This window comes from Prinia subflava, chromosome W (assembly GCF_021018805.1).
Source record: "Prinia subflava isolate CZ2003 ecotype Zambia chromosome W, Cam_Psub_1.2, whole genome shotgun sequence".
NCBI lineage: Eukaryota > Metazoa > Chordata > Aves > Passeriformes > Cisticolidae > Prinia > Prinia subflava.
In genome coordinates this window covers 2,305,540-2,371,177 of record NC_086282.1, presented here as the reverse complement: position 1 = coordinate 2,371,177, position 65,638 = coordinate 2,305,540, and the positions used below count along the sequence as shown (strand labels likewise).

The 65,638-nt window shown below is 45.6% G+C and overlaps 1 protein-coding gene across 1 annotated transcript; it reads right to left on the bottom strand.

Annotated features, from left to right (window-relative positions):
* Nucleotides 1-8,602: 8,602 nt before the first annotated feature.
* On the bottom strand, nt 8,603-53,177 carry LOC134563476 (inactive tyrosine-protein kinase PRAG1-like). The gene is given in 7 exon segments (XM_063421396.1): nt 8,603-9,907; nt 14,467-15,200; nt 19,203-19,360; nt 46,928-48,750; nt 49,887-50,097; nt 50,099-50,274; nt 52,752-53,177. Coding segments are annotated over 6 exon segments (4,104 nt in total). The 5' UTR covers nt 50,239-50,274; nt 52,752-53,177; the 3' UTR covers nt 8,603-8,869.
* Between the last annotated feature and the right edge of the window lie 12,461 nt (nt 53,178-65,638).

The following is a 65,638-nucleotide window of genomic DNA, read 5'->3' as shown; positions in this document are numbered from 1 at the left end:
TGCCCCCATTTACAGTGGACCACCCAGATCTCTAGGCAATATTCCCACTTGAAGTGGATATAAGGATTACAGGGGCACCCCGATTCCGAGCAGTGAATCGAAGTTCCCTCAGTCATCTGCCACCTCGGTGTAACTTGATCTTCAGGTCCCCGGGGGAGGAGGTAACTCTCCACTCTGGCCTTTCTTCTGGTATTTCTATCTTATTGACTCTGGAGGCGTGGGTCTACCCCTTCTTGGATGTCCTCACTGCTGTATCTATGGTCAGAAGAACAAGAAAAGGACCCTCCCAAAGAGGGGTTAAAGATACCTCTTTCCATGTTTTTACCAGCACTTTGTCTCCGGGTTGTTTCTTGTGAATGGCGAACCCCAAGGGGGTGCTTTGCATGATGATTCCCTTTTTCCTTAGTTCCTGTAGATTTTGATTAATTGCTATCAGGTAGAGCTGAATCTGTGTGTCTTCTAGTCTAGGGTGCCCCACAGGCATCCCATGCTTGCATGGCATCCCGTACAATAATTCAAAGGGGGATAGTCCACTTTCTGAATTGGGCATGGTCCTTATGTTTAATAAAGCTAAGGGCAGACACTTAACCCAGGACATTTTTGTTTCTAACATTAATTTGGATAATTGGGCTTTGAGGGGAAGAAAGGGTCAAACTACATGGTTGCATGCTCTAGGGGACCCTGAGGGGGGAGAAACCATTCCCAGGGGAATGCAACATCTCCTCCTTTTTTTGTTTAAAAAGATACCAAGAAAAACCATTAAGGTCATTTTGACACGGAGTGGGGGGTTTCCCACCACTTATGATTGGTAGGGAAATCAGACCGCTTTAGGTTTGCCAACTCTATGTGGTTGACTTCTGAGGTAGAAGGTATGAGGCTACGGATAGCCTTGAAAACCAAACAACGTAGGATCCCGAACGCTATTGTTACAAGGAAAAGAATAACAAGAAATAACAAAATTCTTTTACCTATAGGGATCCACCACCCTGTGAATCCCCAGCCCTTGAACAGTTCCTTGATCCAACCTTCAGACTCTTGCTTCACTTGTCCGATCATGTTATTCATGCTTCGGAGGGCAGCATGGATGTTTGGAGCTTTTGAGGTCAGGTTCATGCAACAGAGTCCTTCAAATTCCTGGCATTCATGTCCATGTAATAATAGGAGAAAATGTATAGCAGCGCGGTTTTGAATGGTAGCCTGTCTAGTAAATTCCTCGTCTTCTAGGAGAGAGCTGATGGCGATGGATGTTAAGTTTGACTGTTTGACCACCCAGCACTCTAGATGGCCCAATTCACCTAGCGTTTTGGCTGCTGCTACCCACGGAAGAAACAGGGATACAGCAACTCTTTTTGACTTTGCCCAATGAAAAATTTCTGAATTACAATTTGGGTCCAGATTATCAGCACTCCTCTTTTGAATTTTGTTTGCTGATTTGTTTTTGTGAGTCCATTCGCCAATTAAAGTTTGGTTGGGTGTCAATACGGACAATCGCCCTATGGTACATGGCCCTCCTAAAAACCGGGATGGAATTCCTGCCCATGCCCGATCCCCACAAACCAAGAACAATCCCTTAGGGAGGCTTCTGGGACTCGAGTGAGATGGGTTGTCTGCTGCAATGTGGCTTATATTATGACACCACCTTTTTGCAGCAAACTCTCCCCGGAATTGTCTTATGAGGTGGTACTCGTCAGTGCTAGAAGGTTTTGGGAGGACAGAAAAATGTGTGTAGTATGTTGCAGGGCAAGAACCCAATAGTTCTTACTCTTGGGGTTCCTGAGCTATCTTGGGCAAACTCCACAACCATTCCACTAAGGGGTTCACAATGACCACAGCTTGCTTTTGGTGATCCTTGTGTGGTTGGGGGGTGTGTGACTCTGGAATTTCGTTGGACCTATATTTGTTCAAACCTGCTGGAAAATCTCCAGCCTGCAAAGGAATTCCTACCGGACAGGTGGACATAGGGTTCTTTGCTGCCGCAGTGGACAATCATATGTTTTCCTGCTGAAGTGTCTGTGCCAGGGTTACCCAGACGCTCTGACGTGGCTGAGGGACGATCCATGCAGCTGCTAGATGGTCCAGCATTAGCAGGATGACAACTTGGATGGGGTTCATCCTAGGGTTGAGTGGGAGGTAGGTTTTCTCTAGAAGGGAAAAACAAACACCTTTAAAACATGTTAAAAGATTTCTGTTTCTGCTGGAAGGAATCCACACCCAGGAAGATTCTATTTCTTCCATCCGGCAGCGTCTTCTCTTCGAAGCATCAGTCACTTGCTTCTCATCCCCTTCTGCTGGAGCTGGATTTTTGGGGACAAAAGGTTTCACCCATTTCTGGGGAATCCACCAAGGGCCTGAGGGAGTAGCCACACATGCATAGCCATGACCCCAGGTCACCAGCTCATAGGGACCTCTGGTTTCCCAAGTTTCTGGATCCCTAATCAAGACCGGTGGACGCTGAGACAATTTGAACTGATTGCCACTGTTAAAATGACATACCACAGGTGGACTCATGTTTTCAAATGAACAGTTCAGAAAATTGATGGTAAACATGGCTTTGCAGAGCTTCTGCTGTGGAGACATCCACGCAGCGGAGGTGCCCTGTCTAGCCAAAACCTGCTTGAGTGTCTGGTGTGCACGCTCAACCACAGCTTGACCTGTGGGGGAGTGGGGGATGCCAGTTTTATGTTCCACTCCCCACTGCTGGACAAATTCTAGGAACTCCTTGGACACATACACTGGGCCGTTATCCGTTTTGATTGCTTTTGGGATCCCCAACACTGAAAAAGCTTGCACCAGGTGCTGCTTGGCATGTACAGACTTTTCTCCGGCATGGGCAGAGGCATACACTGTGCCTGAATATGTGTCAATGCTCACATGAACATATTTGAGGCGACCAAAACTAGGAATGTGTGTGATGTCTGTCTGCCACTATTCACAGCTGCCAAGGCCCCGAGGGTTAACCCCCATGCTCATCGATGGCATGGCTTGGACCTGGCAGTTGGGACAGGTGCTCACAATGGCTCAAGCCTGACTCCGTGTTAGCTGGAATTGTTGGATCAGAGCTGGCACATTTTGATGGTAGTGTTGGTGACTCAGTTTTGCCTGTTGGAAGATGTCAGGGAGATGTGCTTTTTCAGCTGGTGCGGCAAGGGAGTCTGCCTGACGATTCCCCTCTGTGATCTCACCTGGCAAATCAGTGTGTGACCTCACATGCATCACGTAAAACGGGTGCTCTCGATGAGAAACTAAATAAATTAGCTTTGAAAGCAACTTGAAGAGATGTTCATTCCCTATTTCTTTGAGCACAGCCTGCTCCGCTCTGGACACTACTCCCGCCATGTAGGCAGAGTCGGTTACCAAATGAATTGGCTCCGAGAACTTCTCAAAAGCTCTTACCACTGCGGCCAGTTCAGCCACTTGGGGGGATCCCTCCACAAACTCAACATCAGCTTCCCAATGCTGAGTCCGTGGGTTCCTCCAAGTTATCACCGACTTGTTGGAAGCCCCAGATGCGTCTGTGAAGACTGTGAGAGCTTTGAGTGGTCTCCGACTCCTCACAAGGAATGAGTTGGAATTCCTCACTGAACAACTTGTGGGATGGGGCATGGACTGATATTTGTCCCCTGTAGCTGTCCAGAGATAAGTGGAGACTGGCATTGCTCTGGAGCAAATGCTCAAACATCTCTTTGGTCAATCTCTCAGGAGAGTTCTTTCCCTCCTCTGAAAGTCTGACCGGGAGGTGAATACATGCAAAGTCACAACCAGCCAATTCACACAATCTCACCCTGGCCTTCTGAATCAGCTGAGCTATCAACTCCTGTGGCTCTGTGATGGTCTTGGATCTTTGGTGGGAGAGGAAGACCCACTCTATGATGAAGAGTGAATCTCTCTGCTCCTCGATCCACTGGAAAATCAAACCATGCAGATGTGGCAGCTTTCCTAGAACAATGAAATGGAAAGGCGCGTTTGGCTCACATCGATGAGCCTGCCTCTCTGACAAGACCTTCTGTACCTTTTCGATTGCCATCTTAGCCTCTGGGGTCAGTTCCCTGGGAGACACCAGATCCCTCTCCCCCTTCAATAAATTGAAGAGGGGTTCTAGATCTTGATTTGTGAGACCTAGCCAGGATCTTACCCAATTCAAAGACCCACACAGGGAGTGGAGATACGATAGAGTTTTTGGATTGCAACCAATTGCTAGGCTCTGCGGAACAACGGTCCTTGCAGTGATTTGCAAACCCAGGTACTTCCAAGGTGGCATCCTTTGAACTTTGTCTTCCTGCAAGTGAAATCCAGCAGAGGTTAAAACTTTAACCACTAGGTCAAGCATGTGTTTGAGTATAGAGTCATTGGGGGCACACACAAGCACATCACCCATGTAGTGAAGGATGATGGCTTCTTTTCTCTTGGTGCATACCGGAGAAAGTAATGAGGCTACATATTGTTGGCATATGAAAGGACTCATTTGCAGACCCTGGAGAAGGACCCTCCAGTGATAACGCTTCATTGGGGCTTGTCTATTAACAGTGGGAACTGAGAATGCAAACCGTGGGGCATCTTCAGGGTGCAATGGAATTTGGAAGAAACAGTCCTTGATGTCTAAGGCAGCCAACTGCCAATCTCGAGGGAGCATTGTTGGAGTGGGCATCCCTGGTTGGAGAGGTCCCATGTCTTTTACAATTTTGTTAATTTCTCGTAGATCATGGAGCAGCCTCCGCTTATCCTTCCCAGGTTTCTTTATTACAAAGATGGGGAAATTCCAGGGGCTTGTTGTCTCTACGATGTGCCCCTGAGCCAATTGCTCTTCCATGAGCTCCTCAAGCGCCTTGAGTTTTTCTTTACTCAAAGGCCACTGTGCTACCCATCTTGGGGTGTTTTCCAACCACTTTAACTTTTGGGTAGCACGCTCCACAGTGGCTATTTGCAAAAACCCGGGGGTGTCTTAGGAATGACCAATTGGACTCCCCACTGGGACATGGTGTCTCTCCCCCACAGTGGGGCCTTATAATCTGCTACGAAAGAACGGACATTCGCCACCTTTCCGTCAGGTCCCTCAATTTGCACGATGTTTTTTGAAATCCTTGCCAATGTGATTCCTCCTATGCCCTGAAGTTTGCCAGCCACAGGTTGTAATTCCCAGTTTGATGGCCACATGCTTTGCTGGAATACGGTTATGTTCGCACCTGTGTCTAAAACTCCTTCCACTAGGAGGCGCTTTGACACACAAGCAGTGTTGCATGCCATAGAGGGTTTAGGTTCTCCCACCACTTCTGCCCACTAGACCTCTGGTGATTTTCCATATGCTGTGATCTCTGCTGGAACTGGAATGGCTTGGGCAAGAATTTGTCCCTCTACGAGACAAAGGGGTGGGTGCATGCAGCGTGCCAACAACATGAGGCCTATTATCTTTCCCTTAATGGTCATGGGAGCTATCTCAATTTCCAAGGGTGTGTGTGCTGTGTCTTCAGTAACAAAATACTCACTGTCCAATCCCATGTGATAAACCGTCAGGTCCTGTGAGATGTTTGACAGGTCCACTGTTATGACCATCCACTCAGTAGATCTGAAATGAAAACCTTTGGTCGTCACAAGCCTGAATTGGCCTGGTGGCTGCCAAATCTTGTTAGTTCAACATTTAAGATTTACATTTTTCTGCACCCCCACACCGTGTGACCTGCCCTCCCCCTTTTTTTTTTAAGAGAGAGGCTTTTGCCAATGTGAGCCCGGCTATATTTATATCTTTGCGCGTTGTAGTATCAACAGCGGGTACACGCTGTAAATTCAGTTTTTTTGTTTGTTGAATTTCTTCTGCTTCTGGGTCTGAGGGCAGGTTCTGGCAAAGTGTCCTGGTTTCTTGCAGCGGAGGCAGATGATGCGCTGCAGCTGGTCTGGTGACATTGGTTGCCTGTTTGGGTTTGGTACCGCAGGTGCTGTAGGCTGTGGGTGTGCAGGTCCTGGATTCCTTTCAGGTGTGCAGAACATTTCCGCCCTCCTTGAACAAGCTTATATCATCTGGGACAGATTAGGCAGAGGTTCTAGGGGAAGGCTAAGAATAATTCTACGACAGGTCTCATTAGCATTCCTTTGAGCCATCTCCTCAGTCAGTTCTGCCCGCACCACAGGGTCTTGTACTTGTTGTTCCACCTGTGTTCTCATACGGTCGACAAACTGCAAGAAATTCTCTGAAGTAAATTGCTTTATGTTAACATAGCTGCCCTTCCCTTCTATTGGTGGTAGCTGATAAAACATTTTCTCTGCAACAGCACATATCCTAAGTAAAATTGGCTTGGATAACACTAGAGTTTGTTTTTCTGGACAATGCCAGACACCTTCACCACACAGGTGATCAAGTGTGATATCATGTCCATCACTATCTTTAGTAGCACCAGGAGTGTGTTGAATCTCATGTAATAGTGTCTTTAAAGCTCTTTTCCACATAGTGTCCCACAGATCATACTCTGAGAGAGATAACAGATATCTAAATAAGTCTTTGATGTCACTGGGCACCTTTTTATTAAAATTAAATGTGGCTCGAAACATGCCCTTAAATATTGCACTAGATCTGCCAAATTCACCTTGTATTTTGCAAAGTTCTTTCTTATCCTGGTAGGAAAGTGGCTGGTATTGCCTGGTTCCATGCGTTTTACCCACATATGTGACAGGTGCTACAGAGAAAATGCTTTCATCTACATTTGCCAAAGGTCTTAAAATTTCTGCTTGTCTCCCAGCGTCTAGGGACATAGGAGGTACAGCGTTTGCAATCCCTTGGGGGTTGGGAAGAGGAAGCTCTCTCCCTCTGTCCTGGCTCAGCAGCAGAGGCTGTTCCCGTCCCCCCGCTGTGATGGAATCACACCCCCCCCACCCCCCCCACTCCCCGTGGCTGTAAGGTGAGATGGGCCCACCCCCTTCACTACTGCTGCAGCAGCCGGGAGGGAGGCAGGGGGAGGAGGCGTGGGGCCGGGCTGCCGAAGGGACAAAGGGACTGGGGAAGGGGTATGGAGTAGGGGCGTGGAACGGGGGGGCGGAAGGGGTTATGGGAAGGACCGAGCACATGGCAGATGCCATTATTGTCCGGCACATGGAGTGTGGCTTTCAGAGGACCTGCAGCATGGCCAGAGCCCTGGAGAGGCATCCCACCCCTGGAGGAGTCTGCCCGAGAAAAACCTGGTGTGTTAAAGGTGTACTGTGAGGATGGTAAACCAGGGTATAAGGGAGGGTCAGAGAGGGGGTTACATGGGGAGGTTTTCTGTGGCTGGCTGGTTTTTTGTAACTCTAGAAGCTGTTTATGGGCTTGCAAAAAAATGGGAATAAATAGAGAAGCAGTTTGATCATTATCCTGTACTTTCTCTGTGAGTACACTACCAACGTGATCCCAAAATGATACACTATCTATTTGCAGGAGGTCAGCCTCTGGCAATTCAGCTTCCAGCCAGCGAACTAATTTTTTTCTGCAGCCTTTTGGAAATTCTAACATTAATTAAAAGATCTTGAAGCTGTTTTAATACACTCTTTTGGTGAACAGATAACTGAACACCCATTTTTCGATATTTCTGAAAGCTATTTGTTCAAAATCCACCCTCCAGTTGTAGTTAGCCTGGCTCTACAGTCCTGTGTCTCCTAGATACAGAGAGTACAGGCAGGGACAACTCCGTGGCTGAGATCGCTTTTTTGCACCGCTTTTTTTTTTCAGCTCCAGTGGCAGTGGGGGGGTCCTGCAGCCTTGCCTGGCTTGTGGGGGACCTGCCCAAGTCGGGGGTTCCCCGAAAAACACAGCTCCCTGGGGCGGGGCGGCTCCAGGGCCGACAAGCTCTGACCGGCAGAAAAAAAAAAAGAAAAAAAAACAACCGTGATTCTGGCCGCAGGGTCCTAGTGCCTGCCTACCACAGTCCCGATGGTAAGAAGTTACTCCCTCCCCGTTTGGAGGTTATTCCCAGGGTAACAGCCAAACGGAGGTACTTACCTGTTCTGGGGGAGTGTGGTGCTGAGCCAGGGGCAACTGAAGGTCCTGTCGTAAGCTCACTCATGGTTGGGCAAAAACATGAGCTACGAGCTTATCCCTACACACTTATAGCTACAGAATGTGGCCAAAAATGCCATAGGGGAATTGATCTTCCCAAAAGCTTCTGAGACCCTAGTTGGGGGTCTCCAGGTCACACATGGGTTTCTAGAAATTTGTAAAAATACACTTTGGGTGCCAATTGAAATAAATCCTCCTTTTTAACCCCTCTGAAGTTCCAAGATAGCTCAGGCCTTAGAAGGCTTTGGAGGAATATTTCGTAGACAGGATAAAGAACCCAAAAGAGGCTCTGACCCTCAGCTGCAGTATAGATGTTTATTCCAGGTGGTGTCCAGAGGGAAAGAGGGCATGCACAGAGGAACAGGGTCTTTTCTCAGCTCTTGTCAGGGAGGGGCTGTTTGGGATGCAGCCAATAGGGTCAGAAAGGGAAGGAAGGGTCAAACTACATGTTTGCATGCTCTAGGGGTCCCTGAGGGGGGAGGAACCATTCCCACAGGGGAATGTAACATGGGAGAGGTGGGGATCGGAGGACTGTTCCATAGGCACAGAAATCAACTTGGTACAGTGAGTTCATTAGAAACATGCACACACGCAGGCAGGAGTTTATTAGTCCACATTTACCATACCAAAAAACAAAAATCCCCCAAAATAGGGGTAGGTTCCCAGTTTTGCTTGCTCACAAACTAACAGTGCTGAGGATACTGAACATGCCTTTTGCACTCTGACTGGAGCGCGGGGCAGGAGCTGAACGTGCATTTGCAGCTGAGATTCAAACCTCTCACATATGAAAGGGATGTGTACCTTTAGCTGCAAGGCAGTCAGGAGCCCTCAGCTGCCTCCAAGACGCATCCAAGGTCAGAGTAGCTTCAGCAGTTTTAATGTGTGCAAGAGGGAGGCTGGCTCAGCAGATGCTAAGTACTGGCAGCACAGCCAGTCCTCCAGTTCAACGCTCCACTCCGTGTCCACGGCCCTCTCTGCAAACTTCATCATGAGCAGGGCACGCTTCATGTCCACCCAGTTCTGCAGCACCTGGCGCAGGGTTTCCTCATGGCTGAGAAGCTGCTCCATGAGGTCTTTTCGGGGCCCCCAAAGCAGACACTGCAGCATCTGCTTGGCCTCAGTGATCCGCACACGCTTGATGGGATCTGCTTCCAGTAGTAGGTGGGCCAGCTGCTGGAGTCCCCAGGAGTAGATGGACAGGCTGGGTAGAGCAGGGAGGTCCTCAGGGCTGTACTCCTGCTCCCTGAGGTGCACCTTCTCCTCGAAGGGGTTGGGGTGGTGCAGCAGTTCATAGATGAGAATACCAGTCTGAAACTCATCAAACTTTTTGTACTGAGAAGCCGACACAATCTCCGGGGCCAGCCGGGCCTGACTCTTCTTCAGCTTGGAGTCTCCAGTTCCAGTCTTCTGTTTAGCTTTCAAAAAATTGCTGATGATGAGGCGGGGTAAGTGTTTGTCATCTTTGGCTTTCACACAGCTCATGGGGGGCTTGCAGGGCACAAGCAGGAGGTTCTCCAGGCACAGGTCACGATGGATGATGCCATGCTCTTTGAGATGCTCCAAGCCATTGCAGAGCTGGAGGAGCAGGAAGCAAACACGACGTTCGTACAGCTCTAGCTTGGCTTGGTGGAGCATCACCGAGTCCCTCATAAAGTCAGCAGTGGTCTGGCTCGGCACCTCCCGGGTGATGACCACCACACAGTCGTGCTCACTGGCAGTGCGGGAGGCATGGAAGCCATCTCTGGCCATGCTTTTTCCCACATCTGAGGGCAGCAGCATGCTGGAGGGGACGGAGGCCACAAAATGGCCACAGTCCTGCTGGATGTTGAAGTGAACTGGCACTGCAGGGCTGCAGTACGAAGCAGCTACCTTGGACTCCTGGATTTTACAAATCTGAAGAGAGACCAAAAGAAAAGTCTCATCAGCCAGTGACAGAGACAGGGCAGAGACCAGAAGTTGAGAGGTGAGATGCTAAGCTACGATTTGCAGATGCTCCAGAAGACAACAGCAGAAGCAGGATGTACATTGGTCTCTGGCTTGAGGATTGTTTTTATCCTGCAACAGCCCAACCTTAGCATCAAGATGTCTGGGTTGCATTTCTGGGCACGTGTAAGAGTCGGTCTGAAAATCCCTCATCTGCCTCACGACTGTCAGAGGCTGAGACCCCCAAGGACCCTGGCCTGCAGCACAGGAGTTCTGGCCTGATTGAGGCAGGACCCAAGTTTCTCCCTACAGCTGCACCCGTTGGACCGAAATGCCCTCCTCAGAGACCCGTGCAGGAACAATGGGCACTGTCACGGTTCCTGGGCCGTGTTTGCGGAGGCCGTGTTTGCTTTGACTGACTGTGCTGTACCTGCTGCAGAGCCCAGACCTGCTTGCCCCAAACCTGCCTGATCTGAATGGTTGCACCTGATTCCCAGAGCCATGGGCCTCCTCACAGTGACTCTTGGGTGCTCCCCCCATGCTGGCCGGGTGCCCCCTGCTTCTGCCTGCATTGGCCGGGTGCCCCCTGCTTCTGAAATGACTATAAAAGCTTCCCCCTGCAACTCATACTTTGAGGCCTCCCCGGCGGACGACGGATCTATTGACGCGTGCCACGAGGACTGCAAAGGTGGTCTTGGGTGCAGTGTCACGAGGACTCACGTCTGTTCAGTTGGTAGCTATGACCACCCTTTTCCTCTTCTCTCTCTCTCTCTTTCTTTCCCTTCTCTACTATTGCATAATTGTGTGTATCAATAAAGATACAATTGATTTTACTTGAACTAAGTTCTCATTGCCTCTTTTTGCACTCTGAAATCAAAACAAACCATCACGACCATCCTTTGGCTCATGAGAGCACGCCTCCTTTGCCAGGCAATGCCCAGTAAGTGGAGGAAAGGAGGACAATAGTCCTAATGTAATCACTTCTGAAGATTTTGTTTCACTGCCAACAGAAGCAACGTAGCTTTTACATCACAGATATTATTGAGATAAACCCCTCCAACCCAAGAGACTTTCCTGGAGGGAGAAAAGCAAAGCTTGTGGCAGAAGACATGCTGTCTCCATCTCTGGAGATAGTCTGTGGAGTCCCTTGTGCCCTTAAAGGAATTCCCAACTGCCTTGCCCTGGAAAAGTAAAGATTAAAGATACCCCTTCCAGATGTAACAGAGACTTTCCCCCCATGGTTCTTTGCAAACATTGCGCAATCTGCTCCCTGGGTTTCCCGATGTCCATCACTCTCCCATGGTGTCCCCTTTCCCTGGTCCCCCATTGGCTGTGGGGCCTAGTGTCCAGTTTCTGTCTTCCCTATGGTTGCTTGCCCCCTGCCTGACCCCCTTGTACCACCCACGAACCTGAGACACTATATAACTGAGAAAAATCACGATTTGCCCCTTTTTGGCTCCTGATTTATTCGGCACATGGAATAAACCTCTCTGGAACTGATCTGGTGGCTGAGGGCCTTCTGCCTCTCTTTGCTTGAGCTAGCTGGTAATGTGTGTGGATGTGTGGGCTTGATTGCTTTGCCTGAATTCTTCTCAAGCAGTTTCTCCACTGAAGAGGGTGACTGAGATCTAATTAGGCTGCAGCTACACTCTGAAAAAGACACACTGTTACAATAGTTAACACTCCTGGATGAGGCCCCATGCAATGTGAGGTGATTGTGAGCAACAGTGCTGTTTGTAGTGAGGGGCGGAAGAGGCCTCCAGCACTTTCTTCCCACCTGATCCTTCTCTGGTCCCAAGCCCTGCAGCCACTTTCACATCCTCCTCAACCATTCCACTTCTTTGTGTCAGCAACTACCCTCAAGCCCCTGATCAATGGCTAAGGGAAACCAGCAACAAGCTGTACTCCTCAGCACAGGAAAAAAAACCACCAAAGAGAAAATGGGAGCTTACAATGGGCCTAGAAAGAAGTGAGAGGGCAGCAAACTCTAGGGAGAAAAATGCATTTTATAATCTGGATTCTCTTTAACCTACATGACTTCTATCTTCATTTTCTTTTGTATTTTAGCTTTATATTGCATTAGAGACTCAAACCCAGATTTATTATAGGAGTATCCATTAGCTTATGGGCCTTCTGGCATTTCTATTATACTTTTTTTCCCCTTTATTTAGCGATATGTTTATATGTCATCCACAGGAGTAAGCAACAGGCTGAAACTCAGCATAAAAGGTTTCAAAACCTGGAGCATGCCAGTGCCAGGCACAGCATGCATGCAAAATCCTACAAGAAATCCATTTTGCCTCTGAGTTAAAATTTACACAAGAATAGAGAGGAGCTGAAGAGGGCTGCTTTTGTATTCCTCTAGCAAGGGTTTGAATCTAGGCATTTGCAGATAATTCACTCACATGAGACAATACTGTGGAGATGGGGCATTTCAAATACCTACTGTCCTCTCTTTTCTAAACAAAAATACCCTGCCCTGGCTTATCTGTGGAAAGACAAGCTTTGGAGAGCTAGGCAGAATGCAGATGAATGCAGTGGGACCAAGGATGATGCAGGAGGTCCCCAAATGCAGAGCAGACCTTCCAGCCCTCTGGCTAACAAACCTGCTCATTCCTCCCTCCAAAGGAAAGACATGTAAGGCATAGGAAAAGGGGGGGAATTCCTGGCAAGAGAGAAGTCTCTGGAAGAACAACTACAGCCAAACAAGTACAGGGAAATCTTCCTCATCCAGCCATTCTTCTTAACTTTGGCTGCACCAGAGGCATCCTCCCTGCGGAAAGCTCAAAGTAGGAGCCTGGGCTGGCTTAGTCACACACCTCTAGTGGAGAAAGAAGCCAAGGCATGGAGCATATCTTGGCTTAATTCCTCTAAAGCCATTTCCAAACTGTTCTATACATAGCAATATCTGTCTGTGCACAGCTCAGACTCTGGCTCCTGCTTCTTAATAGGCTCCTTGGCTCAAGTCTGATCCTCTGCCCATTTTGAGCTCTCCAAGTCTAATTTTAACTACTGGTCTGTGATCTCTTTCATGTCAAAATATCTATACCAGAAGCCAGGAGGGGCAGCTAGGGACCAGCCAATTGTAATGTTTCACAATTATTCATTCCCTACTTTGGCTGCCAAAGGTATGGGGGCACACAGGAATCATATCCATGAACATGGATGAACACATACACAACATCACTATGCTGGCACAGAGTATGGCCTTGTTACAGTAGCTTTGACTTTGTTAAGATGCTCTGCAATGTACCTAGGGCACAGAGTAAGCCCACTTCACACACAGGGACACAAGTGCAGTCCTTTCAAGAGGCTGAAATGTGCTGTTTCTGCCTTGGCAAGAATTCATGCACTACAGCCATAGAGCTGAGCTACTGAACCTCACCTAACATGGCAGGCAAAAGCAAAGGTGTGGGTGTGCCACAGGGAACTGCAGATTGAAAAGGAGCACAACAGTTCACTACATAGTTCTTGGGCTTCAGGAAGAAAGTTGTGATGGATTTAGGTATAACACAAGAAAAGCTATGGCTCTGAGTGCTGGACTAAGGGTATTAGTGCAAGATCTCATCTAATTCAATTCTGGTTATTTACAGCCCCGCTGTTGGGTTGACTGTATTTCCTTTAGGATATGAACTGGCTTTTAAGCTACCACTTAACTAGAACATCCCTTAGGGATGTTTTAAAGCATCCTAGAACAACTCTTAGAGTTCATAATGGTTGAAACGATTCAGCAGAGATTTTTTTTCATTTTTTCTCTTCCTTAATGCATCTCTGACAGTGCTTTTTTGGGAATTACTTTAGGCTTTGAAAACAACCTCAGGAATAAGCAGCAGTGAGATGCCCCCGGTATTAAGTCAGAATGGAAATTAAAATCTTTGTATTCAAGTAATAACATCGATCAATAACCCAAAATCCACAGGATGTCCATGCAACTGGTTAGATAAGCTTACTTATCCAGGTTTCAAAGAGCTGAACTATTGCACCTCAAGTTTCCATTTCAAAACATGTACTCTGTGGAGTTACAGGAAAATATTTCAGACCTGACCTTACACAGCATGTCTGGGTCAGCTTCACATTGTTTAATTGGGATCTGCAATATCTTATTGTCTGTAGATTCACGATCATATAAGCACTCAGTATCTGGGTCAGAGCTTCCACTTAAAAGGCAGGCAGAGGCAAAAATGCTGTCTTTTGAGCAGCCTTTCATTAGCTTGTGTCATCAGAGGTGAATGCCTCTGAGTTTACAACAGAGTATTTGCACAGATGTTTTCAGAGAGAGAAAATGGTTGGATTTCAGACCCTTTTAGTGATAAGCTAAATCTGACTGGCATTTGTTACAATGAAAACTCCTTCACAAGCAGTAGGGGGAAAGTGGCAATTTTGGAGGGGGTTTTGCTTGCCTAACTTCAGCTGTGAGAAATACAAGCAGAGAAAACAAGACATTGTATGAGACACCATGTGCTGCTAGTGCACATATCTCCACCTAGAAGATGGAGATAAGCCTGGACACCTCCTGGCTGTGGACTTACCTTCACAGCATATGTAGTAGAAGGGTCCTCGGAGCAAGTGGCACAGTAATAAATTGCATCCCCGGAGTCGCAGCGGGGCTTGTTGCACGTCAGCTTGAAGAGCGACCAGTTGTTCTCGCTGAAGTGCAGCTCGTTCTTCTGCTCCCGCATGAAGCAGTCCTCGCACTTGGCAACCAGGCGGTGCAGGGACTCGGCGTACAGGGCCCCCAGCTTGCTGTACACCCCCTCCTTGCTGTCACTGTTGCTCAGGAGGTTGTGGAGGCTGGAGGCCGAGGACACTTGGCTGGACACACTGAGCTGTGAGGAGGAGAAGGACTGGAGCTTTCTGCTGGGGCCGCAAGCCCCTGTGCTCTTACCAGTGCTTGAACCCCAGTAGCTGTCTCCTTTGGAGCTTTTCTCCAGGGACTCAGAGGAGGAGAAGGCACCAGGGTGGCCCCCCAGGCTGGCTGGGTGGATGAAGGGAGGCTCTTCTCGGAGGCACATATTGCTCTCAAAATGGCTGACATTCAGCCTGGGGCTGGCAGCACCAGCTGCTTTGTCTGAAGATGCCTGTCCCCCAAAAAAGCCATCTGGAGAAGACACAGTCCTGATCATTGTTTTCTTCTGGGGCAGAGGGGGTGGGCAGCTGGGGGCAGAGGAGGGACCATCCTCAGTGGAGACAGGAAGGACAGGAACAGGGGGAAACACTTGGCTCTCAGCTGGAGGGGGCGAGTGGTTCAGCTCGGATGAGTGCCCTAGGAGATAGCAACACACAAGAAGATGCCATGAGTGGCCCTTGCAGGCTGAGAGCACAGGTCCTTCTCCATATCCCTGCCACCCCCAGGGCTCTGGCCGGGAAGAAAGCAGCAAGCCAAGTTACATCTGAACCCAGTGCAGTCTTCAGCTATTCACAACTGCAAAGTTTCACTGGAGGGGTTAAGGATTTAATCCAGTTTAATAGAGCAGGTTTGCAAAGCAGGCAGCAACCAGCCTTCCAGAGAAATGCATTTCCCCACCCTTGAAACCACTCCTGTATGAACTACTCCATATACAGTAGTAAAAAGGTAGTAGAAGGTAAATATTTAAGCTGTGATGTCATCTACAGGGAGGTAATAATGAAGCATTTGATACAAGGACAATCTCTTAAACACAGCCTCTCTCACCTGGGAGCTGCCACACAGTGCTTCAGCAGCAGGGCATGATAAGGAGAGAGTGACTCATGGCACACAGCTCCAGCCCTCTGGCTGTACTAGAGCACTCCAAGTATACTGAACCTTTCTCTTTTCTTCACAGTGGGTAAGGGTTGCTGAGCAAGCCTGGGATTTTGGCAATTTCCATCTTGCTGAAAAAAAATCTGGCCTTCCCCCCACTGCCTGTTTCCCAGCTTATTGCCAGACTTCTTTGCTCAGAAGGCAGGCTGGCCCCACTACAAACCACTAAACCCCAAGCAGCTCCACATGCCAGCTGCACATGGATTGGGTTAGGGTGTCTGGCTCATTTTGAGCAGCCATAGCAGCTGCTTTCCTACCCGGGCCAGACTGGAGATGGGTAATACATTCACAAGCCATGAGAGAAGTGGGATATTAAAAAAAAAAGGACAAAAAGGTGATCTGATATTGAAATAAAGACCAATAATTTCAGGTCATAGAGAGAACAAGTGAGGAGTGGAGGGGAAATTAAAAGAAGAGAGACAATAATTTAAGGGAATTTATCTATGCCACTTGAATGGCAAATGGGACTCTGCTAACAACTTGCATGCAAATGTAAACCTTGAAAAGTGAAAGGTGGGGTTTTGCTCCAAGCAAATAGCAAATAGTTTAGCAGATAGCAGGATCTATTGCTTTCTTTAATCTATTTTCCAAAGCTGCAGAGTCGTAGCAAACGACCCTTCCTCCTCACAAAGCTGCTGCTGAGGGTTCAGCTGCCAGCAGGCACTTCCTCTCAGCGGCTTTCTGTCTGCTCCAGAGGAATGCCCTGGGGCAGTTTCCATGTCAGCCCGAAGAAGGCACTTGTCTCTTCACAGCCCAAGTGACTCACCAGCAATCACATACAATCCCCAAGTGCAGGGCCTCAGGTCCCTGAGCTCCCAGCCTGTCATGGTGTGTCACTTGCAGGTTTGCACCAGCTGTGCCAGAGCAGCAATCCCTGTTCGCTGCTCCACCACCTGAGACCACATGAGGTGAGGGCAGATCCCCTGGCTCTCAGCTACCAGAGTGGATGCTGGCACCATCCGGCCCTGTCCCTTCTCACCAGATTTTGGTAGCACTGGTCAATTTTCATATGTCTCCTCCACTGCCAAGGCTCTCTGTATGCACCTTCTGTAATCTATCCCATCACATCAACATCACCGAGAGGTACCTCAGGAATGAGCAGCACTGATTTTGGCTTCAGCAGGTTTGTCTCCCATGCAAAGCTGTTTCAGCAGCCCATTTCTGACTATATGCTCAGTAACAGCTCTGTAGGAAACGTGAATCAGCACGTCTCTTTTGCCCCAGTGCTTGGGTGCCGAGCTATCTGACTCCTGTTGGACTCTTGCCCCAGGTGTGTGCCTGTACTGTACACCCAGTTGCCCAGCAAGTGACTGCTCTCCAGTTTCAGCTGAGAAATATCTGCCTTAACAATTGAGATTCATGCCCCAAGCTTTAATGAAAACCCAGACATCTGCATCATACTCTAATGGGTCCACAGGAAAGATTCTCTCCATTAAAACACTATCAAAAGTCACAGGCAGGAATCATTCAGCATGGCACCTCTTGCCACTTCCATCCATGGGGCTTTGACAGAGGATAGAGCCAAGAGAAATTCTTCAGTATGCAGTCCATGAGTACCTCACCAGAGGCATCTCTGCCAGGACATGCAGCTGAATCCCTGTTTCAAGAGACAAGATTTACTTGAGAGACTTAGGAAACAAACATCAGCACTGGAATCTTTGGCAACCAGTCCACATACCTAGCCCACAAATGCCAAACTGCTCTAAAGTTTTTTTTATATGCTGCTGGGCTCTGCCCCAAGCAGAGGGTAATGAATTAAACTCTTTCACAACTCTCCTAAAAGTGCTCTGCACCTTCAGCATGGAGTCCTTCTGTGTGTCAAGGGCATAAAAGCTCCCCTCCACTTCATTTTAACATCTGACAGCACAGCCAATTAATTTGAGCTCATCTCACTCAGTGACTGACTGCAGAGCTTCTTGCTTGCATCAGCAAGACAAACCGCATTTGAGTGTTCATTTAAAAATTCATCTTTCCCATGATGAGTTTAAACAGTTGCTTCTCTGTTAGTGAAGGCAGAGAAATCCTCTTGCCCCTATCATTTTTGACACCAAATTGCTTCTGTGCCTAGCAAGTAAAGATCCAACATATGCGAGTTTTTCTTACCCCTGTACAATTTCCTGGCAAGGTCTCACTCTCAGACTCCAAGTTAGAGGTGGAAAAATGGAGTTTCCAGAGCTCTGGCTCTTAATTTTATTGCTGCACATTGTTGCTCTTTGTGGGAAATATGGTTATTTAATTCATGTTCTATAAATAATTATAGATTGGGAACTGTGATATATATTGTATGAAGGTATGTGTGTGTCTGCTCAACCCGCACGTTTCACGAATTTCTGTAAAGCACCTCCCTGATCTTCCGGGCTCCAAAAATAGAAGGTGAGAACACGGGGCGCTGATGACTTGCCCCTGCCTACGTGCAGCAAAACTCATCGGGACTTGCAACGGTCAAACGCTACGTGCCGGCAAAGACGTGCCAGCAAGGACTTACATCGGTCATCACACACCTACTCAAAGCAAGGACTAACTCTGGACATTAGCATTTGAATATGCCCGGGGACCCTTTCGGGATTTAATGTAAATAAAGTTAATGGCCGATGATTAGAGAAACAATGGGAGGAAGATTGCCGAAGGGGAAGTTAGGGGTATTTAAGTTGGGCCTTTAGGTGGGCAAATTTGTGAACCCAGCTAGAGACACCGGCTGCCAGGTCCTGTGTCTCTGGGGTCACCCTTGACTCTACTTTTCCCGGGAGAACTTCTGTCAAGTAAGTTTCGCTGTTCGTGTGGTTCGTATTGTTTTGTTTTTATTGTTTGAAATTGTTATAATTTGATTCTAAATTTTGTGATTTGGATGTTAATAAACCAAACTATTGAATTTGGCAATAAATTTGTCCTGGCGTTTATAACACTCTTGGAAAGACAGAACTTCCACTACATGAAGGTTGCTCTTGCTAAGGAAATACTTTCTGAGCTGCTGAACACGTTAGTGCATGTCTAAGTTACGCACTGATGAAAAAAAGTGACTTCATTGTAAGTATTTTTTAATCTCAGTTAAACGAGTGCAGGCAGATTTTTTCCTCCTAAGAAATAACTAGGAACACAATGAGAGGGAGAGATCACCTCTAGTACAAAACTCCTTCTGGTACTCCTCAAATCTCTCTAGGACTTCCTATAGCAGGGCTATTTGTGACATCATGAAATGCATGAAGCACAAGTAGGACTGTTTTTATATGGAGATTTTATCCAGTCCAGAGGAGATCTACAGGGTGAATCATCTTGGCACGTGTTGAATGAAAGAGGAAAATTCTGTGATGTTGGTCTGACTGCCACATTCATCTAAAGTTCATCAAGAGGCAGAAGGGTAGGAGAAGTGGAAAGATGAAGGGTCACTGGGGGAACTGGGGACTGGACTCTCATGATCCCTGACCCAAGGATGCTGTCCCAGCAGTGGGCCTCAGGTACAATGCTCTCCCATACGTGGTGGTCACTTACTGCCATCGCTGCCGGTCTTTGTGTCCGAGTCGAGGCTGTCGCTGGAGCCAGCCGTGAAGCTGATGTGGGCACTCCTGAAGGGTGGGCTGAGGCTCTCTGCAGAGCTGTTGCTGACTCTCTTCAACTCAGTGTTACTTGGGTTCATTTTCAGAGTGTGCCTAGAGAGAGTGAAAGAGAAGTCAGGAGACAGATGGCAAAAGGATACCCTGCATGCACTTTTGCATGGAGACTCAAGCTGAGAGCAGCCTTAGTTTGCTCTCTGCCTATCCATACACTGCACAGTCTCTTATCACACCAGACTACCTCATTCCTGTGCACTTTTCTTCTTTCTCCAGTACCTGGGGAGTTGCATCCCACAGACTGAGCAGGTTATAGGCTTGCAGTCCCCATGCTAAACTAGCTGTGCTTGAGCAGAGAGGGAAAGCTGGGGAGCCAACAGCATTCAGCTGCAGTCTGCACCTCCTTTGCCTAGAACATGTGAGGTCCTGGACCACTTCCCATTTTGGCCACTGTCACTCGCAAGTGGGGACCCACCAGTGTTTGCCTTCAACAAAGTTCTCAGGGGAAGGAAGTAGCATCACTCCTGTTTTACAGAAGGCAGGTCAAGGCTGGATGTGTGAACCCCATTCTTTCATGACAGAGGCATAGGTAGCAGAAGAGTCCATCATCTCCAACTGTGCATCACAGTAACAATCAACTCCTTACAAAAGAAGAAGCCTCTCTGCAGAAAACATGAGTCTGCCAAACTCAGGACCTACCACACAGTTTTTAATGTAAGACCTACAGTGTTCCATGCAGCTTCCACCTAAAAAAAGAAATAAACCAACCATAACAGGGCTTATAACCTGCAAGGTATTGGTTTAAGTGACCAGTGTGAAAAACGTGAGATGATTAATTCATGTTCTTATGGTAAATTGGAAAATTATAAAGCTGTATAAATTTATATCAGGTAAAAGTCTATGTTTCAGGAGGTTTCTGCAGCAGATGGTGAAACTGACCACCCTGAAAATCAGGCGTCTCCATTCAGAAGGGAACAAAAGACTTTGCAGCCTTCTCAAGTATTGGGAGGGGACCTGTTGAGATGAGCCGGTATCAGCAACTCACACCTCGGGAGCCCGACCGGAGACGAATTTGGGTTTGAATAGCTAACCAAGAAACAAAGGGAAATATGGGGAAATATTGCCAGAGGCAGAATAAAGAGTATAAAAACCACGCCTCGAACATGGCAAATTCGTGTACCCAGCTAGAGACACAGACGGCCAGGGTCTATGTCTATGGGTCACCCTTGGCTCTTTTTCCCGGGAGAAACTCTGTCAAGTAAGTGTCGCTGTTTGTGTGGGTTTTTTATTGCTTAAAAATTCTGTGATTTGATTCCAAATTTTGTGATTTGAATTTTTATTAAACCAAATTATTGAATTTGGTAATAAATTGTCCTGGCATTTATAACAATTTGGTGCCCAATGTGGGGCCAGTTTTTGAATATTCTACGGACCCCTGCTTCTGACCGGGAGGTGCCCCGCTGTAAAAAGCGGCCTGGCAGAGCGGGTAAGTCCGGAAGAACGAACTGGCTTTACGAACCCAGAAACCACAACAGCGAAAATATTAGGTGTTAGGACAAGCTAGCTTGGGGAGGGCTCGGGAACTCAGCAGGGGTTTCCCTGAACCGCGGTATTTTTTCACTCGTAAAAGTCTACGTGCACGAAGAATCCACGCAGGAAAAGGACCGTAAGTATAGCGTGGTTGAGTGGGGTGACCAAGTGCTTGAGAACGTGTATATGTGCGTGTGAGTGTGTGTGAAACGCGTGGTATTTTGCGTGTGAGTGTTACCCGATGGGGTGTAGGAGTCACCAGGGGTCCTGAAGGAAAGAGGACGTCCCTTTTTGAGTTCGGGGACTAGTAAGCCTTCTTGACCGCGACCGAGTGGGGTCCGTTAATTTTTTCGGTGGCAGTTACAGAGCCCTCGGTTAACCGAACATCCACGGAACGGTCATCCGTTGGATCATTAAGTTAATGGCACCGAGTTCGGAAACTCGGGATTTAATTTTTATATAGTATCTCATAACTTCTGTGCCACGGGGAGTATGGGATCGTATCTCAGTAGAGATCAGGAGGATGATTTGTGGGAAGATTCGCAGAGGCGGTTCCCGAAATCCCAAGGCAGAGTCCCCTGGGAGGGATGCTGGAATATTGGAATGAGTACCCTGAGAGGCGGGAAAAATCCAGGAAAAGGATGATTTATTTCTGTATGGAAGTGTGGGGAGGTAAAGAGATAGAGAAATATGTGATCTGGACAATGTTCGTCACGTTTGGGTCTTGGACATGCCAGGCTCTGTGTGGGTATGTTGGGGACAGAGAACGGGGGGAGGTGGACGGGTTGGAATGTGCGCCATTGTGGGATGGATCCCAGTTTAGGGTGTATCCGGTAGGGGAGTTGGGAAAAAGGAATGAATAGGAGCCCCTGGACTGCCTTCCTCCTCCCTGCGAACCCCTGCCAGCGCCGGCCCCTGCCCCGATCCCGGAGCCCGCTCCCTACCCTGGTCCGCAGCATGCCCGGGTTCATCCCGCTACAGCCTCGGCACCGCCGGCGAAGAACGGGGTCTCACTAGCCGAGACCCCTGCCCCGTTGCTTTTTCGCCATCCCGAAACCCCGCTCTTTCCTGGTTCAAGCCAGCGCATGCGCTCCGAACCAAAGCCGGTGCCCACATCCCCGGTGCGAGGGGGAGGAAAGGAGGGGGGGGGGGGGCGGTGGAAAAGCGGAGGAAGAAAGAAAGGGTTTGTGCCCCTTGCGAAAGGTGCACACTGCCCCCGGAGTTGTAGGAAATGTGAATGTATCTATTAACACCGTGGATGCGAGAGCATTTAGTCAGGAGGGGATGTGTGACCGTGTTCTAACAAGAGAAAATTGCTACGGGAAAAGCCTCTCTCACAGCTTGGTGGTCAGGGTGAAGTCTGTCCCAACCCCCGCCTTCTCTGCAGCCTTCTCGGTGATAGCATTAGCTACGTCATCCGAAACCCATGCGGGGCCACGTGACCTGCGGCTGCCCGCCCTCCTCCTCTCGCTCAAAGGGGATTCCCGAGAGGGAACTCAGTCCCCGCTTCTAGTCCTGACTTCAAACCCCTGGCCATCGACGCTAAATTACGGAGAAAAAGATAGGAAAAGGAATTAAAAAGGAAATTTGTTTACTCTTTTCTTTCGTGGTGATGGATCTTTTACTTCAGGCTGAATACATTTTGGAGGCTCCCTAGAGTTGTGTGTTTTGCTTTAAAGAGTTTTTTTCCTGAAGGAGATTGGCAGAGTTCTTGGTTTTTTTTTTCACTAAAAACCCCAGCAGGCGATGAAGCGAGTGCAGTTCCCGGTTGCCGGGAGACAAGGAAAAAAAAAAAAAAAAAAAAGAAGAAAAAGCGGCAAGTTTTTTTTTGCGGCGACAGGACAAGAGACGGCAGCCTGGAGCCGAAATTGACAAAAGTTTTAGAAACTGTAACAAAGATGTGCTTAGAAATAGAATAGAGTTGATAAAGTGAAGAGAAAGGTTTTAAGGAGTCTTTTTCTTGTTTAGAATTGTGTAGTGGTAGAAGCTAAACACTTGGAGTTGATGAATAACACTTTAGAAAAGGCCAGGATGCTTTTTTTTTTTCTCTCTCCCTTTAATCACCTGAATTTGTGTAGTTTTTGTCCAATATGGTGAAAGGGTGCAGATTGCTTTTTAGGCAGTTTACCCTCCCTCCTCTCTATTAACCGTTGTCAGAAGTAAGACACCAAAAAGTCACGCCCATATGCTTGTGCGGGAGAATGTAGGTATGGACTCCCTGTTCCCATGGGGTTTTCTTAGGAGAGCTTTAGAAACTGGTATGTTTTCTGCTGGTTGGAGCTAGGTTGCCGAGGCTCAGCGAGATTGCCTTAGGGAGACGCATGAAAGTTTGCTTTGTAGTTGTGGACAGTGTAAAAAGCTATTTGTATTTCATGTATAAAAGGATATAGGGGTAGCTGTTTTTAAATGCCTAGAACAGTAGGCATTGCAGTTGCTTGTTTATTGCATGTGAGGGTTTTTGTGTGCATGCTAGGATTGTGACCGATGTAGCTCATTGATGTTTGAAATGATTGTTACACTTTTGGGTTGGATTGTTGGTTTAAATATGAAATAATAATACAGCGTTTGTGGAGGCAGGCAACGTGTTGCAAGGAGGGTTTTTTTCTGTTGATTGAGTTTTTGAAGCATGTGACCAGTAGAGTCCGAGTTAAAATTGCTTCTTAATTGAACTGGCTATGATTTTTTTGATTCTCTGAAATTTTTTTTGTTTTGTTTTGTGTGTTTGCTTGAAAGAAACAGGGAAGGTTTTTTTTATATATAGCTGATTTCTTAGAAGGGATAGTTGATGATATCCCTTTAGTGTGGTGTCTTTTTGTCTATCCCTGGGTTTGGAGGGTACAAGTCTTAGAATTGTTCTAGTGCTTGTATTTCTTAGGGGTGAATAATTGTGTAGACTTATTTCTTTCTTAGTGTTTTTGCTTTGGATTTATTTCTATAGTATCCCCCAGGAAGTTTTGCGTTTTTCTGAATGTTGTTAGCATTACATGCAGGGAAGAAAAAAAAAGAGAAAAACATGCTCTTCAAAAACAACTGATGTGTGAGAAGACATTTGTATTTGGTAGATACAATAGAAAGAAAACTGGTTGCCTGGCTTTCAGCTATTTGAATAGTTAAATACTATATTTTGGTAGGTAAATATTTAAATGGTACACTGAAGGCATAATTAAATTACATATATTAATTTGATTTTTTTTTTGAAGGAAAAAGTAAATTAAAACCGACCAGTTTGGATCTAAAATAAATGGAAAATAGGTTAATTTTGTAGAAGCTCTTTGTGACAGATAATGGTGCCTGTATCTGTATTGGAAAAGGTTGAGTAAGCTAATAGGGCCTGAGTTTCAGGGTGACTCGTAGCCCTGAAAAGTTTTCAAGTATTTTGATGCCTGTTACAGATGAATTAACCCTGTTGTTTTATCCACTTCCTATGATAAAAGCTAAAAGAGATCAGACCCTCAACAAAGTTATATTCTATAAGTGGTGAAGGAATAAGTTCTGCTATTTGTAATATCATTTTCTTCTATTTAGTGTGCCTTGTTTTTTCTATGTCTTGTTAAAATACTCCCCCAGGATTATGGGTGAGGTCTTAAGTTTTTCTTTTAATTTGTATTAAGTACAAATGTTGCTTAAAGGTTATCCTTCATTACGTTGTCCTGCTCACTGATTGTTTGAATTGGCTCCCTGTCGAAGTAAAGAAGTCACTTCAGCTATTACTGCGGTTTGTATCTTGCCGCGCTGGATAGGGGTCTGAAATATAAATTTGTAGTTCAGTTAATTAGCAGTAGTGCAGACTCATTGCACTGAGACTGCAGAAACTGAGGGAAGATGTGTGTAACCTTAACAACTGATTGTCTTGGAAACTGCTGTTGTCACAAAACATTGTAGGATACGGGGTTTTATGAATGTTTGTCTGTATACCAAATCACTCTGAATGTGCTGAGTTTGATTCTTGAAATAAGCCCAAATTGTTTGTGCTTGTCTATGATTTTTTTAACTGAATTTTTCTTTAAAGAGCTAAAACCTGTGCTATGGGATTTGGAGTAGTCTTAGTGTTTATTGTTTACTCGCTATATACCCAGTGGACGTTGTCAGAGGTATTGGTAGAATATAAAAAGAATTGTTTGCATGTTTCAGTATAAACCTCGTTTAATAGGAGGTAAAATTCTCTTTTTGTTAATTTTAATTTCTCCCTGTAACAGTACGGAAAAAAAAAAAAAAAGAGTTTTTTTTGAATTTTGTATTGAGTTCTTTAAATTCTGGATAAGGAATTTAATCATTCTTGTGTGAAAAGAAGATTTTGAGTTGTATGGAGAATTGTGTGGTAAATTATTTTGTATAAAGAGGATGAGTGAATTATGAACTAGAAAACTCATTCAAATATTCAGATTGTCTGAATAATAGTCGTAGCATGTTTCCTTCCTGTAAGGTATTTCCGAAGATTTTTCAGAAAGTACTGTTCAAAATTAAACTTGCATTATACCTAGATCGGAATTGATAAATTTAATTTGAAGCCAGCTGTGAGAAAGCTTCAAGATGTTGATTTATAAAATCAGATAGATTCTGGAAAAAGAAGTTTTTTCATATGACAAAGGCGTAGTCTGTGCTAACCCCTCAGTTTTGGAGGGTTCCCCTGTTTTGTTTTTAACAGGTGCTAGTACGGAAGAACATCAGGAAGGGTGAATCCAGGGCTCCAGAAATTTAAAGAGAAGGAACTCCACCCCCAGGAGATCAGAAACAAATGGCAGAAGAAATATCCATTCGCTACTCTGAACCTAGATGCCCCTGCAATCCATATATCCATTTCAAATGCAATTCTTGTCTTGAAATTTGGGTGGTGCACTGCAAGTGGGGGTGGAGACCGCTGGGGCTATGCCACAGGAGTTCTGAGGAAGAACAGACTCTGACCATGTGATTCTTAGACTGTGCCACACGTTTGGGATTGATAGAACCAGATTATCCCGTGTGGTATTCAATATACGAAAAAAGGGGTTAAAGGGAAAATTGGATCTAAAGGCCAAGGTGTTAGCCACTGAGTGCCGTCGAACTAATGTAGTGCCGTGTGTGGCAGAGCAGGTAAAGTAATCTCGGTGGGGAGCTTTTAAAAGGAGGTATGCCGTCCGAACCACCCCGAGGGTCCGAGCAGAGAGCCCCTGCTGTCGCGAAGAGAAAAACTTCCCCGTTGTTCGGTTGCAACCCGACAGACGCTGGGCCAGACAGAGGGAAGCTTCTGCGGATCACTCTAGGGAGTATGAACCAGGCTGTGCACTCGGTGAAGGGCCAGCCCTGTGACATATGGCTCCTCCAAAAAGTTACCCCTGTTAAGACACAAGTAACTGACGGGCACTCAAAGGCAGTCAGGGACATGGGAATTGGAAAGATCAGAAGAAAAGCAGAAAAGGCAAACATGATTCAGGAATCGCTGGTCAGGTGTTTCTCCAAGGAACAAGAAACTCAAGAGAGGAATTTTAAGTAGATTTAAAGAAAAATCTAAAAATGATGACGATGCGAACATGAATTAAATGGTTAACAAAAGAAAAGAAATGGGGGAATTGTGAAAAACGTGAGATGATTAAATCATGTTCTTATGGTAAATTGGAAAATTATAAAGCTGTATAAATTTATATCAGGTAAAAGTCTATGTTTCAGGAGGTTTCTGCAGCAGATGGTGAAACTGACCACCCTGAAAATCAGGCGTCTCCATTCAGAAGGGAACAAAAGACTTTGCAGCCTTCTCAAGTATTGGGAGGGGACCTGTTGAGATGAGCCGGTATCAGCAACTCACACCTCGGGAGCCACCTTCACAGACCATCAAGCAATATCACCCATATCTCAAACATTCATCAACTATAAGGATCCATAAAAACTGAATATTAACACATGGACTTGGGAGGGGAGCTCTTTTTCAATCCGACCGGAGACGAATTTGGGTTTGAATAGCTAACCAAGAAACAAAGGGAAATATGGGGAAATATTGCCAGAGGCAGAATAAAGAGTATAAAAACCACGCCTCGAATATGGCAAATTCGTGTACCCAGCTAGAGACACAGATGGCCAGGGTCTATGTCTATGGGTCACCCTTGGCTCTTTTTCCCGGGAGAAACTCTGTCAAGTAAGTGTCGCTGTTTGTGTGGGTTTTTTTATTGCTTAAAAATTCTGTGATTTGATTCCAAATTTTGTGATTTGAATTTTTAATAAACCAAATTATTGAATTTGGAAATAAATTGTCCTGGCATTTATAACACCAGTTTAGGCAAGCAGGATTTTTTGCTAAGATAAAAAATTCCCCCTGTATTTTCTTCATGCTTCTGCCTTGGAAAACAACAGAAACTGTTGAAATCAGGCAGCACAAAAGAGCATAAACACTCCTAGCATTGGTACAGTTCCCACTCTGCCAGACAGAAAACAAAGGTTATCAGTCCACATTTTTTAAGTAAAACTGCCAATCTGCTGATAAAATTCAACACATTAATTAAGAATGTAAAAGGGTTAGTGGCAGACTTGTACAGAAGTAAAAGGACTTCCACCAGCTATCTTGCTGGAAGGTATCCGGCATTTCCTAATCAGATGGCTGAATGGCTGCTGGGAAAGACAAACAAAAGTGTTATAGATGACCGGGGATAATTCATGTTTTTTTGTTATATGTTGTTGAGAATACAGGTGTGAAAAAGGCATATTGGGTGTGTGGCTCTACGCAGATATTTACTATATGTAATATGCTAGGTAGAAAAGTTATGCAATATTAACATTTAAATAATGTAGTAAATGTAGTTTTTAACATTGAATCTAAGTAAGAATTGTGTGTAAGGTATTGTCCTTAGCTCAAGAGCAAAGAGAAGATAACCCAGAGGTTTCTACACAGAGAGAACAATTACAACAAGCCATACTAAAAACCCCTCTTGGATGTTTCAGAGGGAAAGATACATATCTCCTTGAAACCACCCTGGTCACTCCAGACCGTGCATATCTCCTTGAATCTACCCTGGTCAAGCGAGACCATTGTATATCTCCTTGAATCCACAAAGCCACCTGGTTAAGCCAGACTCCAAGACGCCAGGGGTTTTGCAAAAGGCTCTTGGCAAACGGGCTTTTCTTAGATAAAGTATGCATAATCATCAAAGTTTGTCCTCAAAAATAGAGATGCTTCTCTCTAACGGGGCCCTTCTTTCTCGCAGCTTTTGTCTGAGAGGAGAGGGGACGGTAGACCCGGGCTACCTTTCTTTGCTCTTATTGCCTCATTATTTGTCCTGTCTCTGAAAACTTTTTAAACTTTTATTATTGTATTAATTTTTTTGTAACCAATTTTTATTCTTTATTAAATTTTCATAAATTTCAAAAAGCGAGTTATTGGCATATATCACAATTTGGTAGCAGAGTACGGTTAAAATACCCCACTGTGGGTGCTGTGAGAGGATTAGAGACCAGGAAGACGCGTCCCGCCTGCATTAGGCGGCCTCGGCTCTGGTCCTCGCTAAGTACCCCAGAAAGGGGTAAGATCCAAGGACAAAAGGAGACAATAAGGCAAAGAGAAGGGAAAGAATTCCCTAAAAACCGCGGTAACCAGCTCCTAACATCAAAGTGTGCACGAAGAATAAAGACCCAAGGACAACGGAGTGGTAAGAATTGCTGGGACTGGGGGTGGCGGCGTTTGGCGCGGAACGGGGGCTGAAAGTGTGTGACTGAGAGGCGGGCTGGGGTAAAACCCAGACCTTCCAAGCGAGAGCGGAGTCCCCTACGCTGCGGTTCCGTTGTCCCGCGAGGGACGCGGCCAGCACCGGGACGAAAGTGAATGGTAAAAAGGAGTGAAAGAAACCCCCCCCGGGAAGAAGTGTGTGAAAAGGGAACCCTAAAAGCTTTTGCTGGGTTGAGGAAAATTATTCCAAGAACACCCAGGTTATTTTAATAATCGGCTGGGTTGAAGAAATATTCCAAGAACACCCAGAATTTAGCTGGGTTGAGGAAAATTCTGAGAGCACCCAGGGTTGATAACCAGCTGGATTGGAGAGAAATTCTGAGACATCCAGGGTTATGTTAAATTCTGCAGAATCTATGAAATAAACCCAAGACATCTGGGGTTGGGAAGAGAAATCCCAACATTGCCAGATTGAAGGTTTGTGAAATACATTATCTGGCCAGGGACTCTTTAAAGAGTGTAAAAGTTGTGTAAAAAAAAAAAAAAAAAAGGTACCTTGTTGTTGTCATGATTGTTGGTTGTGTGTGAGAATAAGTGGAAAATAGGGTGGAGTGAATGTGGATGAATGAAAGTATAGAAAGTGTAAATTTTTATTTTAAACTTTATTATAGTTCCTCAGAGAAAGTAAACTGTATTAAGAAATAGTGTGAGAGAAAGGAAAAAAGTAGCTTTTGTGGGGGTAAAGGGAAGTTGAACAGAGACAAGGGGGGTTGGAGTAGAGAGAATATTGAAAAATGGGACAGAAATCCAGTAAAGAGAAGATAGGGAAGAAAAGAAAAAGTAAAAAACCATCCACAGAAATTCCTCCAGACAGTCCACTGGGAATCATGTTAAATAATTGGGAAAAAAACCCTTGTACAAGGACAAAGGATAAAATAAAGATGATACAATTCTGTATGCTAGAATGGCCAAGAGAGAAAATAAGATCTGATCACGTTTATTGGCCTAGATATGGTTCCTTCGAAAAATGGATTTGTCAGGCTTTAAATGAATTTATAAATTCAAAGGAACAGAGTGATTTAGAAGAAAGAAATTATGCGGCCTGTTGGACTGGAGATTATAGGAGAATCAAGATTTTTAAAGTAGCAGAAACCCCTGGAACAAAGCAAGGGAGGAAAACAGGGAAAGGGAAGGAAGGGGAACAGGAAAAAGGGGAACAGGAGAAAAAGAGAGAAAAGGAATGGGACCCTCTGCAGTTTCTACCCCCTCCTTTTCAAAGCACGCCTGCATTGCCAGAGTCAGGACCCAGCGGGAGGTCTCCCTCGGCCCCAATGTCGGAGTTCGTCCCTGCCCCCGCGTATACCACGGGTCCCGGCTTGTCGTGTGGTCTCGCCCCGGTTCCCGTCCCGGGCGTGGGTCCGCTTGGGGCGGCAGCCCCGGTGGCACCGGGCCCCCTCCCCCGCCCGCCCCCAGTAGTGGCTCCCTGTCTGCCTGGGGCAGCAGGAGCGGGCTTTCTGACCCCTTCCTCCATAGTTGTAGGTCCGCACGCCTTTTCGCCCGCCGCAGTGGCGGCGGCGGGAGGTCTCCCCTCCCTTTCTCCGCCGGTGGCGGCGGCGGGTTCGCCCGCGGCGGCGGCGGCGGGGGAGGCTTTCCCTTCCCTTTCTCCGCCAGTAATTGCAGCAGACCCTCTCCCGCTCGCGGAGGCCGCCCGTTTCTTGCCCCTTTCCCCCGCGACCCCAGGTCCCCAAGCTTTTCCGCCAGCCGTAGGAATAGTATCGCCAGAAACGGCGGCAGCAGCGGCCCGACCCTTGCACGCCTCTCCTGTGGCTATGAGATCGCCAGCCCTCCCGTCCGCCGCGGTGATGGCGCCGCAGGCATCTGCGGCTCCTAGCCCTCCTGGGACGGCGAGTCCCTCGCTGCCAGCGTGTGGCGGGTCTCCGCCGGTCCCGTCTCCGAGGACCGTGGCGACGACTCCGGCCCCGGCGATGCCGGGCGCTGCTGCCGCGGCCCCGTTTGTGCCGGAGACGGCAGGCCCAGCCGCCATGGGCCGCGTGGGCAGCCCAGCCACATGGAGTAGACAGGAAATGACTTCCCCTTCGGAAATTCCGGTAGCAGACCCCGCCCATGCCCCTCCTCTGGAGGACTCAAACTCTATAGTTACTTGGGAGGACCAAAATTCTATGGTGAGTCCTCCAGGAATTCCACTTCCTGTTAGGGGAATCGTCTCTATGGAAACCGCTGCCGCTACGGTTAAAAAGAGTTCTTTGTCTCTGCCAGATGCCCCTTACAAAAATACTAGAAATGCAGTTAGGAAGCAACTTTCTCCTGATTATTACTCACCACATGAAAACAAAACTAAAGAAAAGGAATGGGAAAAAGAAATTGGGCTATTTCCCCTAAGAGAGGTACCCATGGGAGGGGGAGGAACGGGTTTCGTGAATGCTCCCCTAACCTCCTCTGAGGTCAGGAGTTTTAAAAAGGAAATAAGAGGGATTCTGGAAGACCCCATAGGCACAGCTGAACAGCTTGACCAGTTCCTGGGACCAAATATCTATACTTGGGAGGAATTGCAATCCATAATTAAGATATTATTTTCTCATGAGGAAAGGGAGATGATTAGAGCAGCAGGAGTAAAAATATGGAATAGAGAGCATCCCCAGGGACCCTCTGGAGAAGACATAATGCCGACAGAACCTCCAGAATGGGGTCAGAATAATGAGGAAGGGAGGAAATGTATGAATGATTATCGCAATACCATAATCAAGGGGATAAAAGAGGCAGCCCCTCGAGGAGTAAATGCTAAAAAGGCTTTTGAAATACAACAGGGAAAAGAAGAAACCCCAACTGAATGGTTAGATCGACTTAGGAGAAATATAAAACAATATTCTGGAATAGATCCTGAAACTGAAGTGGGAAAAGCTTTATTGAGAGTAAATTTTGTTACAAATGCTTGGCCAGATATTAGAAAAAAATTAGAGAAGATTGAGGATTGGCATGGAAAACCCTTAGATGATTTATTGAAGGAAGCTCAAAAAGTCTATGTTCGAAGGGATGAAGAACAAACTAAGCTACAGGCAAAAATTATGGCAGTTACTATGAGGGGAAGCAATTTCCAGAAAAATCAGAGATACACAGGCACTGCTTCTAAATATGATGGTCATAAAGACAGGAGAATGGAAAAAAATCAAAACCCAACACCAACAAAGCCACAGAGGCATTCCAAAAATGTCTGTTTTTTCTGTCAAGGTGAAGGGCATTATAGAAGGGACTGCCCTAAACGGGCAAAAGATCTGAAAATCTTCAAAGAGATGAATACAGAAAGTGACTAGGGAAGTCTCAGGCTCTATTTTTTAGGGGACAAATACCATCTAGAGCCTGTGATAACCCTAAAAGTGGGTCCCCAAGGAGAGGAAGTGAAATTTGTAGCAGACACTGGCGCAGAAAAAACTTGTCTCATAGATATTCCCAAAGGTTATAAAGTAAGTAAAGAGACTGTAAAGGTAGTAGGTGCAAAAGGAGAAAGTTTTTCTGCTCCAGTCATCAAAAATGTATTAATAGAGGGAGAAACTAGATTTTGGGTAGGAGATGTTTTGCTGGTCCCGGGGGCAGGCAGTAATTTATTGGGACGAGACTTCCAAATAAAATTAGGAATAGGAGTTATACCAGAAAATGGGAAGATGACAGCTAAAATACTGAAACTAGAACAGGAGGATGAAAAGAAAATTAAAAAGGAGGTATGGGCTGCTGAAGGAAATAGAGGAGGATTGAATATTGACCCCATAAAAGTTAAAATTGAAAGAGAAGATTGTCCCATACGGGTGCGTCAGTATCCTATCTCATTAGAGGGACGGGAAGGGTTGAAGCCAGTAATAGAAGGACTGATAAGGGATGGTACACTAGAACCCTGTATGTCTCCTCATAATACCCCCATTCTTCCAGTAAAGAAACCTGATGGGAGTTACAGACTGGTACAAGACTTAAGGGAGGTGAACAAGAGAACTCGGACCAGATATCCAGTAGTTCCCAACCCGTATACTCTCCTAAGTAAGGTCCCTCCCCAGCATCAGTGGTTTAGTGTAGTGGATCTTAAAGACGCCTTTTGGGCTTGCCCATTAGCCGAGGAGAGCCGAGATATCTTTGCCTTTGAATGGGAGAACCCACAAACCGGGAGAAAGCAGCAATTAAGATGGACAAAATTGCCGCAGGGTTTTACTGAATCTCCAAACTTATTTGGACAAGCTTTAGAAACCATATTACAAACTTTCCCCACTCCCTCTGGGATACAAGTTATCCAATATGTAGATGATCTCTTGCTATCAGGAGAAGTAAAAGCTGAAGTCAGAGAGGCTACTATAAAGCTTTTAAATTTTCTTGGAGAAAAAGGATTGAGAGTATCAAAAAGGAAATTACAATTTGTGGAACCAGAGGTAAAATATCTTGGACACTTAATAAGTAAGGGCAACCGGAAGCTCAGCCCAGAAAGGATTGCAGGAATATTATCCCTTCCCTCTCCCTCTTCCAAAAGGGAAATCAGAAAACTACTCGGCTTATTGGGATATTGTAGATTATGGATTGAAGGATACACACAGGCAGTAAAATTTTTATACAAAAAGTTGACAGAGGGAGATGATATAAGATGGAACAAGGAAGATGAGGATAAATTAGGAAAACTGAAGTCAAAACTGGCTTCAATCCCAGCATTAAGTTTACCCTCACTATCAAAACCCTTCTATTTATATGTGAATACAGAAAAGGGAGTGGCTCATGGAGTTCTAGCTCAGGAGTGGGGAGGAGTAAAGAAACCAGTGGCTTATCTATCAAAAATGTTGGATCCAGTGAGCCATGGCTGGCCAGTGTGTATTCAAGCTATAGCAGCTACTGCAATCCTAGTTGAAGAAAGCCGTAAACTGACTTTTGGAGGTAAACTAATTGTGTGCACACCTCATGCAGTTCGAAATGTGTTAAACCAAAAGGCTGAAAAATGGTTGACAGACTCTCGGATGCTAAAATATGAGGCGATCTTGATAGACAGTGATGATTTGACATTAGAAGTAAATAAAAGCCTGAACCCAGCTCAATTTTTATATGGGGAACCAACAGATAACTTAATACATGATTGTCTAGAAATTATCCAATACCAGACAAAGATTCGAGAAGACCTTGAGGACCAAGCCCTTTTAGAAGGGGAAATAATTTATGTGGATGGTTCTTCCAGATGCCTACAAGGAAAAAGAATGTCCGGATATGCAGTAGTTGATGGGAAAAACATGCAAACTATTGAAAAAGGGAAATTACCCTCAAACTGGTCAGCTCAAACCTGTGAATTATATGCTCTAAAAAGGGCACTAGAACACTTAGCACATAAAAAGGGTACAGTTTACACTGACAGCATGTATTGCTTCGGAGTAGTACATACCTTTGGAAAAATTTGGGAAGAAAGAGGATTGCTTAATTCAAGAGGAAAAGGATTAGTACATGAAGGGCTCATTTTAGAGGTCTTAGAAGCATTAAAATTACCTGAAGAGATAGCTGTAGTACATATTAGAGGTCACCAAAAGGGAGTAACTCCAGAAGTAAGGGGAAATAATTTGGCAGACCAAGAAGCAAAGGACGCAGCAGAGAATGGAGTGGAAAGAGTAATGTTAATATTAACTACAAACAAGGAGGAATTGGAAATTCCAAAATTCAGTGAAACTGAGGAAAAAGAGTTAAAGGAGATAGGAGGTGAACAAGATGAATCAGGGAAATGGAAACTTCCTGATGGAAGGCAATTACTCAATAAAATACTTACTAGAAGGATATTAGAAGACATGCATCAAAAAACTCACTGGGGTACCCAGGCTTTGTGTGATCATTTCTTAAGAAACTATGGGTGCATTGGGATTTATGGGGTAGCAAAAAGGGTAACTGAAAAATGTATAACTTGTCAAAGGATAAATAAGAAAGTAATGAGGAAAACCACCCGGGGAGGTCGGGAATTAGCCCTTAGACCATTTCAAAGTATCCAAGTAGATTTTACAGAACTTCCTCAAGTTCAGCGATGGAAATATATATTAGTAATAACAGACCATTTAACTCATTGGGTGGAGGCAGTTCCCACTGCCAAGGCTACTGCTAATGTGGTAAGTAAAACCCTTTTGGAACAAATTATTCCAAGATATGGGATGGTTAATAGAATAGATTCAGACAGAGGAACACACTTTACATCAAAAGTGTTACAACAATTAATTCAAGCCTTGGGGATAAAATGGGAATTACACACCCCATGGCACCCACAAAGTTCGGGCAGAGTAGAGAGGATGAACCAAACTTTAAAAAGAACTTTAACCAAATTAATAGTTGAAACCCGAATGTCATGGGTACAATGCTTGCCTTTAGCATTACTGAGAATTCGAACACAACCCAGATCAGATCTGGGAGTGTCACCTTATGAAATGATGTTTGGGTTACCTTTTCTGACCACTAAACATGAAAATGCTACTTATGAAGTAGGGGAAAGGAGTGTTAAGGGATATATTAACACAATTGCAAAAACCCTTGAGAATTTAAGACTAAAAGGAATAATCCCTCAAACCACCCCTTTAGACTTTAAAATCCATAATATTCATCCAGGGGAGTGGGTATTAGTAAAAACATGGAAAGAACAATCTTTAACTCCACAATGGGAAGGTCCTTTTCAGGTATTGCTGACGACCGAGGCGGCGGTCCGGACCAGAGAACGAGGGTGGATCCACGCCAGCAGAATCAAAGGACCTGTGGAAAAGCCTAAGGAGTGGATAATATCATCGGAACCGGGTGAAACGAAATTAACCCTAAAACGGAAATGAGAGGTGATGAACTGGGGAGATCCGCATGATCCAGGAAACATACACAGGATCACACCAGACTGGGAAGCTAGACCGAGTTTGCACCAGTGGTTTCAAATACCACCTGGGAAAACTTTGAGACACCTCCGGTACCCTCCCTGGGGAGGAATACTTCCACCACAGACAGGAGGATCGGGATTGTTTCGGACAGAAAACCCCTGTGTTTTTGCCTTAGCCTGTGATTTATATAAAGAGGAGGGGGAATTACCTCATACATTGCCAAGCCAAATACCCTGTTTGATTCACCCAAATACTGGACATGCTGGTTGGTGTAAATGTAAGTGTTTGAGCTGTGGGAAAAATTGGTACTGTAGTTCACACAAACGACGCTCTCGTTGCATGAAGTGTAGAGTGTCACCTGAGCCCCCTATCCAAGCAGAACTTGAAGCTACTGAAATAATAACTTGGTTGTGTGGTTGGGAATTATTAGTGCCTGTTGAATGGGAGATAGCTGAGGAAGAGTGGGAGACCACGGTCAAGAAGTGTCAAAAACGATTTGCCTGGAAATTAGCTAAGAGAAAGTGACAATAGAGGAGAGGGCAAGACCAGATTGGCCTCTGTAATCGCCACCGAGAAGATCACATACACCTGCTGTGGGCTGCAACCCCATAGGCATGGGAGGTGGGAGTATAAGCCATACTGGACCTCTGCTGGTTCTGTCACTCATTTTCTGGCTCTTCCCTTTTGGGATGCCGACCAGGCCATGCTACAGGTGTTACCAAAAACTGTATATGGAAAGACACCGAGGCTCCTTCTTTATTTCTCACACTCATATCAACAGTCACTGTTATAACCCTTCCAAATTGGGAAACTGCATACACAATGGGAAAAAGTACTGGATGGCGGAAAATGTGAGGGGAAGTGAATGTGCAAAAGGGGAGAAATGGATGTGTTTCACCCACATTACTGGGAGTAAAACAAAGGATTTGGTAAAGGAGGAATTGATAAGCAAAAAAGCTAGGCCTGCACCACCACCAAAGCCTGTACCAATCTCGCTGGATGGTTTGTATAAGAAATTGGAACAACAACTGGAGAAAGAAATAGATATTTCACGGATGGGTAAAAATCTGTTTGTGGAATTGGGAGAAAGAATAAGTAAGGAACTCAACGTAACCAATTGTTGGGTCTGTGGAGGGGCTTTGATGTCAGAAGAATGGCCATGGAAAGGCAGCAGCTTAGGCCCAATCGAGCTCCTTAAGTGGAACCAAACAAGTATAAAGGGAGAAAATCGGCCAGGGGGATGGATTTTAAGTTCAGTAGTCATAGGGGAGGAATGTCTTTGGCGTGAAGGAAAAAAAGTTCCTCCGTGAAGTAGGAAAAACTCCCTGTAAAAGATACAAGGTTAGTAATGGAACCTCTGTATGGTGGATCCCAGAAGAACCTACCATGTACTGGACCCAGAAAAAAGAAAAAAACGGAAATTGTGAATATAATAATAAAATCAGGCTTTTTCAATGTAATGATACAGGAAAGAATCCTTATGTTGGCATCCCAGAGATTTCTAAATTTTGGGAGAATATGGATGAGCAAAAATTGGACTATTGGAAAGCTCCAGACGGTTTGTTCTGGATATGTGGGAAAAGGGCGTATCCAAAACTCCCTCCCAAGTGGAAAGGGAGCTGTACTCTGGGTGTCATACAACCAGGATTTTTTCTTTTGCCCGGACCTGAAGGGGATCACTTAGGGATACCAGTTTATGAGGATCTAAAAAGAAGCAAGAGAGATGTAATTGGAGGATTCCAAAAATGGGGAGAGGATGAGTGGCCCCCTGCACGCATACTGGAAACATACGGACCAGCCACCTGGGCACAGGACGGGAGTTGGGGATATCGAACTCCCATTTATATGTTAAACCGTATCATAAGGCTTCAAGCAGTCGTAGAGATAATAACAAACAAAACTGGTAGTGCAATGGAATTAATATCCAGGCAACAAACTCAAATCAGAGCCGCTGTGTACCAAAACAGGTTAGCACTGGATTACCTATTAGCTGAAGAAGGGGGCGTTTGTGGAAAATTCAATACATCAGATTGTTGTTTAAAAATAGATGATAATGGAGAAGCTGTCCTGGATATAGTCAATGATATCAGAAAAATCGCCCATGTACCAGTCCAGAAGTGGGAATCCATGCTAAGTACCAGCTGGTGGGATAATGTGCTAGGAATAGAATGGTGGAAGAAACTAGGTTTTTTCCTCTTATGTGCTACAGCTGGTTTAATATTCCTCCCTTGTTTGATCCCTTGTTTTATCAGATTAATCACTAGTGTAGTTCAAGGTATGCAATTAGTGACCTTGGATCAAAAGATGGATACAACAAAAACGGTACAAAAGATAATGGTATTAAGGAAACAAAACAGAGTAGCAGACCCCCTCCAGGAAGCCAGACTGATTTATGAAGAAAATGAACATAGAAGGGATGCAAGAGAGCAGTAAATATCGCTCGAGCCAATTTTATTATAAAAAGAAAGAGGAGGGATTGTGAAAAAGGCATATTGGGTGTGTGGCTCTACGCAGATATTTACTATATGTAATATGCTAGGTAGAAAAGTTATGCAATATTAACATTTAAATAATGTAGTAAATGTAGTTTTTAACATTGAATCTAAGTAAGAATTGTGTGTAAGGTATTGTCCTTAGCTCAAGAGCAAAGAGAAGATAACCCAGAGGTTTCTACACAGAGAGAACAATTACAACAAGCCATACTAAAAACCCCTCTTGGATGTTTCAGAGGGAAAGATACATATCTCCTTGAAACCACCCTGGTCACTCCAGACCGTGCATATCTCCTTGAATCTACCCTGGTCAAGCGAGACCATTGTATATCTCCTTGAATCCACAAAGCCACCTGGTTAAGCCAGACTCCAAGACGCCAGGGGTTTTGCAAAAGGCTCTTGGCAAACGGGCTTTTCTTAGATAAAGTATGCATAATCATCAAAGTTTGTCCTCAAAAATAGAGATGCTTCTCTCTAACGGGGCCCTTCTTTCTCGCAGCTTTTGTCTGAGAGGAGAGGGGACGGTAGACCCGGGCTACCTTTCTTTGCTCTTATTGCCTCATTATTTGTCCTGTCTCTGAAAACTTTTTAAACTTTTATTATTGTATTAATTTTTTTGTAACCAATTTTTATTCTTTATTAAATTTTCATAAATTTCAAAAAGCGAGTTATTGGCATATATCACACAGGTATAAGATACAGTTAACTTATAAGCAAGGGTTTTGCCCTGAAACGGGCAAGCCCAGGCTTGTAAAGTTACTTTTCAGAAAGGACAAAGGTGTAGCTAGGTGGAGAGATGACACTAATCACCACCATTAAGGAAGGAGCCTTATCGAAGGAATATATAGGGGGACTTGAAGCAGGCGGGATTTTGTGAACAGAGGGGGGGGTCACACTGAGACTGTGATAGGTGTTCACCCAATGCTGATCCCGGGTCTATCAGCATTGTCCTTTTCATTGCTGGTATGTTTAAAATTTTATTCTATATTTTCTTAAATTAATAAAAATTATTTTAATAATTTGAAAATTGGCTGGCATTTATAACAAAAGCCATGCACAACCGTTTTCTTGTAGCACCCTGGTCACATGCACAGGATCTCTCCTCATCCAAAACTCCCAAGTACAGCAGACACAGATTTTTATTTGAAGATTGAGAAATGTTTCATGCCCAATCCAGACAAAGCACTTACTCTTGTGTCCACACCACCACACGGAGAGCAGAGTGTATGAGAAGCCCAGAAGAAACTTCTGCCAGACTTCCTCATTTGCCTGAGCAGCCTTGGTCTAAAAATACTCAAGGGCTGATGAAAATAAGGCTATAAAAACCAGTTCAGGTATACTTCAGCAGAGACACTGGTCTTCCACCAGTGATGAATTTATCACAGCAAGCCTCTTGGGGACAATTTACAAAACTTCACAATGCACCACACAAGTCACAGTTTAAAAAATGAGGGGGAAAGAGAGAGAGAGAGACGCAGAGAGCTTGAGGGGTTTAGGTCTGTTATGACTAATGCTGTTAAAAGCAACCAACTGCACTTAAATTTTTTTTTCTTACTATAAAGATATAACTTTATCCTACTGTTATGAACGAATTCCTAGTGGGTATGAGGGCTCAAAAAAAGCTGCCCGTGTTTGCTGCTGTGACCCTGGGAGGGGGGCAGAGCTGTGTCTTTGGAGCACCAGCCGCCAGGCAGCCACGGCCACGCTGTGTGGCCCTGATGGGCGCAGCCACTGCTGGCAGGAGCCATGGCTGGGCTCTGGGCAGAGTGGATGGGGGGGGAGCACTAGAACCCCCAGCGTTTCCCGGTCGGGAGGGGTTGTGCCATCCCTGTCCTAGCCGCGTAGCCAGACAGCCAAGATAGCCGCACCATCCCCCCAGAGGAAAATTCGGAGCACCCATTAGCATATTAAAAGAGCTCTGAGCACTCAGAATGCAACCCCTCCTCCTCCCAATTTGTGCCTTCACCCTGCCTTTTAGAAAAATGGGGTTTTTTTCTCTTTTGCAGAGAAACCCCATAGCTGGGGTGATGCTGCTGTCCCTCGAAAACCGCTGACCCCCTCCCAGGCTAGGCTAGAGGTACCCCCCCGCACCCCAGCAAGTTTGAGGACTAAGGGAAGCTGCCCTGTGACATTCTCCTACCTCATTAAAATGTGAAAAGGAGCGGCTCCTGTCTAAATGGCCCTGTCATTGTTCTCTGTAACTACCTTTCTCAGCAGGGATATAGTATGCTGCGACCCCGGGACAAATGCATATGCATTTGTATATGCAAATAAAACTGACCCAGTGAATCCTGGGGGAGTTTTTTAGAGGAACTGCACCCCAAGATGAGAAGCTAGATGCAAAAGAGGAGAATTAGAGGGTGCCCTGGCCAAGGAAGGAGTGGACGCACCCCCTGGCCTGGTTTGAAGATTCACCATGACCTATGAGGAGTCTGAATGGAATGGGAACCGGCCAGCTGAAGTGACTGAGACAGACAACGGGAAACTCTCGAGGTTTTTCCCTGAGGGTAAAGAGCTGACTGTACTCCAGTGACAGACTCCTCACTGCTCTGCCTTCTGATGGTTGACCCGAGAGAGCTTCTAGCTGTTCCCGGGGAGACAAGGACTCGCTACCTACTGGGGGCAGCTGAGTGAAGATCCGCAACAGTACCTGCTCCGTCGGATCACCACAGCAGCGTGAAGAATTCCGGTCGGGCTCTGCAATCCTGCTGATGATTTAATAAAGAGTTGATCACTTTAATAAAGAGCTGAATATTAATAAAGGCATATGCCCTTGTCTTTTCACTACAACTTATCTCAGATGTTTAACACTTAGTAATTTGGGTGGAAAAAACACAAGGGTGCACACCCACGCTGGTACACTGCCTGACCAGGAAAGAATCAAAACCACATTTGAATCCATCAGAAAAGAAGATTTAGCTAGATATCCGGTCTTGATTCACACAGATGAGATGTTTTCTAACACATTCTTTCCCCCAGCCCCCCAAAAACGTGGTGCATTTTTGTTCCTTTCCCATCACTTAAACACAAACTCATGGAGCTGCCTCACCATTCCTGCACTCAGAGAGAGATGAGACTTTGCTCGGCGTGGTCCAAGGTCCGCAGCCACACCTATCCCTCCAAGCAACCTGGGCGCAGCACGGCACCAGCCAGAGCCGTTCTGGCTGCTGCCCTTGCTGCACTCAGCGTTGGTGAAGTCAGATGCAGGGAGAGCCCCGTTTCCTCCCCGCACTGCTGCGACTGATGTAAAGCACAGTTCCTGAATAGGCGCACCAAAATAGAAATTGTTTGCCGCCTAAACGACATCCTGCTCTTGTTTCAGATGTTAGTCAGGCCAGCTAATCCCTCCTGGAAATACCTCTGCCTCACATCTCCCTCTTTTCCTATGAGCTGCTTGAAGCCCAGGGTGCAGCCTGCACAGATCAAAATACTGCCCATTCTACCAAAGAATTACTACCGAAAACTTGCTAGGGCCAAACTCTCCCATTTCAGTAAAATTCCACCCCAAGAGCTGAACAGCTCATTGCTGCAACAGCCATGAGACCCTGATTTACAGCTAACCCAAACATCTCCTGCTTTGCTAGTGTTCCTTCCACCTCACCTGAGTGCAAGGGCACAGGTAGCTATTTTGTCTTGCCCTTTACACCAAAGGATATTGGAAATCACCAAAGGGTGTTGGAAATAAAGAGCACAACCCATCTTAAACCCAAAGAACACACTGGGTTTGTGCCCTGCACCACTGACTTGTAAATATCTGTGGGCTACACTCCTCTTCAGAAATATGTAACAGTAGTTAATTAACATCAATTTAAAAATGCCTGCTCAGCATCTAAAACATAACCAGCAACTCCAAGAGCAGCACCAGAGCCTTCATCATGTGCCTGTGCATAAAGAGTAGGTCACTAGAGTCAGCTCTCCCAATCTAATAACCTAAACCCACAAGATTTTACAGATTTTCAGCTCTCGAACTATTCTGGTAGCTTTAAATACACTTCAATTACTCAACATCCTCCATGCAACAGACTGGCATCTTCAGGCAACCCTTCCAGTTCCCTATTTCTAAGTTTTCCCATCATAAACAATTTCCTCCAGTTGACTTTCCACATGATTCTCACAGTCCTGCCTAAAACAAGTCAGGATGGGAAAGAGTGGTTTTGTAAAAAAACCACAACAAAACAAAACAACCCCCCCCTAAACCCAGAGTTTGGAGTTCTCTTAATATTGAAAAGGGACCCGGCTCATTCCCCTTGTTTCAGGTTGCACCTCTGGCCAGGGCCTATTTCATCTTTCCTGTGTCTCAGTTTGACCACTAGCCATGTGTTAGCCAATAATTTCACATTTCTTCACAGATCAGGGTCCCACCTAATGCTGCTGTGGGACTCCAGTATCACCAACTGCATGCTTTGCACTTCTTAGAGAGACACTGGAGATGGGCACCAAAGCTTGGCTCCCCTAACTGCAGAAGACACACATGCCTTGGGATATTGCCCCAGGAATCCCTGTACTTTGGACATACCTTCAGCTTGAATTTCCTGTCTGAGATTTGACACAGACATCTGGTTACTTTCCACAAGTGTAAGGGGCAAGTTTGGAGAGCAGGAGGCCCCTCAAACAAAAAAGCTGTCAGGCTCCCACTCGCTCCTTTCCCACAGCCATCCCGTGGACAGAATGTTGGCAGCATTGGAGGATGTGCAACGCACCCCGCACAGAGCCCTGGTCACTCTGCAGTGCCATCACAGGGGTCTCCCAGCCTTGCTGTGCCAGCAGGAGGAGGACACTCCTTCTCAGCACAGTAGACAGGACTGAACAGATAACAGAGATGCTGAGCTTTATAAATCAGAGGAACAGCGAGAGGAGAACAGAGAACACACATAAATCACAACACAGCAAACTGCACTCCAGGAGGTGTTTGGTGATAATGTCAACAAGACACCTCCTCCCAGTATAAAATAATGGAATTAATGCACAGAAGAGAGAAAAGCCAGACTGCATTACAGCATCAAACATAACATATGGCTAGGCATAATTATTACACAAGAGGAAGCACCACTGTACCGTATGCTTGTCTATCATGAAACGTGAATAATTATATCTTCCTCCTCTTGCCGCTTGCTGTTCCTTCCAGCATCTTCCCCTGTTTGCAGAGGGAAATTAAAACCCAGCATACAGGAGCTTACAACATTTGAACCTTAGATTTGTACTTATCCTTCTGCTATCAGCTGGCAAATGTGGAGAAACCAAAACTGAGGTAAGGGAAAGAAAGGATTTTGAAGAACCCCTAGCTCTGTTCAGAGGGATAGACTGCTCCTCCCTGTACTAGAGGGGTTTTATGTAGCACCAGTTAAGTTGAAACAAGGGTTTGGAGTCTGGAGATGCACTGGAAAATTCAGATAGGGTACAGAATTAAGATGGTAGGTGGGTCAAAAATTAAATCACTGCATACTCTAATGTAGTGAAAAGGTAAAGAATCTCATTACAATTTCCAACTCTGTGCCTTTTCAAGTAGTAAGACAGGAAACATACAGAAGAGTGAATGACTTTAATTTTAAAAGAAACAAACTCTCCTAAAAAATAAGCAGATAGATCACAACCTTTTAAGCCAGTGTGTTTTGTCACTGGGGTACACTGTGACACTGAGCTCCAAGGAGAAATGGGTGCCTCAGGAATGGTAAGAAAAGATGAATATTCCACCTCAGGTACAGTTGCTACTCCATCACAGACTGATTCCTGGCAAGGAACACACAACACAGCCCCAACAGCCAGCACCACCCCCCTAATGAGGAACAAACCTGGCTCTTTTCCTGGTGATCCAATTCCCAGCATTGCAGTTTTTCTGTAACACTCTTGTGCTCTGTGTCCTCTGGCAGCAAGCGGTGGCAGCAGCACCGGAACAGGCAATCTTGGCACCCCTCAGGCTCTTTCTCCCTGGCTACGTTCAGCAATGACAGGTGTGGGGAAGTGCTGTGCTGCACCTTTGCTACCCCACACCAGTGCATTCAGCAAATTTCAGAAGCTTTTTTCAGCACTGCCTTTTAAAGTTTGCACTAATTGTGATGAAAACAGCATCACTCCTTTCTTAAAGAGGCACATGAAATAAATTAGCCATCAAGGTTTTGGAGGCTAGAAGAAACCATGAGGATCATTTATGCTTGATCCTCTGCATAAGAGAGACAAATTTCAGCAAAGATTCATTCCTCGTGCCAAGAAACTGAAGGCCATACTAGAGCATTTTACACCAAAGAGCCTTTAAATCATCATTGCACATACATGTCCTGGGGATCCTAGTTTCCCTGGTGAGCTCCTTCCCTAGCCAACTACCTTCTCAGCTTTTGGAAGAAGACTAGCCCCCATCTTCCCTTTCCTGCCTTTTCCCCCTTGCAATTATACTTATTTGTCATTCTGTTTCAGACCAAGCAAACATCAAATATCTGTAATCTTTCAAACAAGCAGAAAAAGAGGATTGTATGAAGAAACAGTTGCAAGAGATCCAGAGTAGCTTTATATAAGACAAAACAGGCACAAATTCATTATTTTCCCTTTTTTGTGACAACTTTTAAACCCCCTGAAATCGCTTCTTCTGCCACCCTAAGAGACAGCTTACTTCCAAACCAAAGTTTCCTCAATCTCTGGAAGGAACTTACCCTGTAAAAATTTTTTCCCTTTTAATTGTTAAAGCCAAGATGAACAAAATCTACAGATTCACTTTTTCTTTCTCTGCTTCATAACTATTCAAACACACGTGCAAGTTTTCCTTAAAATAAGCAATTAAATTTCATTAGGAAATTCAAACAGGCAAACTTAATTTTCCAGCATGAAATCAAATGCCTGGCTGCAGCTTGAGATCTAGAAGGAAAAGGGATGGTTACATACCTTTCCTGCAGCTGAGATGAACCCTGATCTGCTAAGCCCCCAGCCACAACCAGGTCTACACTAGCTTCACCTCCATCCACCAAAGGAGCCTTTGCAGCTGACCCGCCAGGGAACATCTTGGGCTGAGGTGCTCTGTCTGTGAGGAGTACATAAGCCTAGCAGAAGGATCAGTGGTTCTTCCATCAGGGACAAGCACATGTTCACAGGCTGCCCAACACCAGGAGAGTATGGATGTGCCTCAGTCATCTTTGTGATTCTGCTTCTTCAGGTATTTGGCTGCAGCTCAGGACGAACAGAGGGAATGTTCCTCCAGCACCAGGCCATGGCCTGAAGCTGCAACAGCTGCCCAGGATGACACAATGCAACTATGGTGATTTTACCAGCTGTGCATGCAGCCATCCCTCCCACTGCCCTGGTTCCTGTGTTGGCACACTCAGAGCAGCCACAGCTTTGCTTGAGACAAAACCAAAAGCACACTCAAAGCAAAGAAACAAAGCAGGGCTTGCAAAACCTGACTCTGATCAGATCACTCCTTACTGCTCCTTGGCTTCGGCTTCGGTAGCTGGAGGCAGGACTAAGCTCGTTGAGTAATGTGCCCCACGGCTCAGCTGCAGGTGTCAAGGCCCTTGGGAGACAAATACCTGTAGCACAACCTGCCCTGCAGCCACAGGGGGTAACCTACCTCAGCCACCTGCAGGGTTTACAGCTCTGCCAGAGATCCCAGTCATGGGTGCCACATGTTCCCTGATCTGTTTCCCTGCCTGCTTTCATATAGACTTTCTAACACACAGATGCTTTCATCAGAATGACTCAAAAGCAACTGTTAGAACTGGCACAGCCCAATGCCACCAGGAGCATGAAATAGCCCCTCAAAGGGGCAGAAAATGCTCCACACTCCTCTGCTGTCATAACACCACACGGAGGACAAGAGCAAATACACCTGTGTGCTCATTTGCTTCTGGACCTTTTGTTTCCTCTGACTGCAGCAGGCATGTGGCATCACAGCAGGAAGCCCAGCATTAGGGAGAACTAAAGCTACTTGTTCATCTCTTCCCTTCCCTTGAGAAACCTCATTTGTTCACCTCTTGGCCAATTAAAAACACTAATTCCCTGGGCTAGCCAATCCCGAAACACACTGAAAATTCACAGTCTCAACCTGGAGGTCAGTGATGCCTACACATAAGCTTGACCACGGACCCCAAGGCCAAGTTCTCCTCCAAACACCTATCCCTTCTCCTTCTCTTGACTTTTAAATCAAGGAGCTGGAGTCAAATCTGTTGTGTTGCAATGCACAGTTTCAGGCAGCAAAACTGCCACACACAATAAAGCAAATACGGGACACCAGCAAAAGGTGAAAGTATCCTTCCCCAGTATGTTCAGACAACATAATTAATGGAGAGAAAAACAAATTTTCTTCCCCCATTTGACCTTCATTTTATTATTTTATTTCTTTTTTTCTTTTTTTTTTTGGTGATGCACACAGCTGCAGATACTAAATGCACATGAAGTATTGTAAGCCTAAGAGGTTTTTTTGTTTTTAATTGCTTAGCAGAGCTATTTCCTTCCCAGATGGACCCTTCCCAGACAGACAGCACTTCCTCCCTCACTTTTGTTTTCTGGGGCCTGCAGTTGCCCTGCCTGCAAACCTGACTTCCAGGAAAGTGGAGAGCAGAAGGTTGCCTGAAGCCAGGTGGCTCCCACACATAACAAGCACACGTCAGGCAAACTCCAATTACCTGCTTGCAGGCAAGGAGCCCTCCCTGGGAAATTGCAGCTTTGAGAGTTTATCTTGAAAGCAGAAAGTCATTAGAGCCAAACTGAATATGCTGATTTTGGAGGCCCTTGTTATCAGCATCAAGAAAAGTTGCCCAGTCCCATCCAAAAAGAGAAGATTGCAACCCCAGGTTTTCTATGCTATTCAACATCAAGGAACTGCCAAGACAGAATAAAGCTGACCTGGGAAACACCAACCATCCTGGGCATGGACCTTTTTCTCACCTGAATACTGGGACTTAAGGCCATATCTAGCAGCCCTGAAGGGCCTTTACAAGTGCACATGACATTCAAACCAAGACTTACAAAGATCAGACAGCTTTTCAGAGTAAAAATACAAATAGCTTTTCAGCTGTGCAGTTACCTCCCATGCTCCTGAAAGCCCACCTTTGGACAGAAAAGAATGAAAAAAGAATGGGAAGCGCCTCCTAGTCAATGAACTCTTGCAGCAACCATCCCAATTGCAAAGGGTTAATAGACCACCATGCACACACTCACAGGGCTGTACCTAGACTGCTTTTTCGGCGGTGGCGGTGGTGGTGCAAACTCCACACCATTGTTCTTGTCTTTAGGGAAATGAAAGGAGAAAGAAGAAGATTTGGTCATTTCAGTCTGGCTGTCCAGTATCGGGCCATCATCCACAAAGTTGGCACCAGCTCGTCCCCTCTCAGCTCCTACTGTCCATGGGTGGTTTAAGTCCTCCTGCTCCTCCTCCTGCTCTATTCGGCACTGCTTGGTCCACGTTGGGTTATAGTATTTCTGTCTCCTGTCATAGGACGAGCCTGCCAGGCCTCTACTGGACTCCTCCACAGAGACTCCATTCACATGAGTGCAGGGAAAAGGGGTCACCCCAAAGGCAACTGTATCAGTACAGCTCCTCAGCTGCAGCTGAGCACCAGCTCCATCATGGCTGTTGTCATCGCCAAACCTTCCCACATGGGAGCTGACTGGGGGCACACGGCTCCCCTCACTGCCTGGCTGGCTGTTTTTAGACATCTTTGGGGGGATGGCTGGACTCTCAGTATGTGAAGTCTTGACAGAAGCTGCCAGATGAAATCTTGTGTTACTTTCACATCCAGATGCTTGAAAAATCTGTCCAGACTCAATAGCAGGTGATGAAGCCCCAAAATCAGGGTGGGAAGTGGGGCTGATACATGGGCACTGAACTCCTACCGCTGAGTCAGGGCTGCTGAGGAATATTGTCTTGTGATCATCCTCAGTGTGTGCTGTCATTATAGTTATCTTTGCTGCCACCTGGCCAGTGGCGTCCTGGTGTTCCTTCTCACCTCCCAAAGCCCAGCCACTATCCCTCCACAACCCATCAGTTTTCTCCTTGGCAGTGCCGTGGGCCAGATTCTCCCCTTTTGCCTGGCTGCCAACAGCCTTCAGCTGTGCCTTCCTCCTCTTGGTGCTCTCGGCATAAATGGGATCACCGTGAGCTGGTGAGGTGAGGTGAGGGCGCTGTGGCTCCACCAGAGCCTGCTGAGGGGTGCTTGAACCCTCAGTGCAGAGGCCCCCAGTGACAGAGGGCTCCTCAGGGAGAGGTAATTCCTCATCCTCCTGGGACAAAGCAAGGGTAGCCGCCTTGCAGCTCCCTGTGCTCTCAGGGAGAGTGGCAGGCTCAGTGTGGAGAGCCAGGTTTTTCCTGTCTGAACACAGGGTATAGGGAAGAGGATCACTCTGGTCTTTTGTGATGCAGAAGGCCATATTCACAGCTCTGCGTTCCTCTTCACTGAACTTGACTGCCCGGCCACTTGGCCTTGGAATCTCGGGAGCATCCCGCTGCCTCCATCCGCTGGGAGTGTGACTTTCCTTCTCACACTGTGCAGCCTTTTCCTCTGTGCAACACAGCTCCCACGGGACGGGGTGCTCTTTGTGGCAGTTGGTGATTGAACAGTACTCATCCCCTTCGCTTTCCAAGATGGAGGAGATGTGACCACAGTCATCCCCTGAAGGGAGGGCTGCTCCTTTGCTGGCTTGGGAAGAAGTGTTTCTGCTGGAGTTAGTGGTGCTTCTGTCCCCCAAGGCAGACGGATTAGGGCAGGGGACCTGATGAGGCAGGGCAAACTTGTCTTTAACTCTGTCCTCCTGCTTGCCCATCTCACCCACAAGTACCAGGCTGTGGATAGAGATATTTCTCTCCACTCGACTCTCCAGGCCACACAGACCCACCATGGAGTTGCTGGGAGGACAGCAAGACAAGCAGTCGCTGGGCTGGCTGTGAAGGTAAGGCTTTCTCACACCACCATTGCCAAAATTGTCAAGGCAGATGCGCTGTGCATCTCCAGATTTCAGGAGGAGTTGCTTGCTAGAGATCACGCCCCAACTGACCTGCATGGGTCAAAGAGACAAATGCCCTGTCAGAACATGCATATGCAAAATGAAAGACAAATAAAATTTAAACAAACCCACAAACTGCAAAAACAAAAGCCCAGCTCTGCAGAACAGTACTCCGGAATTCACCATCTATTGTTGCTGTGCTCACCTCACCCCACCACAAACCTTTCCTGGTAAAACTACACTTGTCGTATTTCATGGACCATTTTCAGTCTTTGAATTACCAACAATGGCAATGCACTGGAATAAGACATTCTCCTTTCTCTTCCTATGGGTTTGCTGCCAGAAACATGTCCAACCTGTCATCCTGTCTGTGAATCACTGTGCAATTAAAGATTCAGAGAGCGAAGGAATATTTACACCTCTCTCTGCTTATTTTCAGTTCATTTCACACTGCTCCAGATTGTGTGACTCCAGAACAGACACAGACTATCACTGGTTATCCTGGGATAGCTTGGCCGTGCTCAGAAGTAGGGATTGAGAGCAGGCATGCCAAATCTGCACACACAGATCAAACACCACCAACAACGGCAGCTTGCACTCGCATGCCCTTCACCCCTTAGAAGAAAAGAAAGGGACAGCAGTGGGAGGGTAAGAGAGCTCATGAGCCCTGACTCTCCTCTGGGGCATGGGGAAATAGGAGCACACCTATGCCACAGGCAGTGGGGCAGCAGCCTGTGCGTCACTCTGCTGAGGCGCTGCTGGTATCAACTGGTCAGGGCGAGGAGCTACACACACAGGGCATTACTGCTCTGGCAAAGATTGGTAGGAAAGAGTAGGAAGGCAAGGCACTTTTCTTCCTCACCCACACAAAGACCATGGATCCAGTCAGCACTGACTGCAACTAGATATCTTTTCAATAAAACTTCCCAGGAAAATAACCCACATCCTCATTTAAAAACCAGAAGTTCCTAAACAGTGTATTTTTAAGCTCCTCTGCACATGGCTTGTGAGCAACAGCTCATTCAGCTTCACCTAAAGATACACTGAGAAACCAATGTATGGCTTAAAAACCTGAGTCAAGACCAGAAGAAAAAACAAAGGGAAGGAAACGTTTGAAACACATATTCTTAGCACTCCGAGGATAGGTAAGCAACGGGAAGCCATGCTTTGACTGGATTAATCATTACCTGTGACAGATCTGCATTCATATTCACATCCGCCCATGCGTCAGAAACATCCGAGTTTATCATTGTTGGCTTCACAGCAATTGTTGGCTTTGAGAAGGGAGAAGTATTTACACCGTCTTCCAACACTAGGCTCTCGGGCTTGGTCCTAGCTCCTTCCAGGAGCACACCACAAGCTCCCACGTCTGGGGTTGTTTGCAGCCAATGGGAACTCTGGGTTGAAGCAGTTTTTGCAGGAGCCAGGCTTCCAAATGTGTTCCACAAAGTCACTGCATGCAGACATCTTCAAGTCCTCGTGGGTCAGACTGAGAGCCCACTGCATCTTCTGCACTGCCCTGCACTGCTCATTTTGCATCTGCTCCCGAGCCACTCGAAAGGATCACCTAGTCATCTGGAAAAGCACAACACTGTCTGATTAGCTTGATTATGCCCCCAAATGGGAAGTTTTTTAATAGGACAGGTGATAATTACACTTACTCTGCCTTCATCACAAAGGCGTATTGTTTACAGGGCTTTTTTCACATCTTAGCTAAAGCCCACACAATCACTTGAAAAGCCTCAACTTCTAAGCATAGCTCTGTAATAGAGAAGACATCAAGTGAGCAGCATTCCTATGTGATTTAATTCCCTGCTTAATCGGCATGTATAACCAGCCTCATGCAAGGTTTAGATCAAGGGTAAAGAAAAGGGGTCTTGGAAATAGCTGTTCACAGCCCCATAAGCCAAGCCAGGCAGGAAAAATTTCTTCTCCAAAGTGGCATCCTCTCTCTGGAAAATAAAAAGGCCTGGAGACAAGGACCAGAATCAGAGACTGTGTAACCAAGGGGACCAGCAGCAACCTTCCTTCACCCAGAAGCAACACTGTGATTACTGCTGTGGCACACAAAGACTTCTCTCCCACCCAGTGAAAGGCAATCAGCAAGGCTGGGGCTGGCACTGATTTGAGCAAGTATCTGGCAGAATGCTCTTATCTGGTTTGCCAAGAGCCACAAATAACAGTGTCAGCTCGCTGAAACGATTCATTGTCTGCAAGGGGAGAAACGTTTTGCTCTTGGATTACTTACAGACAAGGATTCCTTCCCATTTTCTTTCCCCAGGAGGCAAATGCCCCAGGAACAAGACATTCCTGCATTCCTGTGTCCCGTCCCCACCACCCCCCTCCTGGCTAGGTCTGATTGCACTCTAGCCAGTAGCTAGATACCCGGAACTAACTTTGGAGATACCTCGGAGGAGGACTCCCACAAAGCTCAGTGGATTAGGAAAGAAGATCACACAGAGAATGCAGCCGGCTGCTATGGGTGTCAGGATGCACCATTCCCCCACGTGGCTCCACAGAGTCCTTCCTCATCTAACCAAGTTTAGGTCATTGTCCCCTGGCCGGCTGATCCCCAGGCAAACTGACGTCCCTTTCCTGAGGGTCTCCAAGTGAACAGGCACTTTTACACTCCAATCCTGGAGGCACACGAGCAAAATTTACCAGCCTGATCCTTAAGCACATCCTCCACTCAAGCATACTGAAACACCACCAGAGCTATGGTCACTTTTGCAATTGCATGCAACCCTAAAACAGCTTGCACTGCAGTAAAGATTCTTGCCTCTGGGCTCAGAGATGCCCTGGCCAGCCCCTCCAACAGCCACTCACACTGCATGGCACAAAGAAAGACAACTAATAAGAGCCTGGGTGGGACAAAGTGAAGGGGAAGAGAGCCACTGACCCACAAACATCACCGAATTCAAGTGCTACCTATGGGAAGGGTGTCTTTGATAGGCTAAACCATTAGCACCTGCAGACTCCTGTCTGGCAGGCTAATAAATTAAGATCTATTTCTTGAAAAAGTAGGAAAAATGGGGAATATGGTGGCATTCACCAATCAGATTGCCGTGTGTCTCTTTACTATTTTAGACAGGCTTTTTCATGGACTTCATAGTCTGAATTAACCAAAGGGCAGCATATTCCAACACCTTCAATGAGGTTAACAGTATTTGCAGAGAAAACAGCTTTAAAAATATTTCATCCTTTGTTTCCTTTTAGATCTAGCATGCAGTGTCCAGCATCACCCAAAGTTGAACAAGTGTCCTGATGTGAGAGCCAGCAAATTAAAAAGAAAAAACAAAGGGGGGGGGAAGCAGGCGCTGGAGCCAGAAAAAGCTCTTCACTTCTGGTTTAATATTCGGCGCCGCCAAACGCCTGTTAAAGACCAGGGCTTCCCTGTCGCCAGTCGTCATTTCTCGCTGTCCAGATCCCGGGGCGTGCCCGTGTCCGCACTCTGGCCGCACCGGGGACCCACCTGCACCAATCCACGCGGCGCCGCGCGGGGAAACAGGCCGGGATAAGCAGGGGATAAGGGACCGAAAGCCAGGACCTGAGTCTGTCCCCTGGCAGGCCGAAAGCCAGGACCTGGGTCTGAGGCATCCCCGGAGCCCCTGCGCGTCCCGGGACACCGGCGAGTACGCGATGTAACGGCTACCTGTTCCCTAGGACAGAGATTCCAGGCTGCGGCGCAAGGATGCTCCGGCGCAAAGAAAAGCCCCAAACCCCCAACTCAAGTAGCTCTGGCTGCCCGACGGTCCCTCCGGGGCGCCGAGCGCCCATCAAGACCGGGAAAAGTTAACCGGGCAGAGCCCGCCGGGAATCCCGGGACGGGCGGCGGTGCCGGTCGGGACCGGAGCGCGGCCTCAGCCGGCTACAGACCCCTGCCCCGGCCCTCCGCCCGCATGTTTGGTGGGCAGCGGCATAGCCCCACCGCCCCGGCCCCCGGGAAGCCCTGCCCGGGCCCCTATTTGGCGGCGCCGGGTTCCTCCCAGCCCGGCTTTGTCCCGGGAGGCGGAGGCCTCTGGTGCCCGCCCCGGCAGCAGCTCCCCGCTCACCAGGTTCCCGCGGCGGCGGCAGCGGGCTCCGCTCGGCTCCGCGCCGCGCCCGCCTCGGCCGCCGCCGCCGCCACCGGGCGAGTGGCGAGCGGGGCCCCGCGTGGGCCGGGGGGCAGCGGCCGCCCCGCCCCGGTCCCGCCCCGGTCCCGCCCCGGTCCCGCCCCTCGGGCACGGCGTGGGCACGGCCCGGGCGGGAGCGGCGTCCCCGCTCCGCACAAAGCGCTCTGCCCGCGCCCTGCGAGGCGTACGCGGCTCGCAGCCGCATGCATCCCTGCAACACCCCCGCCCCAGCAGCGCTCACGCAGACAGACTCTGTCTCAGGGACATCCCGGCGGGCATTAGCTCCTGGGGCAGGCAGACACTCACATACCCAGCAGCCCCGCACAGATCCCATAGGGTCCTACGCACGAACCCACCCCGCACCCCGACACCAGCCTTGAAGGCGCTAGTGATCCAGCTGGAAGGTACTGGGAACCAGATGGTTCAGAGTGTTATAAACGCCAGGACAAATTTATTGCTAAATTCAATAGTTTGGTTTATTAACATCTAAATCACAAAATTTAGAATCAAATTATAACAATTTCAAACAATAAAAACAAAACAATACGAACTCTACGAACAGCAAACTTACTTGACCGAAGTTCTCTCGGGAAAAGTAGAGCTAAGGGTGACTTTAGAGACACAGGACCTGGCAGCTTTGTCTCTAGCTGGGTTCACAAATTTGCTTACTTAAAGGCCCAACTTAAATACTCTTAACTTTCTTTTCGGCAATCTTCTTTTCATTGTTTCTCTAATCGTCGGCCATTAACTTTATTTACATTAAATCTTGAAAGGGTCTCTAGGCATATTCAAATGTTAATGTCTAGAGTTAGTCTTTGCTTTGAGTAACTGTCGTAGAGGTGTGTGATGACTGGTGTGAGTCTTCGCTGGCACGTCTTTGTTGGCACGTAGCGTTTGACTTGTTGCGAGTCTAGATGAATTGAGCTGCACGTAGGCAGGGGCAAGTCGTTTTCACCTTTTATTTTTAGAACTCGGAAGATCAGGGAGGTGCTTTCTAGAAGTTCGTGAAACGTGCGGGTTGAGCATATACACACATACTTTTATATAATATATATCACAGTTCTCAATCTATAATTATTTATAAAACATGAATTAAATAACTATATTTCTCACAACTCCCCCATTTCTTTTCTTTTGTCAATAATTTTAATTCATGTTTTGTATTTAACTTAATTGTTTTCTTCTATTTTTGTTTATTCACATGTATTTTAAACTTTTTTAAAACTTGAGCTGCTCTTTTTCGTCGATTTTTCTTTGTATTCTTACTTTTAAAAGGCTCTATTCTCATGGTAAATCTGGAATTTACCAGGATCTATATTATTCTTATAGCACATAATCTTATTATCCCTCCTCCCCCTTTTATTATCTACTTCTACATTTGAAAACAGGTGTCTGGATTTTTTAACTTGCTTAACTTTTTTTTTTCTTCTCTTTTTATATGACAGTCTACTTTTTTTGACTGCACATTTGTCTAATTTTTTATTTTGGTCTAAATTAAATTGGTCTTACTTTTCTGCGTGTTGCCTCCCACCAGCCTTATTAATCTCTGTAGTCTTTTTAATTTAACTTGTATACTGATTAGAAATTCGTGGACCGCTCTCTCTAAGGATCTCTCTGAGGGGGTACTCTTGAAAGAAGAGGGTATTTCTGGCTACAAATCTTCAGACAAGGTCTGTGGGCTGGAATTTAGTTTAATCAATTTTTTTCCTGTATCTAGATCTCTCTTTTGAGGGTGCTCTATTTTGGACATTATGTTAACTTTAAGACTGTCTTTTCTAGGAATTCTTAGGCTGAGCTCAGTTTCATTGTAATGACCTTTTGTAGGTATTACAGTTAAGCTTATGATCAGTAGGGAAGTCTACAAACAAGTTCTTCTGTATAGACTAAAGCCTATTGGGTTGCGACTAACGGCTGGTTTCTGGGTGCTTTTCACAGCAGGGACAGGTTGCTTGGACTTTCTTCTTGATCCTTCCTTCATTTTTTGCTGGGTTGTTTTCTCTGGACGGCTTGAGTTGCCTTTTTCGTCACAATAGGAGCTTCACTGGATCAATTTCTCTACTTTTATGCTTTTTGCACTTTATCCCCCCTGCCGGCTAAATTTTAGGTATTTGCTAGATTAACTCACTCTACTCCTAGCAGACTGTGAGTTTTAAGATTGTATGACTAAGGAGAAATACTTTCTTTCAGGTTACTTTTTTTTCTTTTGGTTCTCCTTTTCGAGTGGTTACAAAGTTTCTTTTGAGGCTCTTTTAGGCTGTTGCTTAATGTTCTTTAGGGCGGCTGCGTCCTTGATACAGCTGGGATATCAGATCTCTGGGGGAAGAGATGACGTTCTACTCGGGGTTTTCTTTCGGGGCTGGCTGTTAATTTTTTAGCTCTGGAGGCGTGTGCTTAATCTCTTTCAGCTGCTGTATCTGCAATTAAAGGACAAGAAAGGGTCCCTCCCAATGAGGGGTTAATGACACTGCTTTCTAAGCTCTTATCAGTATTTTATCTCTTGGTTGTATATCATGAATATACATTGAAATCTTGCAACTTTTTTAGATTGAATTTACTTAATATAAAATTCTAAACTAGCCTAATACTTACAGGAATATTGTACAGAGAGAATCTCTGTTATGTCTAGAAAATCTGAATATTAGAACAAGTTATCTAATAGTACATTTACACTTTTACTATAAAAACAATTTTGTCCTTGGATCACTATGATTCTCACCTCACTGTTCACTCAATGTACTATACAATCTAGAATTTTCTCTTTTTTGTACTGTTACAGGAAAAATTAAAATTAACAGAAAGAGGATTTTACTTCTTATTAAACGAAGTTTATATTGAAACATATAAACAATTCTTTTTACATCTTACTAATACTTCTGACAATGTCTACTGGATATATAGCGAGCAAACAATAAACACTAAGACTACTCTAAATCTCATAGTATTAACACAGGTTTTAGCTTTTTAAAGAAAAATTCAGTTTAAAAAAATCATAGATGAGCACAAACAATTTGGGCTTATTTCAGGGATTAAACTCAGCACATTTAGAGTGATTTGGCATACAGACAAACATTCATAAAACTTAGTATCTTACAATGTTCTGTGACAACAGCAGTTTTTAGGACAATCAGCTGTTAAGGTTACACACATCTTTACTCAGTTTCTACAGTCTCAGTGTAATGAGTCTGCACTACTGCTAATTAACTGAACTACAAATTTATATTCTAGACCCTTACTCAGCACATTTTTAGATACACACAGCCAAAAGAAGGACGCAACTTGAGTGAGACAATGGGACTACTTTGTCCTTATTTTCGATGTGCACTTTGCTATGGCTATTCTCACTCAGCCCCTAAGAAGCATCTGCTTTTACAACTGCTTCTCACTCTTGCTTCAGCCACCCCTAATGATCAGCAAAATTAACACAATTCTAGAAGCACTATCGGACTTTTCAGCTCTGCTGTTAGCTTGATGGTGACACTTCTGGTTTTGGTTTGTAATTCTACTGCCTTGTAGCAATTGTGACTACACTCTTCAGATCTTCCTTAGGACTGAAACTGGGCGGGGTTTCGAGCAGCAGCAGTACGGAGTTCTAACTCCGGGGAATTTACCAGAATTGCCTTATATTTCAATAGCTGGGATTCAGTAAGCTATTTAAAACATACTTCACCGGTTTCTTGGCTCTCGCCTACTCTTGTGTAAGAACTCTATACGCTGTGTGATTGCTAACATCTACGAAAAGCTGGAACTCCCGGTTAATATACCGGGGCAGTTCCCGTTAACTACTCGTGCAGATCTGTCTACAAACTATTTCTCACAGACAGGATCAGCTGCAGACCCCTATTTTAGCGTGGCAAGATACAATCTTGCAGCAGTAGCTGAAGTGACTTTTTTACTTTATTAGAGAGCTAATTCAAACAATCAGTGAGCAGTAAGCAAAATTTGTACAAATTAAGAGAAAAACTTAAGACCTCACCCATAATCCTGGGGGAGTATTTTAACAAGACAGAAAAAAAACAAAGCACACTAAATAGAAGAAACTATTACAAAGAGCAGAACTTACTCTGTAATAAACTATATATTACTTAAATTCGGAACTTAAAACTCAGAAAAGTTTTCTAAAGCTAGGAGTCACTGTAAACATTAGGCCCCGGTAATTAGACAGCTTTATCTAGTACAATTATCAGAACATTAACACTACTGCTTTTTTACTTCAGTCTAAAAAACTTCACAAACTTAGCTTTTCTTAACAAACAAACTTGAGATAACTTGTGTCTAATTCTCAAAGTAAAGCTCTTGTATTTGCTATCCATTCTTGCGTATTATTAAACTTAGATACACAAGCAAACACCGACTAAACTTAACACTGGTGACAAAATGCTGCCTCTCATACTTCACTTACTCTCTACCTTTGAAAACACTGGCACTAGGGCAACTTCAAGGTTCACATCTTTCAAATTGAGGAGCAAGTAAGAAGACATAATATTAAAGGGACAACACAAACTATCTCTTTCTAAGGAGTCAATAATTAAAATTAAGAATCTCGGTTCTCAACTAGATAAAATACATACAGAATAGGAACTGCAAAGAATAAAGAAAAATCTTGTAACTACTAACACAGAGAATTATACTACTTTCTCAACTTAATACTAGAATCTTGACTCTAATTACTATTCTAACACAGAAAGATTTAGTTTCTTGCCTCTCAACAGCTACTTTAATTTTGGCTTCACCGGCTACATGCTTTAACTTTTTGAAAGAAAAACTGAAACACACAAAACTCTTGTAGTACACTGTCTGCTAACACTAATGCTATATTCTTGCTCAAGCTAACAATCTGAATTTAAAATGTAGCAATTGTTTTAAACATAGACGAGCTACATCTACTATACTATCAACCTTTTGATCTGCACAAAATCTTCACATGCAGCAGACAGACAACTAAAAGGAAGATATATTTTCAGCTTTTCAAGAACAAACACTTAGGTATTTCTTACGCATAAGTATAGCTCTTATTCTTGGTCTCTTCTCTCAATACTTTTATCTATTTTTGCTTCTTATTTCGCTTTACAGGGCGGTTTTCTGCCCCGGGCAGCCTCGTTTAATTACTTTAAAGCTGCTGCTTTCTTTCGTTTCTTGGCAACTATGGACTGACTCGCCCTGCCGCTTGCGGGAAGGGGCGGGTTTCGTTCTATTCTTACGTTAGTGAAAAGAAAAAGAAAAAAAAAAAACTCCGCTGATCTCGTCTAGGAGAAAAAAAAAAACTCTTAAAGCAAAATACACAACTTTAGGGAGTCTCTAAAATGTATTTAGCCTGAAGTAAAAGATCTACTACTACTAAGGAAAAGAGTAGGCAAGATTCTTTTTAATCTCTTTTCTATTTTTTTCTCCTTTTGCAGACTTACGTGAATTTTCGCATTTCTAATTTGCACGCTTCTCAACACTACTAGTTATTCTCTAATGCATTCTAATTTACTTTTGGTAATTTCTGTTTTGCTCTACTGTTAAATTTCTTACGGGAATGCTTCTTTTCTCCTATTTTTCCTCCCGGGCCATTCTTGCTCTCACACTAACTGTCTCACCTCGAATTCTTCTCGGGCTCTTCAAGATCTCTTTCGGGGGTCTTGGTTTTAGCTAGGGCTCTAACTGGTGTATACCTGTCTGGTTTATTTTTCCACCCTTCGTTTTCTTTACTTTTCTTCTCTTTTTCTCCATATTTTAGCGTCGGTGGCTGAGGTGCGGGGTCAGGACTAGAAACGGGGGCAGGATTCTCTCTTGGGAATCTCCTTGAACGGGAGGGAGGTTTCTGGAGTGGCCGCTGAGCTCGGGGCTCTGCATGGGTCTCGGATGGCAGTGCTAACTCTGCCTTTGAGAAGGCCGGGGAGGAGGAAGTGGTAGGGGTAGGGGCTGGCAGGACGGGGGCCACTGAGCTGTGAGAGAAGTTTATCTCGTAGTCTAGTTCATTTTGTGTTTTTCTTAAGGAATCTTTTTGATCTCTGCTGAGATCTGATCTCATACTCCTTGTGGCACAGAAGTTATGGGATACTAAAAATTAAATCTCGAGTTTCTAAACTCGATGCTGTTAATTTAATGATTTAACGGATGACTGTTTTGTGGATGTTTGGTTAACAGCGGGGCTCTGTAACCGCCACTGAAAAAATTAAGCGACCCCCCTGGTCGCGGTCAAGAAGGCTTACTCGTCCCCGAACTCAAAAAGGGACGTCCTCTTTCCTTCAGGACCCCTGGTGACCTCCCCCACCCCGTCGGGTAGCACTCACACACAAAGCGAAATATCACACGTTCCAATCGCTTCCCCGTCGGTCGGCCGTGTCCCTCGCGGGAGCAGCGGAAACGCGACCTTAAGGTCCGCTCTCGCTTCGTGATAAATCACGTCTCATTCACACACACTCACACACACATACACGTTCTCAAGCACTTGGTCACCCCCACTCAACCACGCTATACTTACGGTCCTTTTCCTGCGTGGATTCTTCGTGCACTTAGATTTTTACGAGTGAAACAATACCGCGGTTCTAGGGGAAAACCCCTGCTGAGTTCCCGAGCCCCCCCAAGCTAGCTTGTCCTAATGCCTAATCCCTTTGCTGTTGTGGGTTCTGGGTTCGTAAAGCCAGTTCGTTCTTCCGGACTTACCCGCTCTGCCAGGCCGCTTTTTACGGCGGGGCGCCCCCCGGTCAGAAGCAGGGATCCGTAGAATATTCAAAACTGGCCCCACGTTGGGCGCCAAAATTGTTATAAACGCCAGGACAAATTTATTGCTAAATTCAATAGTTTGGTTTATTAACATCTAAATCACAAAATTTAGAATCAAATTATAACAATTTCAAACAATAAAAACAAAACAATACGAACTCCACGAACAGCAAACTTACTTGACCGAAGTTCTCCCGGGAAAAGTAGAGCTAAGGGTGACCTTAGAGACACAGGACCTGGCAGCTTTGTCTCTAGCTGGGTTCACAAATTTGCCTACCTAAAGGCCCAACTTAAATACTCTTAACTTTCCTTTCGGCAATCTTCTTCTCATTGTTTCTCTAATCGTCGGCCATTAACTTTATTTACATTAAATCTTGAAAGGGTCCCCAGGCATATTCAAATGTTAATGTCTAGAGTTAGTCCTTGCTTTGAGTAACTGTCGTAGAGGTGTGTGATGACCGGTGTGAGTCCTCGCTGGCACGTCTTTGTTGGCACGTAGCGTTTGACTTGTTGCGAGTCTAGATGAATTGAGCTGCACGTAGGCAGGGGCAAGTCGTTCTCACCTTCTATTTTTAGAACTCGGAAGATCAGGGAGGTGCTTTCTAGAAGTTCGTGAAACGTGCGGGTTGAGCATACACACACATACTTTTATATAATATATATCACAGTTCTCAATCTATAATTATTTATAAAACATGAATTAAATAACCATATTTCTCACAAGAGGGTTCACTCATCTTCGTCGTGCTTGCCAGACAACGACATGGTGAATGTAATAAATGCCAAGCCAATTCCAAATTAATAAATGATGTTATTAATTTTAGAAAAATCAATGACCAGAATTTCGGGTAAGCCAACAATCAAAGAATCAGTGTCGAGTCCCGGGATCAGCACTGGGTGAACCTTAGCTGCGGCCTCTATTGCGCCGTAGCTCCCTCTGTTCACGCTTTCGGTTCTGTGAGTCCAGTTTTTATACAGTTTCTTTAGCAGGACAGAGCATTACTTTCATGCTTTCTTTGTCCCTTCACTTTTCCTTCATATTCATGGAGATTCATCCTAGCCGTTAGGTCAGTTGAATAGTTCTTCCGCGGGGAGATGGGAGATGAATATTGGATTCGAGGACTTCTGGGAATCGCATATTGAGATGCAATGCGTGTCCCTGATGGCTGAGCAAGGCCCATTGCGGTGGTAATGGTTGGGTCGTTCGCAATCTCATCTCTGGAGAGGACCCATCTTCCTTGGACCCCCTCTCCTTTTCTCTTGTAAATTCAGTCGTTCCCCAGTTCCTGGCAAGGGTCGTTCTCTGGTTCCTGAATCTGTCCATCCCCAGTCTCGTATGATTTTACCATTTATTTCAAAGGGCACAACTTGATTTATATTATACATACATTATAAACACGAATTATCCCACATTATTTATCACAGCGAAGCTCATCTCGAAGGGATGCTGTGGAAGGGAGAGAAGTTTGCCACAACTGAAATCAGGATTTGACCCCACTGTGCAAAACCTGCAGACAGCATCTCAGGAAAATCTCAAACCTCTGCTGGTGTGGGAGGCTGGGCTTCATTAAAAGGGAACAGGATGAGATTTTGTTCACTGTAGTGTCTGAGTGTTATAAATGCCAGGACAAATTTATTGCCAAATTCAATAATTTGGTTTATTAAAATTCAAATCACAAATTTGGAATCAAATTATAACAAATTTAAGTAATAAAAACAAAACAATACGAAACCCCACAAACAGCGACACTTACTTGACAGAATTTCTCCCGGGAAAAGTTGAGCCAAGGGTGACCCCAGAGACACGGAACCTGGCAGTCGGTGTCTCTAGCTGGGTTCACGCTTTGCCCATCTAAAGGTTTAACTTAAATACCCTTAACTTCCCCCTCGGCAACCTTTCTCCCATTGTTTCACTAAGCACCGGCCATTAACTTTGTTTATACTAAATCCCGAAAGGGTCCCCTGGCACATTCAAATGCTAATGTCCAGAGTTAGTCCTTGCTTTGAGTAATTTAACTGTCGTAGAAGTGTGTGATGATCCTGTTGGCACGTAGCATTTGATCGGTGAGAGTCCCTGCTCTGAGCTGTAGAGGTGTGAGTTGCTGATACCGGCTCATCTCAACAGGTCCCCTCCCAATACTTGAGAAGGCTGCAAAGTCTTTTGTTCCCTTCTGAATGGAGACGCCTGATTTTCAGGGTGGTCAGTTTCACCATCTGCTGCAGAAACCTCCTGAAACATAGACTTTTACCTGATATAAATTTATACAGCTTTATAATTTTCCAATTTACCATAAGAACATGAATTAATCATCTCACGTTTTTCACATGAGCTATGCTTTAGGGCAGGCTGGAAATGGAGTAGTCTTCACTTACCCTGGTGCTTGTGCTGTGGTGTGTAGTTTTGAGCATCTAAATTCTTTGACACTAGGAAAAACCAAAACAGTTCTACCCCTGCCCTGGTCAGGGCCTTACTTCAGTTCCTTGCTTAAGTCACTGCGCCTTTAGTGCAACAAAGCATTCCTAGTCTCATACATAATAGTGGATTAAAAAGGCAAATGGGCTTGCATAATGGAGAATCCAAGCCCCAAATAACAAAACAGAAACTGGAGATATGCACAGCACTTACAGGAAAAAAACACATCTTTCTCAGGAACAAATCATCCCAGTAAATTTTTCCCCTTCAGGGAATTTTGGCAGTAGCACCGTTTGCAAACATCCCGGCTGGCTGGTCTTTTGCAGTTGTCTGTCTGCTCATGTTCTCTCTTCGTTTTGATCAGTTATTAAAGCAGAGACTCCAGAAATTCTCCACTTAATTTGCTGTATTGCCGTGAAGATATCTGCTTAACAGCCTCCTGCATCTTCTTTCAAGCAAACCACTCACTATCAGTTTGCTGTGTCTTTTTGTATGCGGGATTCTAGTGCCAGCACACCCAGTCATACAAGTAAATTATCTCTCAGAAATGCCTTTATCATGACAGAAACTTCTCTCCTAGCACAGATCAGCTCATCTATGGGAGGGAAAAATGAGCTGGGAAACCAAATGGCCCAAATTTCTGACATTTTCTCTATTTTAGAAAGTTTGAAAGAAAGAACCCAGCTCTAACCATCCCAGATGAGGTAGTGGCTGCATGGCTGTCTAATCCTGGATAGTGGTAAAGTTCTTCAAATTAAAGTATCTGAATTCCATACCTGACACTTTAAAAAGGGCCTCCACTCTTTTCAGTAAGAGCACTATAATTTTCTCAGCAAACCTTCTTAGTGAAGAGTCAAGGACAGCTTTGAGAAGAAAAAACAGATTTAAAATTCATGCTATGTTCACACTGGAACAGCACTGAACTGAGTGAATTCTCCTGAGATGTTTACCCCAAGTAGGAAAACTTTTCCTATGCCAGAGGCCTTGGGATTACAGGATAATTAAAGGGTTTTTTTTGCTAATGAAGTGTGGTAGATAGGGATAAGGCACTGCGGAAGATTTCGGGATGTGACGGAAAGGCAGCAGGACCCTTCCCCCTCCTCATCCCCAGTGATAAGCAAATAACCCCTCTGTGGTATGTAGCCCCTCCTAACTCCAGTAACTTTCCACTCCTTTACTAACCCTAGCTAGACCCACCGTCCCCTTATGACGTAGTGAAACCCCCTCAACTATTTAACTCCACGATGTAAGGTAATAAACGCCATTTTGACCATCCACCAAATTGGTGCCAGTGCTTGTCTATGGCCCGAGTGACCCAGGGGAGGCTGGGTCACCGTGCTGTTTCCTGAAAACCAGGTCGCCCGCCTTCTGGTAGAAGGCAACAATGAAGTCAGCCTGGTAATGCCCAGAGATTTCAGTAGAAAATTGAACAACCTCTAGTTTTTATAAAATGGTTATTCCGTAAGGTCTGAGACCAAGCATGATGTATTTTACTTGTCTGTAAAGTCACATGGTTTCCCCAGTACAGTATTCATCATTGTCCAGTTTTGGTATTTTCTCAATGTCCAAGAAAACTGGCAGAAAAGAAGCCTTCTCAAGTGGAAAGCAGTACACAATGCCTGCTAAGACATGACTACATATCCTAGCCAGCCATATGTCTCCCAATGCATTGTTTTCCAGAACAGCATCACAGCAACAAGGCACATGGCTCAGAGCAACCCTGACAGCACAAAGGGAAACTTTAGGATGACTGGAACTTCAAGCACCATCCCTCACTGGCAGAAGGGAGACCATCACTGAGTCTTGTTTTCAAAGTGTCATCTGTAAGAGTAATCCCTTGGGAACAGGCAGACAAACAGGCACAAACCCACAGTGAGTGTCTCTGTAGGCAGACAAAAGAAGCAAAGCTCTCTGCAGATGGGTTCAGCATCACTCATGACCAGTGAAGTTGCCCAGTTACCAATATTGCTGGTGCCAATAGTGCTTTTTACTCCAAAAGACTTAAAAATACCCAGCAACAGGAAAATCATGATACCTTTTATCAGTTATGGTCTACACTGTGTGGTTGAGCAAATCAGTTTCCACTTTTGGTGCACAGATCTGCTCACAGTCCCTGATGTGCTGGGGTGATCCCTGCCAGGACTCCAGCCTTGCCCATGGTGTCATAGCTGGTAGATCTCATGTGTGGAAGTGAGGTGGCACTGTCTGTGCTGCCACCAGTTTGTCCGTTCATACACAGCAAGAAAAATGCACCTGTGATGGAGCCAGGGACAACCAGTGCCAGCACCTACTGCTTGTGGGGTGCAAGGGCAGGGCAAAGGGGCACTCTCCAGAAGGCTCCTGGGGATGTTAGCACCTGGTGCCAGTCAGAAGTTGCTTGAGTCAATGTGCATAACTCTGGAAGCTGCCTCTCCATGCACTACAGACCCTTTCCCTTCTCCAGAGGTTGGTGGCTTTGTTTCTGTGCCCTTTTTCTCCTCCAATCCAGGAAGAGCAAATTAAAAGCATCAGCCATAAAGAATGAAGGATGTGGTCTCTTAACCACTCTCCATGGGAGTTACCCTCACTGCTAACATCTGGAGGCCAAAAGTATGAACTCTGTAGGACCTGTCTACCTTGTAGGACTGGAGGGAAGGCCTAAATTGCTAACGCAACCCCGTGTGCAGGCAGCAGCCTCCACCCCACCCCAGCTGCCGTGACAATCTGCAGATCAGAATGCCAGCCAGTGACAGGCAGTGCTACTCCTTTGCTGGGGCACTGTGTCAAAGGGGGAGCTTGGTTCTCCATACCCAAGAGCAACAGTGACTGTTAAGAAATCATGGGATAATAGCCCTTTTGATGGATGCTCGGCTTGCCCTGTTGAGATGTAACGGTTGTGGTGGAGCTGGGAAGGGGGAGGGGGCGGAGAAGCATATGACAGTGCTGATAACAAGTGGGCTTTGTATGCTGTGGCCAGGGACTCCCACAGCTGCTCCAGTCCCTGCTCTCTCTTGAGGTAGTTTGGGTGGGAGAAGAGGCTACAAAAGCTCAAGCAAACGAGGATGACATAGGTAAAATTTTAATGACTCAGCTCCTGCTTCACTTTAAAAGATGAAACTGTAATAAATGACATGAAATAATTCGTGTTATTGTGTATATAAAATGTGATTTAAGATATGTTCTGTAAAATAAAATGAAAAAGCCGGACGAGCTTGAGACAAACGAATTTTAGGATGAACAACAGCCTCTGCCAGGAATCCAGGATGAACAATACCTCTGCCTGGAACCCAGGAAATAACAACAGAAAGTGGGCTGAGAGACAGATCGGCCCTTTTGGGCGGTAGAACTGTAAATGACCCAGCTATCAGGAATGATATGGATCTTGCATCAGTATCGGGGGAAACGCCTCTCCATTCACTATTCCACCTCCCCATTCATGCTTCCGAGAAAAACAGACCAGAGGCAGAAAAGGGACTCCTATGAATATGAAGAAAAAGACAGAGGACAAAGAACTGTGGAGAAATACTCTGCCCTTGGCTAAATAAACTGTATATAAGAAGACCCCTAAAAGACTAGATTTTGTGAACAGGGGGAGTTACAGTGCACTAGAGGCTGTAGCTAAGGTTCACCCAGTGCCAATCCCAGGACTCGACACTGAACTTCTGATTGCTGGTTTGTCCTAAATTTTTGTTTTGCTAATTCTTTAATTAATAAAAGTATTTATTAA